Here is a 72,089-nt window from a genome sequence, read left to right as displayed (position 1 = left end):
CCTTAAACTCGAGACCTTGCTGGCTCCATGGCACGAAGGGGTTAAATGATCGTTGTATGAAGAAATCTAGGATAAACTGTCCACCGTTTGATTTGTTCTTGAAATGCATCCATTCAATCAAAACGTAACGGACGTCGAACTCTTTGAAGAAAGCAACAGCCCCTTGCAGTGCTATAGCCTCGTGGATTTCGATGTCCATTTTAATGAAAAAGGGCTTAGGTTCAAACAAGCTTAGCATGTCATCTAACCGTACTGTTATAACGGTGTTTTCGCGATCTTCTGGATGCTGTTCTGTTGCCTTTAATATCATTGTCGCGCCAACATTCACTCTTGCTTGCCTGAGATACACATATTTTGTTTCATTAGACACACCGTTCCATATCAAAGTGACATCTTTCTCCAGCCCACCAAGTCGCAAAGATGCTGCTAGCATCTTTAAATTTACTATGTTTGCATCCACTGCTGTTACACGCCTTCCAAGCTTAGCAATTGCAATTGCAAATGCTCCAATATTACATCCAATATCCAGAAACTGCATATCATTGACTGGTTTCATTAAATTCCAGACTTTCTCTACGTTTCCTTTCTCCCACCAGCCTGTTTTGAGAATTGACGCCGATACAAATATGTCTTCCTTTGGTTCGTATATGCATATAGGAGTATTTGACCCATCTGGGATCCGAAGGCTAGTCCTTTTACATTTATTTAGGTAAGCAATAGCATTGCTTGTGATATTGAAAATTCGAATGTTGTTTGACCTCTTAACATGTTCCTCTTCTTTGAATTTGTTATGTAATGCTGGAGCATTTTCTTCATCGGTTACTTTCGCTTGTTTACCAGTCCATTGTCCATTTACATTTCCCTCATCTTTAACATTCCTTAAATAGGCTTCCACATACTGAAAAGGTCTCATAAACAGGGTTTTAAGATCCTGCTTGGGTTCTATTTTGAACACTACAAACACACATAGTAAGAAGCTACACAACACGGCTACTTTGTAAAAAGAACGATTTCGTATTCCGAGCATATTGCTGAAAGTGTTTTGTGTGATTTAAATTTAACAAATCAATCGAGAACCAGTATGTTATAAATGACTTAGCGTTCGTAATCCTACCATTGTGCTTAACAAAATGACAGGATGAATAATTTAAACTATTAAATTGAGTATTACCTATTCAATCGCATTCAACAATACAGAAAGACAAAGGGCTTTGTAACTAGTTGGCCCTCATACGCTTATACAAACAATGCATTTATTTTTGATTGTGTATTTGAATCAATGAGTGTATTCATACTAGCGCTATCCAGTTCCATACAAACAATACTATCTATAAAAGAGACGAACGGTCTAGATGAAACAACCTTTGCGATGTTAAATTATATATAAACTCAAAACAACGCAGAATAAGTTTACTGATAGAAAGAGCCGCAGTGTAGAGTAAAAGTTTGATTTTTCTCCTGCATATTGTTTTATTGTTTAACACCACCGGATGTGTTTCATCAATGAAAAGAATCATATAATTGCAATACTCTACATCAGTGTAAAGCAATCGTTACTCCTCGGAGGTTTCCGACAAGTTTCGGAAGACGGATCGATGTATGTGCTATCAAAAGTTTCGCTTAATTTCGAAAATCCGTTTTCCATCGAATGTACGCAACGGGATATGAAGTAATTTGCTGAACACATTGTAAGAAATAATTTCTAAATTGGAGACAAATAATGAAAAATAACTGATTTTATATGTTCCAACTTGAACCCTTTAAGAACTTAGATTAAGATTTGGTGCGTCTCCGTTTGACAAAAAACAAATTCAAACATTGTATCTGCTGTTCAGAAAACAGTAAACCCCGCACTTTTTACAATAAATTAAATTATTATAGAACAAAACAGAACAACATTTTTACCTGTTAAATCTATCTGAAACAGCAACGCTAAAAACGCCATACGAACCGTATCATTAGCAAAGCGCGCCACCTAGGCATACATTTATATATTGATTTATTTCTTTACTTACGTTAGGAGACGCGGCCTAGCAAAGCGATATAAAGCACTCTCTGCCTATGCAACTATCTTCTGATCTTTGTTCAAAACAGGGATTAAATTTTAAACAACACACATATAAAAATACTGACTTTGTCGTCTTATTGATAAACCCCAGTGGCGGATCTAGAAGGAGGAGGTGTTGTAATGCATCAGCGAGTTTATACGTGACACTTCATTACCCCAGTGTAAGTGAAATAATTTTTTAAGGGTTTTGAAGGTGGTGCTGCAAAAGTTGAGAAATTCTGATTTTTGGATCCGCCAATAAACACGGTGTTTATTTAAGTATACATTTTAGTGCATTTCGTTACTTATATAAGCAGAGACAGACTCACAAATTCATATATGCAATTCTCTGCATATGCATATAGCTCCTGATATGTGTTGAAAACAGGTATTATATTTTATACAAAACACAAATATACCGAATTGTCGTTTGATTGATTAACCCCAGTGGCAATCAACGAGTTTATACGTGTCATTTCAAAACCTCAGTGAAATAAATTGTTGAGGGGTTTGAAGGTGGTGCCCCCTCCTCCGGTTATGAATTTCTGGATCCGCCACTAAGCCCGGTGTTTATTTAAGTGTTTCAATTAAAAGGTTTGATTATTCAGTGTGTACTTACCTCAATGGTTTCAGAGGTATAATATCTAATTTAGGAAACATGGTGATCCCATACAATGGTATTCGTTGGGTATTGTTAGTAGAAGAATGGCCAGTTATTTACCAATTTTAATGGTATCAAATGCACAATATATAATTTTGGAAGCCGGTGATTTCATTCTGTTGTATCATTTGGGTTTTATAAGTAAGATAATAGCGAGAAAAGAGTGTTCAAAGCTTTTCTTGGCTTTTAAAATGTCAAATAGCAAATTATGCGTCCATTGATAAAAATCACATAAACACAGGAAATTTATCTTACCTAAAGTATGTTTTCAATTAGTTTCAAATATCATATACAAATTAAAATCGTTTAAGGTGCTGTATCGTTGTTGATAATATTTTGTAAATTAAGGTAATATTATAGTCGTGTGAATGTGATCAAGACAGCGACTTAATATGGAATAAATAAAATTGACACAAAAAGATCAATGTTTATATTTAATAATAAATTCGCTGTTTTTCAGGAAAAGTTTAACAAGACTGGTTCATTGGCGGATGAAAAATATCAGCGCGACAGAATTCGGAATCCCGTTTTGAGTTTGGTGCTACGTATTTTGTATTTCGGATGAATCGAATGTTTTTCCTCTCGAAACACTTCCCGAGGTCCGAGGTCTACTACTGTAGTAGTAATCAAGAAAGTGGTGATTCCAAAACAAAATAAATATGGTAAATGGTTAATGCACACGCTGAAAACACATGCCGACGTGGCAACGTTGTATTGCGGTTGTTGCACAACATTGTCACAAAGTTATGAATGGTGAAGTGTTCTTAACGTTGTCACAACGATTATGGCAACCAATACACAACCTTTCTAGAAAGTTACCACAACATTGAGACCGTCATGCATTACAACGTTGTAGCAACCTTTCTTTTTGTATCCCTCAATATCAATTCGCCCATCGAGCTGAAGTTGCGGAAAAATATGACGGTTTGCACATTAACAGATGTGCGATAAAATAGGAAAACACGCGCTCACAATCTAGCACGTGCGCACACGCAAATACACACACATACACACACACACACACACGCGCGCGCACACACGCACGCACAAACGAACAAACGAAAACGCACAAACACGGAGAGAGAGAGAGGGGGGGTCTCGTTTTGGTGAATAGAATACAAATATAGTTTGTGTTTTATGAAATGTTTGATTATAGTCATGGCTATTCATGTCGTTTCTCTTTTTTAATTAGTCATTTAAGATACCAAGTACTCTCTATTTCTGAATGAGTGCCTCACCTTCAAGTTTTACGCGTATGGTTAAAGTAGTGTCGTTTATGAGATAACTTTATGTTATTTATTCCATCATTAAATGATATTTGTCCTTCCATGTTAAAGCGACTCGCTCATGTTATTGTAAATCATTAGAAGTGTTTAAATAAGATATCGAAAGCTGGAAGCCTTCAGCAAATGTAAGTGTTCGCTCAAATGCCTTTGATGATCACAATTCATTAGCGGTCTTTAGTTTACTTTGTTTATATTAAAAAACAACAACCTATATATACAATTCCAGACGCGCAGTTTATTGAGTGATGACGTGCAGCCGATAAGGAAAACACATTGTATAAGATATGTAAAACAAGAACATTTTAGCACTAAAATCAGCACTGGCTACAAAAGTCCTACACTTTGCCACCGACCGGCTAGGAAAAACCAGAGACAGTTAACTCTAGAAACCTGTGCTTATTCGTCAAGTGTCGGCTCAAGTATGAATGTTGAGCCTGATTCATTTGCCTGGATTCATTTTATGATTCACATTTGACATAATGTGCAATGGGAACAATATAAAAGATTTGTACAGCGTGAAGTCGACTGGTAGAATGACCACATAACAACTTTACACCTATATCATGAAATGCTCGTGCAAGATTGAACAATCTACACCTTTCTGTAAAAACCCTCTTGTATTCCGATAGACAAAACGTTAACGCTTTACTATCGAAACCCATCAAATAAATAGTATATGTACTGGATCATGGTTTTGGACCAATAAATACAGAGTTTACCGATTAATGGACACAGGTATTTGGTCATAATTTTACTGTCTAAAATCGAATTTGCAAAAAAGAACAGTTAGAGCGTAAAAACCTATTTTGGTTTTAGTGGGGTGCAGCGCCACGCCGGTAAAGTCAACCTGGAGTGTGCCTTGTGCTGTTTAGTGTTGGTTTTTGTCACTCGTTTAGAATCTGTTCGGCCTTTTTATCGTACTTGCTAACAGGGAATTCGGTTAAAGTTTGGAATTTTGGGCTTTTTCCTATACTATTCATTGTACTATTAATTACTTCTGATCCACAAGACATCGCCTGGACAGATAGTGTAGGCGTCCTTGAGTTCAAGACCTTGCTGGTATTGTATTATAAATTACTTTTGATTCACAAGACATCGCCTGGACAGGTAGTGTAGGCGTCATTGAGTTCAAGACCTTGTTGACATTGTATTATTACTAGTATTTACTTCCGATCCACAATACATCGCCGGGCCAGGTAGTGTAGGCGCTTTTGAGTTCAAAACCTTGCTGGTACTGTATTATAGATTACTTTTGACCCACAAGACATCACCTGGCCAGGTAGTGTAGGCGTCCTTAAGTTCGAGACCTTGCTGGCTCCATGGAACTAAGGGTTTGAATGATCGTTCTTTGAAGAAATCTAGGATAAACTGTCCACCGTTTGATCTGTTCTTGAAATGCATCCATTCAATCAAAACGTAACGGACGTCGAACTCTTTGAAAAAAGCAACAGCCCCTTGCAGTGCAATCGCCTCGTGGATTTCGATGTCCATTTTAATGAAAAGGGGTTTAGGTTCAAACATGCTAAGCATGTCATCCAACCGTACTGTTATAACGGTGTTTTCGCGATCTTCTGGATCCTGTTCTGTTGCCTTTAATATCATTGTCCCGCCCACGTTCACTCTTGCTTGCCTAAGATACACATATTTTGTTTCATTAGACACACCGTTCCATATCAAAGTAACATCTTTCTCCAGCCCACCAAGTCGCAAAGATGCTGCTAGCATCTTTAAATTTACTCTGTTTGCATCCACTGCTGTTACACGCCTTCCAAGCTTAGCAATTGCAATTGTAAATGCTCCAATATTACATCCAATATCCAGAAACTGCATATCATTGACTGGTTTCATTAAATTCCACACTTTTTCTACGTTCCGTTTTTCCCACCAACCTTGTTTGAGAATGGAGGCCGACACAAATATGTCTTCCTTTGGATCGTATACGCATATAGGAGTAGTTGACCCATCTGGTATCCGAAGACTAGCCTTTTTACATACATTTAGATAAGCGATTGCATTGCTTGTGATGTTGAAAATTCGAATGTTTTTTGACCTCTTTATATTTTCCTCTTCTTTGAATTTGTAATGTAATGCTGGAGTATATTCTTTTTCGGTTACTTTCACTTGTTTACCATTCCGTTGTCCATTTACATTTCCCGCATCTTTTAAATTCTTTGAATAGGCTTCCACAAACTGAAAATGACTCATAAACATGTTTTTAAGTTCTTGCTTGGTTTGTATTTTGATCACTACAAACACACAAAGTAAGAAAGTACACAACACGGCTACTTTGTTAAAGCAACGATTTCGTATTCCGAGCATATTGCTGAAAGTGTTTAGTGTGATTTAAGTTTAACAAATCAATCGAGAACAAGTATGTTATGAATAACTTAGAGTTCGTATTCCTACCTTTTTGCTTTACAGAATGACACGATCAATATTTTAAACTTTTAAATTGGGTATTTTCTATTCAGTCGCATTTAACAATGGTGAATGACAAGGGTGTGTGTAATAGATTTGCCCTCATAGGCTTAGGCAAATAACGAATCAATGTTTTATTGTTTGTTTGACTCAATGAGTGTATTCATACTAGCGCTATCCTGTGCTATACAAACAACATTATCAATAAGCGACGAACGGTCTAGATGAAACGATCTTTGCGATATGTTAAAATATATCTAAACTCAAAACAACGCAGAAGTTTACTGATAGAAAGAGACGGTGTGTATAGTAAAAGTTTGATATTTTTCCAGAATATTGTTTTATTGTTTAACACCACCGACGATTTCTATCAATAAAAAGTATCATATAATTGCAATACTCTACATCAGTGTAAAGCAATCGTTACTACTCGGAGGTTTCCGATAAGTTTCGGAAGACGGATCAATGCATGTGCTATCAAAAGTTTCGCCCTATTTCGAAAATCCGTTTTCGATCGAATGGACGCAAAGGGATATGGAGTAAAATGCTGAACACATGTTATATGTTCCAACTTGAACCCATTGATAAAAGACTTGGATTTAAGATTTAAGATATAAGATTTGGTGCTCCGTTTGACATACAAACCAAGCTAAAACGTTGTATCTGCTGTGCTTGAAAACAGTAAACCCCATGCTTTTTAGAAGTATTATAGAACAGAACAGAACAACATTTTCACATGTTAAATCTATCTTAAATAGCTAAGCTGAAAACGCAATACGCAACGTTTTATTAGCAGAGCGCGCCACCTAGGAATATAAAAAATAATTTTAATATTGATTCATTTCGTTACGTACGTAAGGAGGATGAGACTAACAAAGCGATGCATGGCACTATCTGCATATGCATCTACCTCCTAATTTGTGTTCAAAACAGGGATTTTATTTTATACAAAACATAGGTTAATATATCGAGTTTGTCGTCTGATTGATATACCCCATTAAACCCGATGTTTATTTAAGTGTTTCATTGAAAAGGTATGATTATTCAGTATTTACTTTTCTCAATGGTACCAGAGGTTCAATATCTAATTTTAGAGACGAGGTGATCCAATACAATGGTATTCCTTGGGTATTGTTAGTAGAAGAATGGCGATTATAACTCAGTATTCGCCTATTTTAATGGTATCAGATGCACAATATATAGTTTTGAAAGCCGGTGACTCCATTCTCTGGTATCATTTGGGTATTATTATTAAGATAAAGCTTTTATTGGCATTAAAATGTCAAATAGCAAATTATACAGCCATTGATTAGAAATCCAATAAAAAACTAGAAGTATCTTATCTATAATATGTTTTCAATTATTTATATCATATACAAGTTAAAATCGTTTTAAGTGTGGTATCGTTGTTGATAATATCTTGTATATAAAGCTAGTATTATAAGTGTGTGAATGTGATCAAGACAGTGACTTAATGTGAAAATAATACAATTGATACAAACAAATCAATGTTTATTTTCAATAATAAAATTGCTGTTTTTTTCGAAACGTTTAACATGGCCGGCTCATTGGCGGATGAAAAATATCAGCGCGACAGAAGTCGGACTCCTATATTCGGTTTTGTGTCAAATATTTTGTATTTCGGATGAATCAAATGTTCGTCCTCTCGAAATATTTCCCGAGGTCCGGTGTCTTTGACAAAATTGGTTTCGACTGTAGTTGTAATCAGGAAGTAATGATTCCAAAACAAAAACAATATGGAAAATGGTTAATACACACCCTGAAACACCGACGTGACAACGTTGTATTCATGTTACCGTTAACGTTATCATAACGTTGTTGCACAACATTGTCACAACTTTATGAATGGTAAAGTTTTCTTAACGTTGTCACAAAGTTTTTTGGCAACTAATACACAACCTTTCTAGAACGTTACCACAACGTTGAGGCAGTCATGCATAATAACGTTGTAACAACAACGCTTTCTGTATTCCTGAATATCGATTTGCCCATCGATCGGAAGTTCCGGGGAAAATATGACGGTGAGAGAGAGAGAGAGAGAGAGAGAGAGAGAGAGAGAGAGAAATGGAGAGAGAGAGCGGAGAGAGAGAGAGAGAGAGAGATATTTGTCCTTCTATGTTAAAGCGACTCGCTCATGTTATTGTAAATCATTAAAAGTGTTTACAATAAGATATCGAAAGCTGGAAGCCTTCAGCAAATGTTAGTTTCAGCTCAAATGTCATTTTTGAAGACCATGGTTCATTAGCGGTCTTTGCTTTACTTCGTTTATATTAAAAACAACAACTTATAAATACAATACCAGACAAGCAGTTTATTGAATGATGACGTGCTGGCGACAAAGAAAAACACATAGAAGATATGCAAAACAAGTATATTTTAGAACTAAAATCAGCACTGGCTACAAAAGTCCTACACTATGCCACCGACCGGCTAGGAAAAACCAGAGACAGTTAACTCTAGAAACCTGTGCTTATTCGTCAAGTGTCGGCTCACAAAGTATGAATGTTGAGCCTGATTCATTTGCCTGGATTCATTTTATGATTCACATTTGACATAATGTGCAATGGGAACAATATAAAAGATTTGTACAACGTGAAGTCGACTGGTAGAATGACCACATAACAACTTTACACCATGAAATGCTCGTGCAAGATTGACCAATCTACACCTTACTGTAAAAACCCTCTTGTATTCCGATAGACAAAACGTTATTTGCGACAGATAGTGTAGGCGTCCTTGAGTTCAAGACCTTGCTGGTATTGTATTATAAATTACTTTTGATTCACAAGACATCGCCTGGACAGGTAGTGTAGGCGTTCAAGAGTTCAAGACCTTGTTGACATTGTATTATTACTAGTATTTACTTCCGATCCACAATACATCGCTTGGCCAGGTAGTGTAGGCGCCATTGAGTTCAAAACCTTGCTGGTACTGTATTATAGATTACTTTTGACCCACAAGACATCACCTGGCCAGGTAGTGTAGGCGTCCTTGAGTTCGAGACCTTGCTGGCTCCATGGCACGAAGGGTTTGAATGATCGTTCTTTGAAGAAATCTAGGATAAACTGTCCACCGTTTGATCTGTTCTTGAAATGCATCCATTCAATCAAAACGTAACGGACGTCGAACTCTTTAAAGAAAGCAACAGCCCCTTGCAGTGCAATCGCCTCGTGGATTTCGATGTCCATTTTAATGAAAAGGGGTTTAGGTTCAAACATGCTAAGCATGTCATCCAACCGTACTGTTATAACGGTGTTTTCGCGATCTTCTGGATCCTGTTCTGTTGCCTTTAATATCATTGTCCCGCCCACGTTCACTCTTGCTTGCCTAAGATACACATATTTTGTTTCATTAGACACACCGTTCCATATCAAAGTAACATCTTTCTCCAGCCCACCAAGTCGCAAAGATGCTGCTAGCATCTTTAAATTTACTATGTTTGCATCCACTGCTGTTACACGCCTACCAAGTTTAGCAATTGCAATTGAAAATGCTCCAATATTACATCCAATATCCAGAAACTGCATATCATTGACTGGTTTCATTAAATTCCAGACTTTTTCTACGTTCCGTTTTTCCCACCAACCTTGTTTGAGAATGGAGGCCGACACAAATATGTCTTCCTTTGGTTCGTATATGCATATAGGAGTATTTGACCCATCTGGTATCCGAAGACTAGCCTTTTTACATACATTTAGATAAGCGATTGCATTGCTTGTGATGTTGAAAATTCGAATGTTTTTTGACCTCTTTACATTTTCATCTTCTTTGAATTTGTAATATAATGCTGGAGTATATTCTTTTTCATTTACTTTCACTTGTTTACCATTCCGTTGTCCATTTACATTTCCCGCATCTTTTAAATTCTTTGAATAGGCTTCCACAAACTGAAAATGACTCATAAACATGTTTTTAAGTTCTTGCTTGGTTTGTATTTGGATCACTACAAACACACAAAGTAAGAAAGTACACAACACGGCTACTTTGTTAAAGCAACGATTTCGTATTCCGAGCATATTGCTGAAAGTGTTTAGTGTGATTTAAGTTCAACAAATGAATCGAGCACAAGAATGTTATGAACAACTTAGAGTTCGTATTCCTACCTTTTTGCTTTACAGAATGACACGATCAATATTTTAAACTTTTAAATTGGGTATTTTCTATTCAGTCGCATTTAACAATGGTGAATGACAAGGCTGTGTGTAATAGATATGCCCTCATAGGCTTAGGCAAATAACGAATCAATGTTTTATTGTTTGTTTGACTCTATGAGTGTATTCATACTAGCGCTATCCTGTGCTATACAAACAACATTATCAATAAGCGACGAACGGTCTAGATGAAACGATCTTTGCGATATGTTAAAATATATCTAATCTCAAAAAACAAAGCAGAAGTTTACTGATAAAAAGAGACGGTGTGTATAGTAAAAGTTTGATATTTTTCCAGAATATTGTTTTATTGTTTAACACCACCGACGATTTCTATCAATAAAAAGTATCATATAATTGCAATACTCTACATCAGAGTAAAACAATCGTTACTACTCGGAGGTTTCCTACAAGTTTCGGAAGACGAATCGATGTATGTGCTATCAAAAGCTTCGCCCTATTTCGAAATTCCGTTTTCGATCGAATGGACGCGACGGGATATAAAGTAAATTGCTGAACACATTGTAAGAAATAATTTCTGAATTGGAGACAAATAATGAAAGATCACTAATTTAAAAAGTAATTTTATGTTCCAACACTTGAACACCCATTGATAAAAGACTTTCGACGTGTTTAACGTGGTGCCCCCCCCCCCCTCCCCACACACACAGTTGAGAATTCCTGGATCCGCAAAAAAACACGGTGTTAATTTAAGTATTCATTTTAGTTTATTTCGTTACTAATATAAGGAGAGACAGACTCCCAAAGCCATATGTATACCACTCTCTGCATATGCATATAGCCCCTGATATGTGTTGAAAACAGGGATTATATTTTATACAAAACACAGGTTAATATACCGAGTTTGTTGTCTGATTGATAAACCCCAATGGCGATCAACGAGTTTATACGTGTCAATTTAAAACCTCAGTGAAATAAAGGGTTAAGGGGCTTGATGGTTGTGCGCTTCCTCCTCCTCCACCTTCCCCGGTATTGTATTTTTGGATCCGCCACTAAGCCCGGTGTTTATTTAAGTGTTTTAATTAAAAGGTATGATCATTCAGTATTTACTTATCTCAACGGTATCAGAGGTACAATATCTAATTTCGGAAACGTGATGATCCCATTCAATGGTATTCGTTAGTATTGTTAGTAGAGGAATGGCGATATCTGACTCAATATTTACCTATTTTACTGCAGTAATGGTTTCAGATGCACAATATATAGTTTTAAAAGTCGGTGATTCCATTCTTTGGTATCATGTGAGTATTATTAGTACTTGACGTTGTTGCACAACATTGTCACAAAGTTATAAATGGTGAAGTTTTCTTAATAGACTATAACGTTGTCAAAACGTTTTTTGGCAACCAATACACAACCTACCTAGAACGTTAACACAACGTTGAGACAGTCATGCATTATAAAGTTGTAACAACGTTGTGTAAACGTTGTGTATCGGTTGTCGAAGTAACGTTATCACAACGTTAGGATATGGCATGATGTTGTTACAACAATGCCTCAACGTTGTCACAACGTTGGGTGTTATGAGAGTAAAATACAATAATGTTGATTATTGAACACATGTGCAGTAAAAAAGTCATCGAATTAATTCATTTTATACTATATATAAGCTATACATATATATTATCTACAATTTAAACATTCTAAAAGAGCAAAATAAACACACTCACATAATAGTTTTCATAAAATATTTCAAATAAAAGCAAAATTAAATTTATTTGGATATGAGGGAGGTTATAAACATATATGGTAATGACTGATAATATCGGATTCTTATCATTGAACAACATGAGCAATGTTTATTTTGAAAATGCTTGTATCAACTTGTTAAGTTATTTTATATAAATCCTAAAAACAGTGCAGAATTAGGCAGCTGCGCAGCATTATAGTCAAGTTAAGTCAACTCAACAGTTTATTTAGAAGTATTAGGCAACCGGCCCAAAACACATAACATACAACGTGAACAATAAGTCGTGATCGAGTTATGAAACGGTAATTAATCGAAACATGCATAGCATATTTATCAAAATATGATTACTTCTCCTTAAGTTTAACTAATATTTAACGTAAAGGGGTTTTTGGATAAAGAAAAACTCTGTTTCTTGCGAAGAAAAAAATATATTTCGAAACTAACTTCCTGAATTCGAATCCTCCACTTTATACTTATTGGTCGAGTTGACATAAACAAGACGTTAAGTACAATAAACTTAATTAATTCATCCTGTTGGCATAAATGTTACAGCAACTTGCGCGGAATGCATAAATCAGATTAGATAATACAATATATTTCGTCTATCAAAATGACCTGGAAAACGTTGGCACAACGTTAGGACAACGTGTTTTAGTTTAAAGACACTGCGAAATATGTCAAAGTTGTCAACACATCGTAAGTACAACGTTGAAATAACGTTGTAGCGTCAACTTAAAATCATTGTCATTGAAATACGTTTAACAATGTCGTAATCATGTCAGAACCTTCCCGAACGTTTTAATAACGCTATGTGTTTGCCGGACGAATCCATGGTCTAGTGGTAACACACTTGAATGTCAATCCAGGGGTCGCAGGTACGATTCCCGCCGCATCATTAAAAAAATAGTAATCGTCTTTTGTCCGGGAGGGACGTTAAATGGGGGGGGGGGGTACCGTGTGACGGTGCTATACACTGGTGCACGTTAAAAAAACGGGGAAGCACTTACCAGGGTTACATTCTTCCTGTACACTATGCTCCAGAAACATAAAATGACAAATATTCTTATTTGAGCATTCGCCAAATGTACATGGCCCGAGTGAGAATATAGATTAGCTTACACGCCACCTTCTTTGCTCAATACAGGTAAAACACCTGTGTATGTGTTGTTTTAGTTCGTTGTGTCATGTTTCAACCTCATAATTTCCGTCGTGTCAAGAAGTTTAACATACTCAGCTCTAATGTCTCGAAACGTCTGAAACTAAACAGACTTAAGTAGCTTATTTTGTGTATCAATATTTCTTACATTTACCTGATTTCGATAAAAAAAATAGTTGTTCGTGATGATCAGACAGATAGCTTCCATAAACAGTCCAAAAACTTCCAAAAAAGTAAATATGAGCTTAGCTTAATCGTGTTGTAACAGACTTAAGTAGTTTCGCGAAATCAGCACCAGTGGGACTTTGACCCCATAATTTCGGCTGTTCATAGCGCTATCATTTATTGGCTTTAAAATAACTTTGAACCATGGTAACGAATAATTCGTGATCCATGGAAATGTTTAAGAAAGTAAAATTACTCCTTAAACCCCGATTGGGATAACTCTGTTAAAGATAAACTTATTCAATGGTAAGATAATAAAATATTCCCTGATTTAAAACAAGATCGAGCTTGTGATGTTATATATTTAGAAAACAAATATTATTCAAGCGATTTGTTAAATAATAGTACTGTTAATTTTCAGATATAGTTACTATATTTTGCTGTATATAACTGCAATAACTTTGTTTAAAAAAGATAGGTCAGACAAAACAACGGCATTGTGAATGAGGTCAGACTTCCCCATTTTGAGTAAAAAAGAGGCTGTCCATGATTCATATTTTAGTTTCAACAATGCTTAAAAGCCACACCCTCTGGCTGGGTAAAATTTCAATAGATATATACAAGGAGTATATCGGTACCCCGCACGCAGAAACTCCGGCAAGTTAGGTATGTTAAACAGATCATCAATTTATTTTATTATTATCAGGGATTTCATCAGGGGTAATATTGCCTGAAACACATACGTAGGAATCCTGAGGGGAAGCAGGCGCGTACCTTGGCCTTCGCCAACTACAACTACACCATGGCGTTCTAGTGTGTATGTAAGCTTATTTATACACGCACTCGGGCATTGCCCATTCGACGAGTGCTCCGTCAAGATTGTTAGTCATTTTAGGTTTTTTGGAAAATAGTGCACAGACAGAATGTAACCCTGGTTTAGAGCTACCCTGGTTCTTTAACGTGCACCAATGTATAGCACTGCCACAAGGTACCCCCATTTAACGTCCCTCCCGGAAGACGTTTAGTATTTTTAGTGATGCGACGGGAAATCGAGCCTGCGACCCCTGGATTGATAGTCAAGCGTGTTACAATCAGTGGCGTACTAATCAGTTTTGGTTCCACATAAAAGACAAAACGGCAAAATGTAAAACGGCAAATCAGGGATACAGACTGAAGGCTAATAATAAAAAATATCCTTCGTCTAATTAACTTTTAAAAATTTTGATCGCACTAAAAATGGAAGTCACTATTTACGGTCAGAAAAACGAACAAATACGTCATGGTTGACCAAAGTCCATCGCTTATATAACGTCGGGCCAAAACGTTGGTTTTACATCGGGGCTACGATGTAAATCCGATGTCGGATTATGGTCGCCGACATCGTGATGTAAATCCAACGTTGATACAGCGTTAATTATTCTAACATCTGGTGTTTGCTGTGACCAGTCATCAAATTTTGACTTTTGGATGAACAAGCCCGAATTAGTATACTATTGCTTGGCATCAAATTTCTGAACATGCTCTGCTATATAAAACTCAGAATTTTAGCAAGCCCGGAAGACATTTTACCAGTGCAGGGCTTGCGGGCTTGTGCTCTGATTTTCGACCACTGCAACACACTCTAAAAAGATTGTGAAAAACACAGAATTTATGGTTTTTTGGCGCCACACACATTATTCTCTAATTGTATTTTTTAACGAAAACTATGATGCAAAATTTAAAGTGACATTCTTATTCAAAATTAATACATACACATGTATAACAAACGGTTGAAATTAATTTTTGAGTGATAAACCTTTAACTTCTTACTAAATAATGCATTTATGGAAAATATTAATTACCGATAACAATATTGTAACCGTGTATTTAATAGCTGAAAACGCAAAAAATATTAATTGATTAGTATATGGTAAAATATTTACTGTGATCTACTATCATCTCATAAGATAGTTCTAAATTATACCATGTGTTCAGTGCCTTTCTTTCAAATTAAACTCGGAATCCTTCATAAGAACCATTGTTTTCAACATCTATTCATCTTTTTTGGTATATTAAAACAATTATATTAAGTGTGGTAAATCTAAATTGGGAGTAATAGTTCATGTGCATCTGGTACGGATTGGAAAGTCCTAGGGCACGGCATGCGTGGATACATTGAGCTGGTTTAATGTAGCCTTTCATAACTATTTAGTTTTATGTGGCCGTTTGTAACCTTGACCTATATCTTTTTATAGTACCAAGCTCGTTATGTTCATTTTCCAAAATTAAGCGAAATATACCGGGAACCAGTTTCTAACCCACTCACCGATTTGTTTACATCCTGTTTGCTCCTACGCATGCGCATTATCATTCATACGGGCAACTGAGCCTACGCGCGAAATGAATTACTGGACGTAAACAGTATGTAAATATTTTATTATTCTGATACTTTTCCGACATGACGAACCATAATACATACACTGCTTGATTGTAAATTGACTGCCCTAAGAGACAATACCAAAATATTAGCCGTAATAATCGTAATTTGTTGTAAAATCGGTTAAGAGTCAGTCGGGACATGGCCATCCGAATTTTTGGCACCTTGCCCTACCGTGATTCATTTGAAATGAGCATAATTTATTTGTCATCTTAACATCAAACATGGACAGCGATATCCGTACCTTATTGTAGGAATCATTTAAATCATGTACTTATTTCAGTTTTGCACTTATTTACAATGAAATCAGTCAATGTTTACATCAGCTTGTTGATAAACATTTAGGGTCACTTGTTCCGATTTCAAAATGTCACGGTCAGTCAACCATATCGGCACTGGTGGATTTGATTATTTGGCCTAATTTACATCATGTGAAATTGTACGACTTTTTGAACAAAACTAGTCATTAGTATGAACGTTTTAGTTTTATATTACTGTATTAGAAATGTAGTTATTATTTTATTCAAAAAATAATAAAATATTTCGTCTCTTAGCTAAAGTCTGAGATGTTAATTATTTCATCAGAATGATTTTTGAATAATTAAGATGTCTGTGATGCCAATTTGTCATTTTAAAAGTTTAACAGACTTTTCGTTAGTTTAGTTAAAACTTTTTGTATTGTAAAACGATTGTGAAACAAGTCAATACAACATTATGTTGATCACTCTCATAATACTCATTGGCAAGTTGTCACGCCAGAGTGTTGTCTTGTTTTAGGGGGAATCTGGACAACCTTAAGATTTTGGCAAAGGAAACTCGCTTGTCCGACTTTGGCACCTAAAACTAAAAAACCTGGTATGGTATCAAACCAGGGACGCCCTCATGAGGGCGTGATCCGCCAGGACTGTCTTTACAGTGATTTTGGGGTTGAATTTCGGCCCCATTCCCTACCTTAATAAGAATATTTGTTCCCCAAGTCTGTGTCAAAATTTCACAGGTTGTCCTGTTAAAATTGAGAAAAATCAGTCTGAAATTAGGAAATTTCAAAGAAATGGTATTAGTCCATCTTCGAAACACATAAACAGATGAAATAAAATCATTTAATATTTCTCATATAAAAGATTTGACCACAAGAATTGCGAGTAGTATTGATTTAAAGGTCATAGGGTATAGAAAGTTACACTTCAATATCCCTAAAAGGGCTGATACAAATAAGGAGTGCTTATCAGCAAGTTGGCTATTGACTGGGAGGTCTTATCTAGCCATTTGCCTATGTGCTAAACTAATGGGATTATGCCCTGACGTGTAAGTTACAGAATTTCAGTATTTAAGACCAGCTTTATATTGTGCTTGCAGTTCAGTGCTTTCAAGGTATGCAGTTACGTCAGAAAGGTGGGCGCCACCGGTTACGACGAAGATCAGCAGAAAAGACAACAAAATCAACCACGAAGATGCACATTGCACAGAGTGATCTGGCAAGCACAGGGGATGTGGTAATGTTTGCAATTTCAAATTAAAAACTAATAGTATGTTTGAAAAACAAGCAAAAAATAAAACAATCTACCTTGGCCTAGAGAAAACAAAACATTTGGTTCAGTTGACCCAACCTTACCTACGAAATAGGCGCCGACCCTACAGTTTTTATAGATTTATATAAAAGGTAACATTAATTAATATTTCTTCAAGTGTATAATTTAATACATGTAGTTTAAAACATTTAAAGATTTATGTAAAAGTTACATTAACTCAATTCACCAATGATGACACAAATGTTATTACATAAAGCCTTATATAATAAACAAAGCCTACGTACCCTACCTTATTTTGAAAAGGAAGTAACCCTAAGCAAACCATCTATTTGGGGGCCCTAGTTATGTTGGGGATGTTACCCTAAACAAACAATTATTTTTTTAGGTCTTATATCTATAGAAATTGTTGATTATCAAAAGCATTTAATAATAAGGTGACCATACTGGTCTCTATCATTATCATGTATGAGGGCAATGGGGTAATTAATACAAAAAAAGAGAAGAGAGTAGCACCCTTCTATAACTAAAACCCTGCTGATAAGTCAAGGGATAGGAATTAGCATTAAAAGGCGTTCATCAATCAATGTGTCACATAATATAAGGGGTTAGAGTGGTCTAGTTGTATAGGTGTCCATCTCTCACTCAAGAGGTTGTGGGTTCAATCCCCACTAGCGGCATATTCTTATGGCCTCTGAAAAAGGACACAGTACTGGTTTCTGCCCAGGAAACAGACTCGAGACGAATTCTATAAGCTTCCGTCACAATCAAGCTTAATGAATGAGGATCTACTTTATATTAAGGGGTCATATAATTATATACAAACACTAACTTTCCCTTTGTTCACAGATGGTATACGAAGAGCCATGTAAGAAGACCAAAAAGGATGCCAGTTGCGGTGTTAGTGTGGGGTGTGGCGTGAACATGGACATTGGGGGTCAGGAAAACAATATAACCAAGGATCCCCATTACCCTGTCACCAATTCCGACTTCATTACACAGGCTGCCCAAATAACCAAAGGTAGGCCATTTTAGCAAAGATTTGGAAGTGTTCTAAGTTCATTTTATGTTTTATTTCTGGAACAATTATACCTATTACAGAGCTTGACGCTATTCAAATACTTGGTTGCCCTTTGGGCAACCACCTAGCCATTTTCACTTGCCCGAATGGATTTTTAACTTGCCCAATTTTTGGGGGCTCATTTTGTTGTTATACTTCACATCAAAACCCATTTCCAGATTCAACCTGCACATCAGGGCTTGCTGTATCTGAAATAAATCACTTGTCATTAACTTGTAACTAATAGCACATACATTCAAATTATTAAGGATGAAATAAAATTGAATTATAAGAACGAACAGTCAACCTCTTATTATCTTAGCCTTGTAATCTTACATTTATTTTGAAGTAAATTACAATTTATCGCAATGTTAAGTGAAATCGTAAAGTTCCAAAAACCGAGCATCCGATAATTGGAGCAGTCCGAAAAATAGCCAATATGACCATTCTCGCTGTGTCTGAGTCCAGGAAAATTGTTTCCCCAAGACTCGACCCAGCGTCGTTTTCGTTTCTTTTCATAGCTGGTCTTTTTCTCGGATGACTTAGCCTTTTTTCGTTTGAAACATTAAAAAAACTTGACAGCGTCGACTGTCAAAACATCATTTGACGATTTGTGTACATTGTGAGAGCATTAACTGGAATGCTAGCTATATGGATTTGGTGCAGCTCACGCGATTGGCCAACGGATCTAGACGGAATTACTCGAGCTTTATCGGAAAATAGTCGGCAGTCTTTGCCATCGTAGTTTCGAATGAAAATGTCAGAGGAGCTCCGTTTGACCCGATTTTTCGAGTCAACAACCAATGAGTGCATTAGTTTCGGTTTGATAAATACTCTCCAAGAAGGAGATTACGGACTACTATTTTTTACCAGAAAAATCGCCACTATGACGAGTTTTTTTTGTTACTGCCCGATCGGGCAGGTAGATTCTAAAAACTACTGCCCGCCTGCAAAAATTACTTGCCCCGGGCAATCGGGCAGTGGTTAATGTCGAGCCCTGTATTAATTGGAAAAAAGTTAAATTTAACCGGAAATGATCAGGGGAAAAAAGTTAATTATTGTATTAATTTCATTGCGTGTCTTTTTTGCTGTTTATTTATCACCTTAAGGCTTAAGTACTTTTAAATTAATTTCTGAAGGTGAAAAGTGATGGCAAGGAAGTTTAATCTTCCACTTTAATATTCAAATGCTGTTGAGAGTGATCTATTGGTAGAGGTATCCAACTCTCACCCGAGAGGTCGAAGTGTGTGTAAACTTTACCAAGGTCTGAATCAAGAACTAAAGAAAACCTTAATAAATCTTTCCCACATTGTTTTACCTAAGTTTAAGACAACAAGTTAGCTGACAGTGCCTGTGTCCCATGATACCGTGGGAATAGCTGTGTTGTCTCCTCTTGTCCGAGATTAACCAATCATATTTTTGCCTCCACAGGACATCATAAGAGACCATTCACCCAAGTTAAAGACAACAAGCTGCATGTAGATGACAGTGGGTGTGTCCCATTGTACCAGTGTAATAGCTGTCTTTTCTCCTCGCCTGTATTTCACACACACGACTGTGATAAATATGAAGGTTGGTTTTTGTTTTTTGTGAGTATTGTTTCAGAAACGAAAAATTTGAAGTGTTCAGTTGTTACTGTAAACAAAATGGCTGAAAGTAGCAACACTACTGAATAACTTCAAACATACACATGTATAACTTAGTGATTTTTTTAGGAAATAATTTTACAGCCTGTGCCTTGAAGATTGGAAAAAAACACAAAATCAGAACAAATAGCAAATATAATGGCGTATATATATTTATATACATGTTTCCGTATCAAATGTTTCATTATGCTGTGAAAAAGAATTGTCAAGATTTTCTTTATTTTTCAAGAAGTTCATTGCATTGTTTTCATCAACATTATCTGCATTTATCAAATTAGTATATTTATTTTGGGGGGATAATTGGTCATTTTTTTGCAAAGGGAAAAAGGCAGTAAATTTCAACATAAAAAAATCACAGATAACATAAAAATAGTTAAGGATTACGAGTTATTGTACAAGAATAAACTACCATTAAAGTATTGCCAAAAACAATTCTACCATGGATAATCAGTTATGGTGTCCGAACTCTTGTGAATTACGGTATTCAATATTATTTTGAATAATAAATTGAATTAAACAATAATCAAACTTACATATAAAAAAGCAAAGTTGGGCACTGTCAAAATATTTTTTGCATAACATAACTTTTCATTCTCGACAGTATAGTTGTATGGTTTTAAAGATAACCATCGCCATTTTCACAAAAAAAATTTTTTTTGTCACTGTCAACAAACATGGTGGCTGAAAATGCCGGACGATTTTGACATTTTTTTCTATGCGTCTTTTAACCAAAAACAGATTAAAAGTTTTTTCTCGGACTTTTCACAGATTTTTTTCCCTGCGTCTAATACCCCCTATCGTCTTATACCCAGTCATTTACAGTACTTTAGGAGAACAGAATATTGATAGTCAAAGTGGAACTGATTCCAAGTACTACTCAAGATATAAGAATTTATGTTAAGACACAAGAAAGAGAAAGCACTCTCCATTATGGTACAAGTGTGTAATGAAACTGTTTTAAAGCTGCACACTCACAAATTTACAGTTTCAACAACTTTTTTTATTTTTTGTCTTGGAATTAGCCAATTTCTGTGTAAATATCTGAAAATCATTGATATAAGACTGCTGACAATGGATGAGATGGCAGTTTTTAGCTCTACTGGCCCTAGGCCAGAAGAGCTTATGTGATGGTAATGTGTACGTAGTATGTGCATCCGTGCGTTCGTGCGTCTGTAAACAATTGCTTGTGAACATGATACAGTCTTCAGTTTTGATTATATCTCGATGAAACTTGTACAGTATATAAATATCCATTAGAGCTCGGTTTCTTTCGAAAACCAGCCAGATCCGTCCATAAATGCCTAGATTATGGGCTATGAAAGTTTTAAAGAAATGCTTTCTATTTTTAGCCAGGTCTGCATGAGCGAATTCTATTTTGAGCCAAGTTTACATGTACATGTAAATTCAAGTCTAGAGTTAAGGGAGACAATTTGCAAGTCTAGGATTTTGAGAGACAATTTGCTTTTTGCTTCTCTATGTTAGCGTTATCGATCGCCAAAGTCGCCATTGGCGATTACAAATTCGAGAAGGCGACTAAAATCAATTTTTCGCAAGTTTTGGCGATTCCTTAAAATCTTGTTCAAAACCGTGCTTTTTCATGATTTCAATCACTTTTATGACCCAATGTCACAGGTTTCAACGTAAACCAGCAGGCCTCTATTGATAATTATCATACCCGAGGCCATAATTAGCCATGCGTGCAATGACTGCAGCATGCTTTCCATTTATTAATCCGATAAACACATGGTCATCATGTGAATTGCAGAAACGAATAATAACACGCGCCACTGAAATCACGTGGCGAGCATTCCCTTGCTAAAATAGTAGGTAGGAGGAGCTTTCACTGTCGCTTGAATGCAATCGCCAATCGCTGTACGAATATCCTGGGTGTAAAAATAATCCACGTGCGTGATTGACGTCGGCACATAACAACTTTCATCAACCTGTTCTGATAGGAATTTCGCGACTTTCAATGAATATGCGGGTTGTCTTTGATATAATGTCATCAATAAAGTGTTATTTTAAATACATTGGTGTTGTTTTTCATTTTATAGTATGTATCTAATTAAGTGAGTTATCATAGCTTTTTTTCAAAGGTAAGTGCCAATTAAACCAATACTGTGCGCAGTATATAGTTAAAAAAAATACTTCGTCTTTGACATTCAAAGATAAAATACGAGATCAACATGTACAAAAATCTTAAGAAAAGAAAAGCAGAATGCCATTCTGGTCGTCAACAAACACTGTTTGCATTCTGTACTCCTCTAAAGAAACAGAAGGAAGCTAATGCGCTAAAGGTACATGTTTTTTTTCGTTCGACGATTAATTAAAGTGACACTCTTATTCAAAGGCAATACATACACATGTACATTGATTACTGACAACATGTTTGTAACTGTTTTTTAATAACAGAAAGCGCAAAAATATTAAATGCTTGGTGAATATTAAAAGATTTACTGTTGTCTACTATAGTCTCATCAGGTAGAAATACCGTGTTTCAGCTGATCGACGATATAAGAGACAGCGACATGTATGCCATGATGTGCGATGAGTCTACCGATGTGTCTAATGAAAAGACTCTTGTTGTATATGTGCGTTATGCAAAACATGGCAGGGCTGAACAAAATTCTTTGAAGTATTGGAAATAAATGGGGATGAATGTAATGCCGTCGGACTATGTGAGACGATAAGCAGTGTTTTAGAGTCAAGGGGTGTCAACATTGAAAACATGTGCTGCATCACTACTGACGGTGCGAGCGTGATGACAGGTGTACGTGGAAGCTTAACAACACTCCTGAAAAGAAGAAATCCCCATCTTCTGAGCATCCATTGCATAGCACATAGACTGGCCCTGGCTAGCGGACAAGCAGCAGACAAAGTGCAATATTTAGTGAAATATCAGGCCATGATTAATACCATCTTTAAATATTACAACTATTCACCAAAACATCAGTCTAGGCTAAGAAAAATTCAGGAAGTGTATGACATGGCCGAAAGAAAATTTAAGCAGACATTTTATACACGCTGGCTCTCATTCGAAGGAGCTGTTGATGCTGTCATCATCAACTACGACGCTCTCCTTACGTGCCTTGAGATGGAGGTAGCTGAGGACAGTGACCCAGTGGCTGTTGGCTTGCTGAATTTTGTCAGCAACTACAAGTTCTTGGCAACGTCGTACATGCTTCGAGATGTGCTGTCGAAGTTATGTACATTGAGTTTGGTCTTCCAGATGACAGATGTCAACCTGACCCAGCAGACCTTCACTCTGGAAGCCACTCTGCGGTCCCTTCAGGAGATGACAACAACCCCTGGCCCATACCTAAAGGATTTCCTGGCCAGCCTACCTGACGGGTACCAAAATGGGTTTGACTTTGGAGATGATGGCCACAAGAACTTCATCAAATGTTCAAATAAGGAAATAGACGCCAGTGAAAACATCCGCAGCACGTATATCAATCACGTTATCCAAAACCTAGAGGCCAGGTTCACCGACAATGGCATAATCTCAAACTTTGCAGTGCTCAACCCAGAGAATCTGCCACAAAATTCCACAGACTTAGCCACCTATGGAGACCAACAGATCCACCAGCTAAGAAAGCACTATGGCCCAAGCAACCAACAATCACCAATGACAGTGAGTGAGAAACATCTCAAGTGTGAGTGGTACTTATTCAAACACCACATGGACAAGAACTACCGGACTTGGACATTCTCCAACACGGCAGAGACTGTGGTCACAAGCAAAACACTGGTGGCATCTTACCCTAACCTCTGCAAGATCATGAAGATTGCCATCACTCTGCCACTCTCCACTGCTGACTGTGAAAGAGGTTTCAGCAAGTATAACTTCATTAAAACCAAACCCCGAAATAGACTCACCCCAGACAGTGTAAATACTCTAATGACAATAACAGTTGCCACACCAGATCTTGACCACATGAAGGACTTCAACTTCTGCAAGGCCTTCGACCTATGGGCATCCACCAAACAGATGAAGATCAACACATTCTTTAAGTAAGAATGTGAAGAATAAAACTGATGTGTTGATTGTGATAGTGATAGTGTTCTAGTATATATGTATTATGATATTTATGTACTTGCTTTTGATTCATGCTGATTTATTGTCTTTGCAGAATAAATTTATATTATTTTCTGTTGTTTTTTGCCATTTTATATCTTAAAACAAAGAATTTTCTATTTGAAATCCATGCTTAAAATTGCTGAAAATACAGGAAATTGCACTATTAACACAACATATACTGAATTTTTCTTCCTACCGGAAGGGGCCACCACTCCCGCACCCACCCCATTAATGACTTCAGCTATTTCAATTTGGCTACTCCCTTTTTTTTTCTGGCGCCTACCTATCTTCTGCAGTTGATTTTGTGAATTACTCTGCCTTGTTCTTGTTGAAAGCCCAAAGGCCATTTTTTAGCTTTAAGTTCTGTAGTTTGCACATTCATCTTAACAAAATTGGTTGTGAATGTTTAAGTTATGCACCTGGTGTCATTACTGGCCACACCCAGGGTTCACAGGTTTGGTAAACATAAATTTGGAAAGGTTTGAAAATCTTTTTGTGTGTTCGTGCATCCATCTCAGCACAATTGATTGTGAATGTTTGTTCAAATTGATCAATGTTGTCCTAGGATGCCCTTGACTTTGACCTTTTGGCAAACTTTTTTTAACTTAAAACTACAGAAATTTTTACTATGAGTACAGTTTTGAAAGCATTTTTTTTGTCAGATGACTTTTACTTGGCACATATTAAAATAGTTCATGCAACTAATCTGCTTACAATACTTTCTGGGCTCAGATGTTGAACATGCTACGTTTTCAGGTAACCCAAACACAAAACATAAAGTGTCTGTTGCCTTTTACCCGGGTATACATACATGCTCTGGATTGGTATGACCACAAAAGCCATGCCAGTAGAGCATAGGCCCTTTTGGGCCTCTTGTTCATATTTCTGTGCAAAAGTTTGTTTTATGGCTAAAAGCATTACTAACAACTTTAGAAAAATGCATAAAACATCAATTTTTGAACATAAATATGAAAGCTTGCGTTATGATTTTTTCAGCAGTCTTTTTTCACTCGTTTCTATGCATTTTCACAAAACATTTTCCAAGACAAAAAAATATAATAAAAAAAGTAAATCTGTGTGAGTAAAGCTTTAAGACCCACATACAACTTTTGTTCCAGACTGTTCTGAAGATGGTGTCAACAACAACAGCAGCCATGCAACAGATACTGACTCTGATGGGAACTCGTCAGGTATGAAAGCTTATTGCTAAACATTGCAAGTAGGTCATACGGCCTACCCTGATATTTGTAATTAGGTTGTCTGGCAGACGTTTAACATTTGTAAGTAGGTAGTCTAGTGGCTCCATACAATTGTATGAAGGTTATCCGGCTGACTCCTAAATCAGTAGTATGTAATCTGGCAGATACTTTTAATGTTTAAGTAGGTTGCGCAGACTCCTAATATGGGTAAGTAGTTTTCTGGTGAATTTAGCCGTGCTGGAAAATTCCATCTGGCACACCCCATGCCAGATGAGTCATGCGCTGTGACGCAATACTTATAACTTTTATTTGTTTATAATACACTTTATGTAACCATAATTATGAGATTTCAAAAGAGGAGTTTCATAAACATTTACTTTACAAAAATATACCTATAAAGAAAAAAAACCCTTAAAAGACGTGATTATGAAGGAACTTCTCGACGTTTGCTGTGAATAAAAATAACTGTGCATCATGACGTCAGTAAACCTCATTACATGCCAATGTTAGTGAAATGTACAAAAATGCATTTTTCTATGTATTTTTTTCTCCAAAAAAATAATTTTAATTTTAAGGTATGCTAGAAAAAATACCATTCGTGTGTCTGGTCCCGAGAGGTCTCTGGTCTCGGGCACGCTGCATAGCCGGTAACTTGTCAATGCAGGTGCCCTCGGGTCAGATTTTTCTATATAAATGGAAACACATGACAGATATTATTAGTCCGTCAGATTCCTGACATTTGTTAGTAGGTCGTCCTGCAGACTCCTTATTTTGTATATAGGTTTTCGAGCAGACTTCTATGCAAAAACAGATAGTGTCTGAACTGCAGACGGCCCTAGTGATCTTCATATTTTATATGATAAATATCAATCTGTTTCCAATAGCGAAGGAAAACCACTTGACTGACCTGTCCCTTCACAACACACAAGTGACCCTTCAGCCTATCACCATGGAGACACCACATGATGTTGAAAACAACAACAACTCCATGTACAAGCTTGACCCGTGTGTGATGGAAGTCGACCCCACTTTTCCTGTGCCGGAGGAGGAGGAGGAGATTTCTGAGGAAAGTTATGAAGAAGGGGACTGGGAAACTGAAGCCTTTGATCCGTAAGTTGGTGGTTTGTAACCTTCTGGTGGTTCGTAACCTTCAGGTCGAGGAATGACATGATTTTAAGGGGTTCTCACATGGGTGACCACGAGTCACTACAGATGTAAACAACCAAGTGTCGTTTTTGACAGAAAAGATATGAAAATATTTCTTAGAGGGACTGGCAAAATGAAACCTTTGATCTGTAAGTTGGTGGTTTGTATCCTAAGTAGTAAGTGATTTGTGGTCTAAAATAGGTATTTCTTTCGGGTAAATTTGTGACTTAGGATAAAACATACATTTAAAGCCAATAAAAGTGCATATAAGCAAATAAAAGCCATTAATCCTAGTAATTTAAACAACAACAACAACAAAAAGCCCAGAATAAGGCTCAATAACAAAAATAAATGTGTGGCATTTGCAAGATGTAGCGCTATTTGCAAGAAAACGATCTATAAAATCCCTACCTAGTAATTTTTGGGATGTTACCCTTGAGAAACAAACAATTTTCATTTTAGGCCTAATTGATTTTTACCTATTAAATCATTGAGAATCCTGTTTCAGATATGCATTTATCAAGACACTGCCTCCGTTGACTGACGAGTTACGAGCCAGATTGCCGGCACTGCCACTGAAAACTAGGAGCTCACCTGAATTCTCCCTGGTACTCGACCTGGTAAGACTTTAAGACTAATGATTGTGGTGAATATTATGATAAAAAAGAATGTGAATCCGCAGAAGTCAATCACTGCTTAAGCACTCAAGGTGTTTACATGAAATATAGAGATTACATGAAATATGGCAGTAAAGTAATTTGCAACCAAAAATATCACTCACAAATTGTTAATTTTGGGCTGAAGTTTGGCCCCATTCCAAATCTAAAACATGTACTTGTTTCCCAAAAATGACAAATAAAATTTCCTATTTCTGATTTTTATTTCTAGTAGTCCGGCAGCGGAAGTCAAGTACCTTGCATCGGAGTGTATAGAAAATGTTTTGGGGTTTTTAAGTAGCTTTAACCCTCGAGTTAAGGAATCCGTTTGATGGCCTCGAGCCACCCTTGGGGAAATCGAGATATTAAAGATGGCGTCCAAGATGGCCGCCAAATTTAACCCAAATCACCAATTAACTCGTAATTTTGTTTTAATGATTCAATTCCTGTGCAAAACTATACCATAAAGCATTTATATTGCCAACCGATCAATTCTAAAATGTTTCATACCATGTTTAGGCCATCATGGCATCTAAAATGGCCGCCAAACTAAAATAATTGACAATTGAGAGAGGTTTTGTTGCAAATACCATCAATTTTTATGCACATGCATCTCGTTTTAACATAACAATGTATTTATGCAATATAGGTATCACAAAATAGCATAATAAAGACACATATTAACCAAGATGGCGTCCAATATGGCCGCCAGAAAAGCATAAATTAACACAGACTAAATGAAACGGGCACAATCGTTTACAAATGTATAAAAACAATAGCATTTTTCTTTATTTAAAATTACACTGTAGTTTATGGTATGTATTAATAGCTTTAGAACAATAACTACATCAGTTCTAACTTAAATAGAGAAGTTAGTTTGTTAATTAAAGGATTTATATATTCGTTTTGTTTGCTTATTGTAGCAATTTTCTTATGCTTGACATTTACTAAATATTGAACATGAAATATGCGCATTGTTGCAACGACAGCAAGAGTGTTGCATTGAGTATTTGACTGACATAAACATTTTAATTTTAAGCACATCATATGTTCAAACGGGTTCAGGTTTGGTTGATCTGATTTAACTGCACAATTCCAAACACACGTTTGAAAATGTGCTCGCTTGATATTGACATTAAATGCCTCTGTTGTTGGGGGTAGAGAAGCAAGCTTTGGTGCACACATGTCGCTTTCCTAACCTTAGAGCTTAATACCTTCTGTAGAACGTCTGACATGTCGTCGTCAACAACTTCCATGTTGTAACATTGCGAAATGAAACGAGTTGATCCTCGGTTGACTGTCGAGTAGTCAGATGTTTCATCTCAAACACACACGAGTGATACTTTCAATACCTTCAATACTATGCCCTTACCTATGCTATAGCAGCAAGTAGTAGTATTCGATCCTGATAGTGCCTGTGCTGAAAGTTAATCTGGAACTATACGTTTGTATTTGTTGACCGTGGCTGTTATATACGTCAAAAATCTGTCTAGCACAGGTCATTCCATAATTGTTCCAGGTAATGGCTAAGAAGAAGTACAAAGCATGGGTATCTTCTGAAAGTACTCAAATGCCTCCATAATTTTCCTTTACTATGCTAACAATTTGATGGGCAACAATGTTGTCAGCTCCTTTATGTGTGTTGTGCACGTCATGACGCGTAATTATTACAGTTGGTGTAACTTCAATTGGTGATCTTCATCTCCAATAGCAATAAGCACTCACATGTCTAGGGAATGAAATGTTGCTACCGACATGATCTCTTTCTGAGGAGGAATTTGCATTGCAGTTGACAACTGATGTACGCGCTACGTATGTGATCCTCTGTTTTCCCGTGTTTCAGTTTCTGTGCTGTATTGCCTGTATCTGGCGAAGATAAGTAGCCGTCTATAATTATCGATGTTACTTGCTTTGTTGCAGAACGTGCTGACACCTTAACTTGCAAATACTTTTTCAGCACATATTTGGATTTGACAAGTCACATTCAAAACATCGCTGTTGGAACATGGGACAACTCATAGGTCAGCAACCTTTCACATCAAAGTCACGTGAGCTAGCTTGAAGGCCGATCACTATTGTGAAAATTAATTATATCTTAAAGACCTTCGTATCACCAGTTTGTATATCCTTTGTGTTTCAGCTTGTGTTCGATGCCCGTATTCACTTACGTCCTGAGTGGTGAGTTAAAGACCCAGGCTCAGAACAGCGAACATTTAATGTTGTTATAAAAATGCTATAACATAAGAATATATTGTCAATAGTCAGGGCTCTCGCGAGGGGGCGACTTGGGCGAAGTGGTCGCCTAAAATTCCCAGACTTCGCCCATTTGTATCATCAAAGCGACATTGACTTCGCCGAAAATTTTAGCACATTGTAAATCTGTCAATCAGCGAGTATTTAGCCAATGTCCCATTAGTCAAAACATCACAATAAGCCATTCATACAAATTGGTAATCTCCTAATCCGATAATTGGGCCGTGTCATCCAATTACCAAAACATCGCCAGTAGGCGGAGCTATTGAAAGTTAACCAATCAGAATGTACATTCAGAAGACCCTGATCAAATGATATAAGTTCGTTAAAATGAGATAGAACGGAGACATAATTATGAAATATCGTGTCAAGCATTAATTTAAGTTAAAAAGTGACTAATATATGTATTGAACAAACAATGCAAGACATTTAAACATTGTTGCTTTTGAAGCAGACGGTCATAGCCATCTCGGACCATCGGCAAGTAGGCGCTAAGAAAATCAATAGCATGACGTATCACCAAATATTTGATTGGTTTTAGTGAAATGTTCATGATGAAAAATGATTTGTAAACACAAAAAAATATGATTTTTTTGCTTTATGTGGAGTTTACTTACAGTAATTTTCTCCTGTCACAGTTACGATGTCAAAAAAAAATTGGCGAGATCGCCATTTTGTCAGAACAATTTTCCGAGTTAATTTTTCCAACTTCCCATTATGTATTGGTAAATTTTTCATCAAGGACACTGATTTAAATGTCATTTGGTTCTTAAATGTCAGCATATTTAAAATTATTTAACCAGAGACAAGTAAATAACAGCACAGCTGAATGTGACATTCGTACCCTATCCCCGAACATACCAAAACAAGATTCGTCCCCCTACTTTATTGACAGTTCATTTATGAGGTCATTATGATTATTTCAAATCCTTAGATGTATTTTTTTGGTTCATTTTAGATGCTATTTGGAAATAAACTATGTTACATTGACAAATACACTTTTTCTGAGCCAAAATTAAACATTATTTTATGAACATTTTATATAGTTACAGCAATCAATTTGAATGTGAATATAAACTGAGGTGTGTGGCATGGCATAGTTTTTGTATCAGGTGTTATAAAAAGTATCACTTCTCCCTAAAGTCTCCCCACTTCTCCCTAAATTGACTGAAGGGAGAAGTCACTTCTCCCAAAATTTTCAGCCTAGTGAGAGCCCTGATAGTTATATAAAAGAGATATTTTCAAACATATAAGAATTCAGTTTTTTGAGCCTGAGTCTCAAACTCAGTCTCAAGACGCTAGTGAACACGGCACCTGATCTTGCGACTTATCTTGACATTGAAACTCCATGGCCAACCATTTTCAAATTCCTTCATTTGTTTGATTTCAATTTCAACATCTTGATCAACATTTACAGTTTCTGGAGCTATCTGACCTGTAACTAAGTTGATGATTTCATCAGGGTAATGAGACGGCTCCAATGGATTTATACAGTCATTTTTCGCTCCCTGCAGTGATGTATGATCGTTGCAGTCACTCAATATTCTTGCCTTCATTTCCTCTTTGGGTTTATCATTAGATGGCTTAACTTGTTCACTATTTGCAAGTCTTGATATATCTGCCTCCAACATGCTACAAATGTGTATACAAGGCGACCATATTTTGGGTTTTGCACATTTTAATGTAATACCAATAATGCCTTGTTTTCCATACCAGTATCTCATAAATGTTGTCTCAATGAATATATCACTCGAAATGCCGTTCCAAACGCCAAGAATGTGACGCATCACATGCTTCCCTTTTCCGAAATATTTCCCTACATGAACCGGACATTGACTCCATAGATCGTAAAAGGAGCGGCAATACCAAATGTAATATACATTTCTTGCTGCAAAGAATTAGGGGATCGTAGATTTATTAGCTACCAAATGAAAACCCTAATCAGTTTCTTTTTCAGCTATGATGTGAAGCATCATGATCAGCAATGACTTTATAACACAGTTATCCATAGCTTTCATGTTCTGCTTCTAGATTACAGCTCTGAAAGAATTTCATTGAGGTCACCCATGCTGTCTATAATACCACTTACAAATGTTTCTGTCAGTAGTTCTTCAGAAGTAAATTGGAATAAAAAATGCCATTGTTTTTTATACATATATGTAAACGGTTGCTTGTTTCATTAAGTCTGTGTTAATTAATGTTTATTTTGGCAGCCATATTGGACGCCATCTTGGTTATTATGTAATAATGTAGTAATGTCATTTGAGATACCTTTATTGCGTAAATACATTGTAATGTAAAAACGAGATACATGTGTATAACAATTGATGGTATTTGAAATGAAACCTAACTCAATTGTCAATTTTCTTTTTGTTTTGGCGTCCATTTTGGATGCCATGATGGCTTAATTATGATATGAAATATTGTAGAATGGATCGGTTTGCAATAAAAATACATAATGGTATAATTTTTAACAGGAATTAATGCATTTATACACAATTACTAGTCAATTGTTGATTTTGGTAAATTTTGGCGGCCATCTTGGACGCCATCTTGAATATCTCGATTTCCCCAAGGGTGATGTGAGGCCATCAAACGGATTCCTTAACTAGGGAGTCTAAACTACTTAAAAAGCTAAAAACATTTTCTATACACTCCGATGCAAGGTTCAGCCAAAATATCCCATTTGGCTGTCGGACTATAGGCAAAATTGGAATTCCCAATTTAAGTCAAAATGATGCATTTTTTCTAGGGCTGCAGCAAGTATTCGAATATTGGAACATTCGATCAAACATTTGGTATTCAAATGTCAAAATCAGTATTCGAATATTCGATGTTTTTTGTTGAATAAAGGAAATAATAAACCTTAAGGTTACATCTGAGTTCTTGTGTATGAAGTTAGTTTGTCTCATTTTTACAACTGTAACACTTCTTATATCATTAATTTTGATAAGAATAAGATTATAATTTATGCCATGAACTCTTTGTTTGCTGTGCAAAATTAAATGGCATATTTATCATGTTTGAAGCAAGTTGATGCGTCTGTCTTAAAAAATAATTGGAAAACAAACACAATATGGTTGTACGGATTTGTAATTGATTGAAAGTTCTTGTGAAATTATTGTTTATAGTATAAAATAATATGTTGGGCATTAGGAATATTTTTATTGATTAATTGTACCTGTAATAATATTGATAATAAGCACTTAGTAATAAGTACTTATAATTCTATACAGATTTAAAATATATGACTTTCAATGATCATGGCTCAGATAAAACAAACAGTCTGATAAACACAATCAATGAATGGGAATCCAACCAATTATCGCTGTCCAATTTACAGTAGCTGTGCAACAAAAGAGGTCCATTTATTAATCGCTGTCCAGTCAATACTTATGGTCAAAACATTTTCAATCACTTATAGTTGTTGAAACAACACTCAGGGCTTTTTCTGACCATTTTGGGAAAAAGACCCTAGACATTTTGGGAAATTTTGCGTCGTGAAAATGCGGAAATTGGGAAATTTTACAGTGAAAAGAAATAGCTGTCTAGTCTCCTGCGAATTAGGAAATGATTTAATATTAGTTTATTTTCCTTTTAAAAGACCCACAATGGCTGAAATATCAATCCTTGGGGTGTAAATATCTATTGCAATAAATCATGACAGATAATATTTCATATCTCTGAATGTAATGAAAACAATGATTTCTGAGTTCAATTACTAAAAAAACTTCACATCACATAATTTATTAGGATGTTGAAAATGAACCAGTACAGGTAAAAAGAATTTCTGAAAAAAAAAAAAAAAAAAAATTTTTTTTTTTTTTTTTTTGGTTGGGATTTTTTTCTGAAGATTGGGAAAAATATCTTATATTTTGCTTTGGGAATGGGTCCGATAGTCGGACCCGTGGGTACTATAGAAAAAGCCCTGACACTCTTGGTCCAATCTATAAATATAGCCATCTAGAAACAATAGTTGTCCAACCAACAGTTACAGTTCAAACATCACTAGCTGTCCATTACACTTGCTGTCCATCCAGCAGTCCAGCCAACAACGGTTATCAAACCAACACTTACAGTCCAACTATCTATAGGTGTTTAACCAACACTCATGGTCCAACCAAAATAGCAGTCAAATAATCGAAAGCTGTCCAACCAACAGTAGTCAGTCGACCACCACTGGTTATCCATCACTATCCGCTTGCAGTCCTGGGTGTACTAGCAGCCAAACCAATTCTAATGGTGATCTTGATGGAAGTAATGTTCTCAAAACATAATATCAGCATATTTGAATCATATCTGTATATAAAAGGAAGAGAAATTAATAGCAGAAGATTTTCGTCTATTTGATTTAAAAACAACAACAACAATAATCAAATAAGATTAGGAACAGCATATATTTTTCAGAACAGTTTACCCCACCCACCACAACCTCCTGTCTAGGTAGTTTGTCAAGCGATAAATATCTTATGTTATGCATATCATATCTCTATGATGTTTAATAAACTCATTGAAATATCATATATAATGAGAAAATATAATTCATAACAAACCTTGGGTGGTTATTTATCCGATTTTAGCGCTGTTATTAGACTTCATTTCAACCCGAAAAGAAACCGGAAGTTCCTATGCCGCAAAGGATTATGGTACATGTATATTGAGAAGTTGCTATTGATCAAGGAATAAAACAGAAGTATTCTGCAATGTATATACAATTCAAGGGAGGTAACATGAATTAATTGTTTGATCGGTCTGAAGGGATTTTCACCCTTACATCATATGTGATTTAATTGTTAAATTTCGACACCCCCCATCAGAAGCAAATTTCACAATTTGGCAACCACCTACAGATGCAAATTAGTGAAAAAGACACCCTACCATATATGATGAAAACAATTGCCGTCCTCCCCTGGGTTATATGTTTAAATGGAATAGCCCTAAGTCAAAATCCATGTTTGTTTTGCTTTTATTATTTTCCCCCGAGATCGTTTTGTTTTTCCATAACTATATTTGTCCAAGGTCATTCTCAAAACGAGGCTGTCCCACCAGCACTGCTGAACATTGGTTCTGGTGTCCCACCATGATATTTGGTATCGTCTGGATCACTTTTAGCCAATAATATAGCAGTTAGCAGTATTGTACATGTATATTTACGAGAATCTTTTTCTGTACAGGATGAGACGCTGGTTCATTGTAGCCTGACTGAACTTGAAGATGCCTCGTTCACCTTCCCTGTGCTGTTTCAAGAAGTCACATACCAGGTATTTTAGTTCTTAATGTGGGTCGGCTTTTTCACCTTCTTTGGAAGAGGCTGAAATTCGGCTTTTACCCATGAAAAAGTATATTTTTTCACAATTTTCTACGTTTAACTCTTGCGTACAGTGATCAGAATTTGGCTCAGGGTGAGCAATATTTGATAAGCATATATATATGGGGAGCTGAATTTTCTACCTTCTGTATCCTTTGTGTAGGAGTGGAATGTTTCAAGAAATTCAATTAAAAAAAATCAAATAAAAGAAATAGATAAGTCATTATTTGTGCTGATGTAATAGTTTTATTTGCTTATACATATCAAAATCTGCTTTGTTCTTTGTATAGATAAAGCTTGACATTCATGTATAACATGTAAGGTGTAATAATGTCATTGTTTATTTCAATACTGTGTCTGATTGGATAAGCATGAGATCTTTTAAACAATGATATACGATGATACACATATCAGCTATTCTTTTTTATACAAAAAGTCCCAAACAAACTTCTTAAATCTGTTTATGTTTTTAGGTGTTTGTGCGGACACGGCCATTTTTCCGGGAGTTTCTCGAGCGTGTCTCCCAAATATTTGAGGTGATCCTCTTCACTGCCTCGAAGAAAGTGTACGCAGACAAACTACTGAACCTCTTGGATCCTCAGAAGAAACTAATCAAGTAAGTAAGCTCTGTCTCATTTTGATGGGCTGAATAGTCATGGTGATGGACAAACTGTTATTGAAACAACCTGGGATTTGCCTCAAATTTGCAGAATACTGCGGTTCTAATGGGGGATCCCGGGACGCCCCCCCCACCCCCCCCCCCACCCCAAAAAAAAAAGGATTCAACAATCTCTCCTGTTCAGATTAAGTGGTCAGAGATGTGATTGAACTAGGCCTTTTCCTACTGTTCCCACTTCTCTTAACAAAGTGTTGTTTTTTTGTACTTGGTTGCTTTTGGTTGTTAGAATTATAACTCAAGCTTGCTTCATATCTCAAGTCAGGCGAGCCCTCAAAAGATCTCCTACAAAGTCAGTTTTGCTTTTCGAATAGTAGTTTTTCTGGAACCCAATGCCAAATTAGTTCCAGCCCTTTAGCTGTAGGTAAATCACTTACTGAATACTGCAAGGATCTTATTTGTCAGCAGAATGGCAGATTTCTGTAGACCTGATGGCTCCAGGGCCCCTCCTCCCCTGTATTTATTATTATTAACAATCAACAAAAAAGGTAACTGTGGTTACTGAAGCCTTACGCAGCTCCAAAAAACCCTGCTGAACTGGTTTCAGTTCTCCAGCTGCAGAGTCAATTGCATTCCTGCTTCTTAATCTGAATGGTAGAGAATGTTGAACCTTTTTTCATTTCCTGCCATATTAATTATGCCATAAGGGATAAAGAGACAGATTGTTTGTTTTTAGAAGAAAAAAGTCCATATATTCCATATACACAGCACAGGCATTTCCAGTTATTTTTGCCATTCTGAAATCTTGGCCAGACTCTTATCATCACGTATAAGGCCTAAGCAATATATTTGGTTTGGGTTATCTGACTACCAACGAAATAGGCGCCGACCCTACCTTTTTTTAAAAGTCAGTTGGGAAAAAAAATAATTTTGTTTTAATATGTAGTTTAAAACCTTTACAACAGAAACTTATTAAGTAATTAAATATTATCATTGCAGGCATAGGCTGTTCCGGGAACACTGTGTGTGCATGAACGGTAACTACATCAAGGATCTGAGTATTTTAGGACGAGATCTCAGCCGGACCATTATCATTGATAACTCACCACAGGCATTTGGATATCAGGTAAGTTTCAACTTGCTTTAAGCTAAAGAGTTATTTAATGGTGGTGTACCCAGTCCTTTGTTGGAAGCACACTCTGCCCTCATGTAGACCAGCATCTGTACCCTCCAGCCTTCATAGAATTTAATGCTTAAAATAATAAAAATTATTTTTTATTTTTATTAAAACTTAAGATATTATTATAAATTCATACAACCTTGACATATATCAACCATTTCTCCCTGAGCACCCTATTTTTGTGTACAGCACCCTGTTCTTTTTTCTCCTGCACGGTGCATCCTGTCATTTTAAAAACCTGGCTGAAACCCTTTTCCTTTTATAAATATACATGTGAAACATAGTTATAACAACATAACATTTTCCAATCTGGTCCCATTTTCCTGAAAGTTTTTAAGCGTAGCAAGCTTTAGTTGATTATAAATACCGTTAAGCCAATTTTCTTCCAAAAACTTGATTCTACTTAAATGAATGAATAGTACATCAGGATTATCATCAAGATAATTAAATTCCCCAAATCCTAAGTAGGGCCTAAAAAAAAAAATTGTTTGGTTAGGGTTACATCCTTTTCAAAAATAGGTAGGGTAGGTAGGCTTTTTTTTTTTTTTATTTTTTTTTTTTATTAGGCTTTATATAAGAATATCATTTTCATCATTGGAGAATGGTGTTAAAGCTATCTTCTGTATAAGCGTTTAAGGTTTAAACTACATATTGAAAAGCAATTAAAAAAAAAACGGATTTTTTTTTTTTTTTTTTTTTTTTTTTTTTTAGTTTTTCATTTTTTTTTTCAAACTGACTATAAAAACGGTAGGGTCGGCGCCTATTCCGTAGGTAGGGTCGGGTAACCCGAACCAAATGTATTTTTTTTTTAGGCCTAGGTTAATATTACATGAGAAACATCAAAACAGCAAATGTGTGCTTAGCCTAATGCCATAGCAGTCTTTGCCTTAAAAAAATTCAGCACTTGTCCTTTCGGGCAAGTAATTGAAGAAAACCACTTGCCCCAAAACTGTTTTACCTGCCCAAAATCACCAATTCATGCCTAAATGTATGAAAGCCAATATTTCAGTATAATAATAACTTTCAATCAGGATTTGTGAAATGTTGCTGAAGAAATTATGAAAACAGAGGGATCTAAATTTCGAAAAAATGCACTTGCCCGTTCGGACAACCACCTGGGAATTTTGACTTGCCCGAAACAGTATTTACTTGTCCCGGGCTTCGGGCAACCCAGTTACGACGAAGACTGCCATAGTAAGGGACATAATGTGTCTTGAGAAATTCTGGCCTGGTGATGTTATCCCAAAGTGTGGCCTTGTGTAATAGGAGAAACCGGATGTTTCGCACATGTCAAGCGCCATGATCACAAACTGTACTTTGATGTGTTCAAGCCCGCAGTCCAACCTGTAGAGTCTTTTTACCAGTATGAGGAAGACATCCTAGCCCTTTTTGTGGGGGTGGGGGTGTTTTTTTCAGTTTTGGGGTAAAATTCTTTATAGTACTTCTTCAAACAATTTGGACAATTTAGTTTTACAAATGGAGTAAAACATTGATAACATAGTCAATATATCTATCAGAGACATCATGTAATGAATTGTGAGATTCTCATAATGTAGAAAAAAAAATCTTTTTGAAAATGGGATTTCAGAGGCTATTTTGGGGGGAAAAAGGGGTCTGGCCCTTTGGGAATTAAGGGCAAAGAAGGGTAATAAGGCCCTGACCTAAGAAATCTATAAGTTAGTGCTTTCACTGTAGACAGAGATGATCGAGTTCAGTATTAATCCTAAAATCATGATTGACAGAGCTCTTTCAATTTCTGACTTTCATGCAGATGTAAAGTTAGTTTTTTTTCGATGTAGATTTGCATTACAAATATTAAGAAGTACCATGAAATGGATATAATTGTCAATGGCAACATTTTAAACAGAAGTCTAAACCAAGTGCTAAGGGCCAGAATCTCTAGTTCTAAATTTCCAAGATTTTTCGGACTGGAATTTGCTATCTGCTATCATTTCATTGTAGATTAAGTTCATAATTAGATACTTATAAAAGTACAAATAAATACCTTCCTGGCATTATTTTCAAAATAAGATTCTTCCAAGTTAAAAAAAGATGCTTACTGGCATTATGCTGACCTAGTTTCAAAAGGTTATTATCCCCCGCCGAATCGAAGGTTTCGGGAGGGGGATATTGTTTTGGCGTTGTCCGTCATTCCGTCCGTCCGGTACCATATCTTGGTAGGCATTGATCAGTAAATGTTCAAACTTGGTCAGAATGTTCCCCTTCATCAATTCTCGACCAAATTAGGTCACTAGGTCAAATCTTTCAAAACTTGTCCGAAACTATTTAATAGTGGTGATTGGTCCGATTATGTTCAAACATGGTCAGAATGTTCTCATGGGTTAAATTTTTGACTGTGTTTTAAATGTGGGTCATTTGGGTCAAAAACAAGGTCAATAGGTCTAATCTTAGAAAAAATATTGGGAACACACTAGAGGCGATCTAATATTCATAAAACTTTATCAGACTGTTGTCGTTGATTGTTGTTGAATAGTTTGAAACAGGGTCATATGGGGTCAGAAACCAGGTCAGTAGGTGAAATCTTTGAAAAATTGTGTCCCCAATATACATTGGTATTGAATAGTCAGTTATGTTCAAAATGGTCAGAATATTTGCCTTAATGTAATCTTACAAGTTTTAAAATTGGTCACATGGGGTCAAAAACTAGGTCACTAGGTCATATCTTACTGAAAGCTTGGGAACACTCTAGAGGCAGTACATCTGCTCTAATTTCCATGAAATTTAATCAGAATGTTTGCCTCAATGAAATCTTGGAATTGTTTGAAACTAGTAGGTCATGTGGGGTCAAAATGAGGTCACTGGGTCAGATCTTAAAAAAACCTTATGGACACTCTAGAGACTATATTTTTTGCAATATATCTGGACCAATCTTCATGAAACTTGATCAGAATGTTTGCCTTGATGAAATCTTAGATTATTTTGGAACTGGCTAACATGGAGTCATAAACTAGGTTTCTTGGTCAATTCTAAATGCTACATTATATACAATATTTTTTTTATTTCAAATAGTTGCAATCAAACACAAACTCGTATATATATTTTACCAACAATTGATTTTCATTCCTTGACTTAGCCCAATCAGGCGGGGGATATCAATTCAACGAATTTGCTTGTTGAACAAGAGTAACCTGATCAATATAGATTAAGTAACATATCCTACCTTGTGTTTCAGCTTCACAACGGGATCCCAATTGAGAGCTGGTTCATGGATAAGAGTGACCGAGAGCTGATAAAGATGCTGCCATTTCTGGAAAGCCTTGTCTCAATGGTGAGTGGACAGTTTGAAGAAGGGATTAAGAATAGGAATTTACGGTTTAAATGAAGGATTTATAGATAGAAGAAGGGGTTTATAGTTTAAATGAAGGATTTATAGATAGAAGAAGGGGTTTATAGTTTAAATGAAGGATTTATAGATAGAAGAAGGGGTTTATAGTTTAAATGAAGGATTTATAGATAGAAGAAGGGGTTTATAGTTTAAATGAAGGATTTATAGATAGAAGAAGGGGTTTATAGTTTAAATGAAGGATTTACTGATAGAAGAAGGGGTTTATAGTTTAAATGAAGGATTTACAGATAGAAGAAGGGGTTTATAGTTTAAATTAAGGATTTACAGTTTAAAGTAGGGAATTAAATATGATATTTGTAAACAGAAATTACAGTTAAAGTACCAACTTGTTTATTTTCCAACAATTGTTGTTATAGCAACTCTATATTAATCACTCTCGTTGGCACAATGTTGTGAGAGAGCAAACCTACTTGTCCGGCTTGGTGACCACAAGCCAAACTCAAATGTGCCCAGGCCGGGAATTGGACCTGGGATGTCTAGATAAGAAGCGAGTGAGGTTACCACTGCCCTAATCAGACAACCAGGGGATTAACAGTTTAAGGAGGATAGATTCCCCTTAATGCTTCTAAAGTTATTTTCAATACTTCAGGGGATGCGGTAGTGTCAAGCTGGGCCAGATTCTAACACCACTATCTCTTTCTTTTCAGAATGAAGATGTACGACCGCATATTAGAGACAAATACAAGCTGCATCTATTACTGCCCCCTTAAACAGGTCCCAGTGACCTGTTTACCTAGTTTTCTGTGACCTCTGGACCTAGCTATCATGACCTTGTGACTTACATCTTGTGACCATCAAACTTCATAAACTATGGACTTGCCTGTTGATCACAACCCAAGGTGGAAGAAAAATTCTTCATGTTTCTCCAGATGAAATATTTTATAATATTCCGTTCAAGAAAAAGATTAAGATATTAGAAAAAAAGATCAATTATTTAGAAAAAGAAATTGCCATACAGTATACTTCCTTTGTGTAAGACAGAATTGTTCAACAAAATAATATGTACAATGGCAAAAGGAAGTAACTTCTAGTACAAAAGTGAAATAATGTACACATACATGTTGTTGTTAACTGATAACACATAATGTTGTTAACTGATAACACATATATTGTTGTTAACTGATAACACATATATTGTTGTTAACTGATAACGCATGCATTGTTGTTAACTTATAACACATATATATGTGTTAACTGATTGGTCTAAGCTGATAACACAGATATTGTTGTTAACTGATAACAAATATGTTGTCATCAACTAATAACACATATATTGTTTTTGTTTACTGATAAAACCTGTGCCTGCTATTTGATTATGATTGTTTCATTTTGAAATAAGAAAGCAATACCATATTATGTAACTTGACCCATGTTTGTAAATATTTTTCTCTGATGAATTTGGATTGTTCATTGATTTTTATTTGTTGTATGATATGTTAATATTAGTGGAGGATCACATATTACCTTTGTGTTGGGCAGCAAGATTTTACATTTTTTTATCGATTAAAATGTGTGAATTTGACAATTTTTCTGTCAACGGCCACCAAAATCATTATTGTTACCTTTGAAGAATTGTAAGTTCAAAGTTAAACCAAATTATCTTATCATTATGACATTATTTCAATTAATCATTTGACTGCATTGAAGGCATTCATGATTGTAACGATGCGTACCTGAAATTGATAAAAAGTAAAATGTTGTTAAATGTTTGGTGCATATGTTTTTGTTGAATTCATTTTATAAGAACACGCAAAAAGGACTTGCTGAAAAGTGTTATTTCTTTCTTTGCATGACTTTTATAAATGATGTTTTCATTCAACATGTATTTTTTTACAATAGATGTTTGATTTATTTCTGTTTTGAATGCATTATATGATGTTGTAGATAAAAAATGTAGTGTGAATGATCTCAACCTTGTGTAAAACGTATGTTATAAATATGAAAAAGAGTATATTTTTAATGTATTTGCATGTGGATGTGGAAAAACGTGTTATTTGTTAAAATCAAATGTTGTTACATTAATAAGGTTTAATAATATGTATTTGATGATTTTTATGCATTTTATTTGTAGATGATTAGAATTTTAATTTTTATATAGTTCATTATAAATTTGTGTCAAATATAGCCTTAGAGCAGGAACTCAATAAACATACTTATTATATACCCTTCATAAAGCCACACGCTTTACATAACACAAAATTACGATAGCCCATATTCCACTGCAGTGCAATATGGTCGTTTTCCACTCTGTTGAAGTCACATCATTATCCTTTCATTGCGCAATGTTAAAATGACGTCGTCAAGCAAAATAGTGCTGATATTTATCATAAAAAGTTGTGTCTCTAAGCGATTTAACAAGTAATGTATATAATAAAAGGGTTATTTGTTCTGTGTTTTGATCCGTAGTATTGTAAACGTCTTTCGTGGATTTTTATTTAACGCGTAATCGACTGTTTCGGATTGTTTGTAGATTTTGATATTGCTCGGCTTTCGCCTTGTGTAACCTGAATCTGCAGAAATCCACTTGAATCGAATACAACCTCCTAGATCAAAACGCAGTACTAATAACCCGATTTATAGTAGAAAATATTGAGTTCTTGCACTAAGGTTACCAAATAAAGAAATGTGCTGCTCAGGGCTTCTGTTGAGGAAAGGAAGGTGGAAGTATATTATTCCCTCCAATATTGAGTTTTAGGAAGTACCAGTTATAAAAAACTTCTGATAAAACTTCCAGATGTTAAAGGTTGGAAGTTTGATATATCAACTCCTTGTGTTAATGTAACATTAATTGCCACATTTTTAATAAGTTTAGAATTAAATTAGAAGTTTGAATACACTTTTGTGGAAGAATTAAATTAGAAGTTTGAATACACTTTTGTGGAATTCGCAAGTTTCAGACGCAAACTATTTCATATTTTGTCAGAATTGCAAATTATTTCACATTTTGTCAGAATTGCAAATATCTTCACATTTTGTCAGAAAGGCAAATTATTTCACATTTTGTCAGAATTGTTTGATAATAAAAAAAGTGATGGCAAGGAAGTTCAAACTTCCACTTTTAAATTCCTAATGGAAGCTCTGGTTACTTTTGGATGAAATGTATCACGCAGGCCTTTCACAAATGGACACGTTAAGACAGGAGTTAATTCCGTGTTGCGCTTAGCTCTCAATGTTTTGTTTATGTCTTGTATTATTATGTATATTTTTTGAATGTTAAATATGATGGCAAAACCCCCCAAACCATAACCATTTTCGAATAGGGCATATCTACTTAATTTGTTGTTCCTTGTACCCGATTTCTCGATCATCTTAAGCATAACAAGCATAAATCTCTTTTTTTAATAAGCCAAATTACCTACTAAAACTTCATTGTACAAAATATTTGTTTATCCTGATCTCCAAGGTGATTTCATTTAAGAATCTAAAAAATGAGAATTTTACGCAAATATTACCAAAACCACAGCAATTGAGCTTAGCTTCATCTTGTTATGACAGACTTAAGATCGTTTGAGAAACTGGGCCAAAAAGGAATTATAACATTTCCTTGATTAAAAACTGTTGTTCCTGATATATTTAAGGTGCAGATGAAAGTCATGTTAACAAGTTTATATTTTGAGTACTGGTATTCATTTGATTGGTTTTCGTGCAAAAAGTAGATATTAAGGTACGTAATTTATTTAATACACACTTTTTTAAGAGTTATTGAAATATACCCATTCCTTACTAGGCATAGCGTTTACACACATGTTTCCGCCTATCTGATCGCTTGGCTGATTCTGCTTTTATCATTTAATAAGCCCCTGACTAAAATGACTACCCAAGTTCAATTTAGTCATTACTTGGTTTATTAAGTGGATTATTTAGTGGTTCGTTAATGCGGCTGGTTAAAGAAATAGGCAGTGGCGCCAACTCTAAGATAGTTATTACATGCCAATTTAATTGCTTAGTAAATTATTTAATTGCTTAGTAAATTAATATTACTAAGTACATTTACATGTTATAGAAATTCTGAATGTACCAAGGTCAATGCAAATAATGTGTTTCAGAAATTATTAAGCATTTATATCATATTGCCAATGGGATACTTGAATTAGGAAAGTGACTTAAGTTCAGAAACAATTTAGGATTTTTTATGAATACCAGTTCAGAGTTTTTGACCAATCAAGAGAAACTCTAAATACATCATTAATTTAAGTTGAAGCTTTGTATCTGTGTAGGTCTTCTTCAGAGTTCTTGACCTGTATTTACTAACATCTTGAAACTCAGGCTCAGAAAACCAAATTTTACTTCTGATGAAAAAATGCTATGACTCGAACCTTTTGTTAAAAGTTGCTGTATTATTGATATATTAAGATGTTTTTCTGAACCGGAGTTTCAAACACAAACGTCGGTGAATATTATAGCCCAGCTTCCTTTTGTCTTTGTTAAAGTTCAAGGTCATGTGATTATCGTTAATTTATTCTTTAATGGCAGCGTTCAAACTAAACACCAAATTATTTTTCTTTTACATGTATCAAGTTAAGTATTTTATGTCTCATTTTTCACTTCCATGCTTGCATTGGTGCCATATTTTATATCTTCCTTTTAAAAACATTTTTTGTTTTTAAAAGACTTTATTTACTATGCATTGTTTTTTTTTCTGCTTTTATCGTTTCTGTGTTTAGAATTTTGTCTTAATATAGTAAATTTTATCTGAAAGGGCCATCATGTTTTTTTGTTTCAATGGTTGTGTGTTCAAATATGGACCATAGAATGATGAAATTAATCGCAATTTATGAAAAAGTTTGTTTGGTCCTACCCCACTGACTGACAAAAACACCGGTTTCCAGAATGTTTTTTAGCGTCTTTAGTGGTTATGTTTTTATTTTTGTCAGAATTAAGAAGTAAGGAAGTAAAAAAAAATGAAGCGCGTTTCCTACAACTGCTCTCGTTGTACAAGTTGTCAGTTTGTTCCAGAGTCACCCGCGACCCCCGTCAGGAGCCACTTTATATTTGGCTGCCACTTTATACTTGTTGGCTGCCAGTTTTTTTACCATAATTTCAAATAAATTTTGCCTTAAAAGAACTGTAAATATCCTTAATATCCTTGAAATTATTTTTTCTAAATATGGCAGACCATGGGTGCAGCCATTCTGTTTTCCGTTACATTTAAGAAGGAAAACATCTTCCATTTACTTCATATTGTTTATTAGTCCTTATTCTGCTTGTTTTAGCTCATATTCAATTTTTCATGAAGGATTTTATTTTTTAACAAAGTTATTTCTTGTGTACTGTTTTTGTTTCGAAAGGTGAAGGGAAAAATCTAAAAAAAATCCATCGAGTTTCATGTATAATTAGTGATGTTCCGATGATCGATTATAATCGAAAATCGATTGGTTGGGCCTGAAATCGGCGACAATCGATTGTATTTGGTTATAATCGATCAGCAAAAAAAAATTGAAAATAATATAAGTAAGTGTTCAGACGTTATCTTAAACAAAATGGTAGATGAAAGCCACAATGAGCAAGTAAAAATGAACTATTTTTGATATAACACTTAATTACTTCAATCATAGACATAACGTATATGCATATAATGATTATGAGTTTAATAATGTGCATGAATAAAACTTCACTTTAGGTTTTATCTAGTATGTTAAAAAACCGATTGTACTATCGATAATCGGTTACTTGAGTGGAACCGATTATCGATTGTAAAATTGGAACCGATTCCCAACACTATGTATAATGCAATATTGTTACCGTCAAGATTATTTTATAGGGACAAATGTAAAACGGTATTGAATTGAAATGTCAATATTTCCAAATATGCAAAGAAAGTGCTAATCATATCTGTTAAAAAACCCCATTTCAAATCATGTTTACCGTATATTTTTCTACATATTATTTTTGTTTGTTTGTGTACCTTAGGTCCGATTATTACCACAGAATGTTAATAAATCTACAATATAAAGGGATGAGAAATGATAATATGTTGTTGCAAAATTATCTTTTACACATCGTTTTGCTGTAAGTACACTTCAATTGAGATATGGAAAACGAATCAATTCTAAGTGACATTATTAAAAAACGAGTCGAATAGAACCTCATTTCTTATCCTCGATGTGTTATATGAGTTTATGCTACTTTTTGCCATGCTGTTATAAAGTCACTATTTAAACTTCAGCCAATCGTATAAAACTGGTGAACCCCTTTTTTGCCTCGACATATTCAGTATTCAACATAACCCACTTGTCCGAAGCCCAGGGACATGTATAATTGCTGAAGGGCAAGTTAAAAGTTCAGTCAGCTTGTCCAAAGTGGGCAAGTGATATTAAGTGTATGTCTTGTTTTTTAAGGACCATAATTACTATCAGTTCTTAATCATCATCATCATCATCATCATCATCATCATCATCATCATCATCTCCATTATGATGATCATCATCTACACATCATCATCATCATCATCATCATCATCATCAACACCACCACCACCACCATCATCATCATCATAATTCCATCATCATCAACAGCATATTCATAGCATCGTCATCATCTGCAAAACCAGCAATGTTTCAGCAGGGATTTATGTGAAAACTAATTAAGTGCAATTGAAATTCATTTTTTTCCATAAATAATATATCAGTTCATAATTTTCATATGTCAATTTGTAATTTTTATATTTCTGATGTCAATTCATTAATTTCACATATCAATTATAAATTCTCATAAATCAGTTCAACAATTTTATATGTCTTCTGTCAATTCATACATTTTCATATACATGTATCAATTTAAATTTCATGATATTGATATGAAATGTCATTTAAATTTTTCACGAGTCATTCTAAAAATACCTAACAACTTAATTTTTCAGATCTTTAGTTTTGCATTTTAGAATGATTTAACAAAGTAATTAGTAAGCATATTATTGTGTTTCCGTAGTATTATATCATGTGTCCGCATCAACATATAATCATGATTACGTACCATTATAGGTTTTCCTAATGTTGTTTTTCATACCATTTCACATTTCATAGAAAACGTTGGACATCTACCATACTGTTTATACATGGATATTTATGTGTGTTAAGTGCTTACCTATTGACTCAAGCACTTCTATTTTGATGTCCAGTTTGGATACATTTACAATTATAAGACATTAAAATGGCAATACACTAGCTATCACAGATTTCGACTGAAATCGAAGGAATTTTAAAAAGAGTTTTAGAGTTTATTTCATATACATTGGCAATATACTCATGCGTACACAAGCTATAAATGTATGTGGGATTTCATAGTCAATGGTCAAAAGTTATACTCTTCTTCCAGCACATTTACATTTACTTTCTGTATATGCAATTGATACTGGCTTATAAAAGATTTTTTTTCTTTTTAAACGTTCAATGGCAGCTAACATTTATTATTTACTTGTAAGTCATTTATTGAATGCAACATTGAAATTAATTCATGTGCTGTATGTCTACCGGTTTATGCCATATCAAATTGATTGATTGAAAATGCGATTTAAAATGCTCTTTTTTGTTGAAAACCATCATAGTAACGCTATTTAAATTTGAACAAAGTTAAAATCAATTTCACAAAATCATGTTTAAATGAGTGTCTGCCAGTTGCCTTTTGGTGTTTGTTAAAATAGATTAGTAAAATTAAACACTTTTAACGAACTTTTAAAAAAGCCAATATATATATTCTGTGAACGAGTTCTTGCAACAGACGCAGCCATTTGTTACTTGACAAGTTTATATTTTGGTTAGTTTGTACACTGAAATGATATGATTGGTTGATAGTTTTTTATTGGATTCATTTTGACCAATCAATGAATGGTTTTGCTTACTTTGACCAAACAAAAGAAATTATTCAAAACTATCAGCCAAACATTTAACATAGTGGCTAACTTAACCAAACCTAATACAGTATTGGAATAATATTGGTATATCAATAAATAGTTTGGCTATATTTAACCAAACCAAAGTATTAAACAGTTTAATACGATTGGCTGCATATTTACCATTAAATGAGTGAATTAACAGGGCAAAAAGTAGCATTTTGTATGTATGCATGGTCATCACTATAAGTTATGCTATGTTAAAAGTACGGAGTAAAGTTTAATACACTTAAATGTTCAGGATCAGGATTAAGAGCTTTTCATATTATTGTACATCCGTAAAGCTTTGGAAACAATTTCAGAAGGGGTCAAAGCCCCTTGACCCTGCTTTTGGCATGAATCCCTCATACACAATCCGACCCCCGGCTATTTTTCAGGATAGAAATATCTCAGCTGTTGGAACCCTTTATGTGGATGTTTCATCATATGCATATACAAATTGAAAGTATGCCTTTTCATAGTAAAGCAACCAAAAGCATATGTTATATTTCGATATATATAATATATAACGAGTACAATAGTATGAAGTTTTCAAAATTAAATGGCCTTAATTTTCTTGTTATTTTCGTAACTAATAAAAATTGTATTCAGTGATTGTGTTGTAAACGACAAGGCTAAAAACCTGTGCATACGTCTGCAATTTATATTGTAAATATTTGTTATGTGTACATACTGTATAGTTTTATTGAAACATCATTATGCATTTGTATGCGGATTATTGTTTCATTCACCGACACAACTTTGTTTGAGAGGTTAGTTTTAGTTTGTGATTTTTTAAACATTGCTGTAAGTTTGCAAATGTTCTGTTTTTTGCTTCTGTTGGCAATTAGTTGACGAACAGAGGTAGGTCTTAAAGTTAATTTTACATAGATTTACATAGATTCTTAAAAAGATTGTGCAACCAAAAATGAGAGGGTACGGACACTTCCAGAAAAGTTAAACTAAAGCCCTACAAATTGTGAGCCATTTACGGTAGTTTTTAACATGTGGAACGGTATTTAGTGCAGTAGTTTGATCCATGCCTTCTAAAGGAAATTTAAAAAGTAAACATTTTGGCACAGTTTGCCAAAATGTATATTTAAACGTATTTTTAATACTCTTAAATTGTTGAATACGTTCATTATTTATTGAAATTGAATTGAAACTTACGAAAACCAGACCACTTTTAAACATACCAATCTTCTTGTATGTATTTTTTTTTTCAAAAGTGACTTGTAAATATACTTGTAGATTTCATTGTAATTAACATTATGTGTAGTAAGTAGCTTTTAATTTGGCAAAAATGGCAATACACTTGGATAAATGCTTTTGTATTCATGTACTTTTTATGGATAATGTAAAAAAACAACTAAAATCAATAATTTTCCGATATAGTCCTTAACTTTGATATCGGTAATGCATGCTCATTTTTTCGTTCAATCCAACCATGTTCAAATAATTCATGTATATTTTTCAAATAGTTTTGATTCAAATATTTCTGTTTTATACTTAAGTGTGACTGGCAGCATATTGTAGATTTGCTAAATATCTTACAGGGGTGATAAAAACTCATGATTAAATTTAGCCTAGTTTCTCATAACATCTTAAGACCCTAATAATTTAATTAAGCTTATCTCACTGTTACTGTATTGGTTAAGTTTGTGTAATGATTACATTATTAAGACGTTTTTGATTTAAAACGGATGTTATGTTAATGATAGTTACTATAAACACATTTTGATATAGTAAACTCAAGATTAAGGAAGGAATTCGACTTAATGAAATAAGCTACTTAAGTTTGCAACGTTTAAGAACTTTCGAGAAATTGGGGCAAGCATTCAAGATTTCAGACCTTCGAACAGTTGTAATGTGTATTTAGATTATGGTTAAAACGTTAAAACGTACGTTTGAAATTGATATAAATGACTTTATAACGTTTTTCTTTTCAGCATAATAAGTACGTCTATGTATCCTTTAATTTAACGTAGATCATGAAAAGTTTACACTGAGGTGAAATATACACAATAAATGACGGACTGACAGTTTGCATTGTAGAAAGGTGAACCATTGATTTGCTTCCAGAAACAGTTTAAAACCCACTGATTGTTTTCCATTTCTCAATTATGTTTTGTTTGTTGTTAAAAGTTGTATAGTATATCTACATAATCATGTTTTATCAATAAATTAGGTATTGCATTGACGTATTTCCTTTTTATCCCCCTTTACATTGGACTAGTGCTCCCCTTTTGCGTTAGAGAAAAAGGAGTTCCCCTTTCACGTTGGAGATGGTAGGTGGTGTTGGCCCATCATGTTGGAGATGGTCGGGTTCTCGTTCACGTTTTTGAAGGTGGAGTTGCCCCTTGACGTTAGAAGATGTTGATTTGCCCCTTCATGTTGAGGACGCAGAGATTCCCCTTCAGGGTGGAGGAGGAGCTCCCCCTACACTTTGGAGATTGTGGAGTTGCCTGTTTACGTTGATGAACGTGGAGTTGCCTCTTTATGTTAGAGAAGGCTGAGTAGCACCTTTGCGTTGGGAGAAGGTCGAGGCCCTTTTTGTTAGTTAAGGTAGTGTTAGTTGATGAAGGTTGAGTTGCCCCTATATGTTGCAGATGGTGGAGTTGTCTCTTCATGTTCGCGAAAGTGGAGTTTCCCTTTACGTTGGAGAAGATGTGGAGTATTCCCTTCAGGTTGGAGAAGACGGAGTCGGCCCTTCATGCTTGTATAATGTGAAGTAGCCCTATTATATTGGAGAGGGTGGTGATGCCTCTTTGCGTTTGAAAAGCAGTGGAGTTCCCCCATCATGTTGGTGAAGATGGAGTTGCCCCTTTATATTGGGAATAGTCGGAGTTGCCCTTTCATATAGGGGAAAGCGGAGTTGCCCCTTCGTTGGTTTAAATACTATTTATTTCGATAAAATATTTACAATTAGTTTAGTTCTACAAATTTTAGCATACTCCAAATTAACAAAGACCAAATACGTAATGCATTGAAACAGAAAACCATGTAAATTATACACAAAACAATAGTGTACACAGAATTGAGAAGAAAGCCTTGAGGATTATACTATGTCTCTCTTCTGCCCCTTTGTTGTGGAGAAGCGGTGGAGTTGCCCCTTTATGTTTGAAAAGTTGGAGTAACCCCTTTACGTTGGGAAAAGGTTGAGTTGCCCCTTCATATTAGAGAATATGGAGAAGCCCCTTTACGTTGGGGGAAGTGTTGGGGTTGTCCCTTCATATTGAAGAAGGTGGAGTAACCCCTTTAAGATGATGAAGCTCCTTTACGTTGGGAAAGGTTGAGTTGACCTTTTAACGTTGGAGGAGGTGGAGTTCCTACTATATGTTGGAGGAATTGGAATTGCCCTCTTACTTTGGAGAAGGTGGAGTTGCCCTTAACGTTTTGTTAGGAAGAGTTGCCCCTGAACGTTGGAGAAGGTTGAGTTGCCCCTTAACGTTTTGTTAGGAAGAGTTGCCCCTTTACGTTGGAGAAGGTTGAGTTGCCCCTGTACGTTTTGGTAGGTTGAGTTGCCCCTTTACGTTGGAGAAGGTGGAGTTGCCCCTTTACGTTGGAGAAGGTGGAGTTGCCCCTTTACGTTTTGGTAGGTAGAGTTGCCCCTCTTACTTTGGAGAAGGTGGAGTTGCCCCTTTACGTTGAAGAAGGTGGAGTTGCCCCTTTACGTTTTGGTAGGTTGAGTTGCCCCTCTTACTTTGGAGAAGGTGGAGTTGCCCCTTTACGTTTTGGTAGGTAGAGTTGCCCCTTTTACGTTGGGGAAGGTGGAGTTGCCCCTTTACGTTGGAGAAGGTGGAGTTGCCCCTTTACGTTTTGGTAGGTAGAGTTGCCCCTTTATGTTGGAGAAGGTAGAGTTGCCCCTTTACGTTTTGGTAGGTAGAGTTGCCCCTTTACGTTTTGGTAGGTAGAGTTGCCCCTTTACGTTGGAGAAGGTAGAGTTGCCCCTTTACGTTTTGGTAGGTAGAGTTGCCCCTTTACGTTTTGGTAGGTAGAGTTGCCCCTTTACGTTGGAGAAGGTAGAGTTGCCCCTTTACGTTGGAGAAGGTAGAGTTGCCCCTTTTACGTTGGGGAAGGTGGAGTTGCCCCTTTACGTTGGAGAAGGTGGAGTTGCCCCTTTACGTTTTGGTAGGTAGAGTTGCCCCTTTACGTTGGAGAAGGTGGAGTTGCCCCTTTACGTTTTGGTAGGTAGAGTTGCCCCTTTTACGTTGGGGAAGGTGGAGTTACCCCTTTTCGTTGGAGAAGGTGGAGTTGCCCCTTTACGTTTTGGTAGGTTGAGTTGCCCCTTTACGTTGGAGAAGGTGGAGTTGCCCCTTTACGTTGGAGAAGGTTGAGTTGCCCTTTTACGTTTTGGTAGGTTGAGTTGCCCCTTTACGTTGGAGAAGGTGGAGTTGCCCCTTAATGTTTTGGTAGGTAGAGTTGCCCCTTTACGTTGGAGAAGGTGGAGTTGCCCCTTAACGTTGGAGAAGGTTGAGTTGCCCCTTTACGTTTTGATAGGTAGAGTTGCCCCTTAACGTTGGAGAAGGTTGAGTTGCCCCTTAACGTTTTGGTTGGTAGAGTTGCCCCTTACGTTGGGGAAGGTGGAGTGTCCACGATAACGTTGAAGAAGGTGTTGTCCCCCATGTTTTTTGACAAAGAGATGTTTCCCATTTACGTTCGAGAAGGTGGTGTCCCTCCTATACGTTGAAAATGAAGGAATTTCTCATGTGGACAAGGAGAAAGACGAGCTTTTTGCATGGCATTTGAGTCATATATATATATATATTCAATTCAGCAGCCAACTGTATTACATATGGAAAAGTTGTCCACATGATATTATTTGGTTTGTTTGCACGAATATATTTGATTTGGTTGGTTGATAGTTTTACTGGATAAATTTCGACCAATTAATTTACGGCTAGCTTTTCCCAAACCATTAAATTAATCAGTTTTATTCAATTTTCTGCAGAGGTTATATTAAAATCATGATTGAGAATTTTTAACTTTAGACTATTGCATAATAGTAGATGTTCATTAACTGTTGTTTCACATTGAAAACAGTGAAAATATATTGAAACGAATATAAACTGCTATGGAAACAAAAGGTCTAAGCCCCTTTACCCTGCTTGAGGTATGAATCACTCAAACCTAAGCAGAGCCCCTGCTATCTTTCTGGATTGACCAGTATCAGCTGTTGGAACCCCTGTCAAATAAAACTTGGTACACATGTTGCCAGAAATAATTCGCGCTTGTTCGGCAGGAACTTACATAATTATTAGTGTACCGCTATTTCTATTTAAATAAAATATCAATTAAAACAGGTTTTCTGCACTGACCAACCTTTCTAATTGTTCACCATGCATTTCCGGAAATAAAAATAACTTAAATACATAATAGTCGGTCCTATATGCACCAACGTTATCCCAGTAAATTGTAGATGCAATTTATGGTAATTCAATGAACGTAATAATTTTATTAACTTTTCACAACGTTTATGTCATCATTTTATATGATCTGAGATTATTTCATCAAAATATCTCAACCATTCATTTTATGTGTACTTTTATGAAACATTAGATAGAAATGTATGGAGCATACTTACGTCAACATTTTGCAGGGATCATACTATGGTTTACTACTACTGTAGACCTTTTACTAGTTGAAGTTAACCCCCAAAATTCTCAAGATAAATGACATGCTTTTGGCACTGGCACCGGATTTTCAAACTCAAACATTGTTTTAAAAAATAAAAATCTAAAATTCCTGACTAAAAAATATAATATCGAATATGTGAAAAAATATTGATTTTTTTATTTAAATATGCACTTTGTACTGTATATTATACTACTAGTATGATGAACGTTAAGCAGTGTTGATAATTTCACCTATTGTAAATGAACATACACGCGCAAAAATCAACTTGGTTAAATTGATACTGTTGATATTGACACCAGGGCGTGACCAGGCCCCAATTTCTCGAAACTTCTTAAGTCTCTTATAACAGGATTAAGCTAAGCTCGCTATTTTTATTCTACAAATATTTGGGTAATATTAACTTCTTTGAGAACTTTTATTCTTTAGAAAGGAATTAAATTTATGATTATCACAATAAACCATTTTCCTTTCATAAAAGTTAATTTAATTTAAGTATGTATATTAGCTAATTGAAATAAGCTACTTAAGCCTGAAACGCTTAAGAAGTTTTGAGAAATCGGGGCCAGGGGCGATATTCAATAATAACCAACTTCAGTAAAACCTGAGCGTTCCGAATGGATGGTATATTTATTGTACCAAAGCTTTTTAAAATAGGAGACTTGAATGTATAAATAACCCCTAAAGACCTCCTCACATTCACTTCTGCTAAATTAGTATTTTAAAGTTTGCTTTTTCTCTCTCGTGGTATTGTGTAACTCGATTGTAAGTAATAGAATACAAATTATTCTTTTTTTTGTTTCTTCATGCATGCAATATTGATTTGATTAGGTGTATTTATTTTTGTGTTTATAACGACGGGCTGTATATGCTTAAGTTAAATAACATTCTGTTCTGTTCTGTTCTATAATAAATTGGCCAATAGACTGAATGGAATAAATGATACATGTCTAAGAACAGGTGCCGTATTCAATAAGCGACTTAGATTAAACTTAATTTAAGATTAGAAACTAAGTGTTTTGATTAGCCTGTATATTTAGCTGACCAATGGGCTGAATGGAATCACTGAGGCATGTCTAAGGATAAGGATAAGTTAAATATTGGATACTGGCCCAGCTGGATAAGACAAAGACAATAACTATATTGAATACGACCGGCGACCTTAAATGCTCGAAAGTTCTTTTAGAAGCAAAAAATGACAACGCATCTTATCTTATTAGGCAAACATTCTAAATAAATTTAATCTTGATTAAAAATAATGCAACAATAGTTGCTATTGCTTATACATTATAAGATAGTTTTCCTTTAAAATACCCCGCAACACAAAAACGTAAATATTACACTAACAAAATGATTATGGTGAGCTAAGCCTTATCTTGATATAGGGTACTAAAGTCATTTCAGAAATCTTCTGATTTCGTCAATTTTTAAAGCTGCATTCTCACAGATATTCCGTTTTTACATCTTTTTTTTATATTTTTTCTTGGAAAACACAACATTTTGCGTAAATATCTGCATACCAATGATAAAAGATTGCGGACAAAAGATCAGATCGCAGGTTTTTATATTTCCGTTCAAAAATTAATGTTTTAAGGCTGAAAGCGTTACTAACGGTTTAAGAAAAATGCATAAAACCTCAAATTTTGAACTTGAATATAAAAATCTGCGATCTATTTTTGTCAGCAGTCTTATTTAAATGGTTTCCATGCATTTTTGCAAAAATTTACTCGTTCTTAGACAAAAAATATAAAAAATATTCCAAACGTTCAATCTGTGAGAGTGCAGCTATAAGATATATCGTCTGTCATTTCTTTCAAATGCACAGGACGTAAAATGTTATTGCTTGATTGATAATAGGTGCAAAACAGTTATACATACACAACTTTCGTAATTGAAAATATAAATAGTTAGATATCCATTGATATTAATCAGCGTATTTCTAATATATTTAGACACTTTTGTCCCCCTGACCGTAAACTTTATTTGGTCTAAATAACTACAGTATTATGCATATTTCCGGGAACGTGCGAACAAGCATTCGCTACGGGTTAAGATGTGTATTTGTGGTTAAAACAAGCACTTTTATTCCCAAATAAGATTTACCACAATAAAAACAATTGTTTTAATTTACAAAAAAAGGATAAAAAAATGTCGAAAGCAATGGTTCCTATGAAAGATACCGAGTTTAATTTGAAAGAAAGATTCAGAAAACACGGTATTTCCATCTTACGACACGATAGAAGATCACAGTAAATCTTTTAGCATTCACCAATCATTTTCAAAAAAATTGCGTTTTCAGCTATTAAATACACGGTTACAATCGTGTTATCTGTAATTAATATTTTCCATGAATGCATTATGTAATAAGTAGTTAAAGGTTTATCACTGAAAATATTAACAATACCTAATCCGAAATTGGGCATCGAGGGCGTATCTTATTACTTTGTTCTCCTATGTTGTAATTATAAGTGCATTCGACTATTTTATTTGTTTCCATGGCTCTGCGGTGTGGTATCTAAGCTTGGTTAAAATTTATTTACATAAAAGTGTTGGCCCGGGGGTGGGGGGTTTCTTCCCCCCCCCCCCCAAAAAAAAAAAATGTAAATATTTTCTAATCCTTAATTGTGTATACTTTATTACTTTTTGCTCCTTTATTTTCTACTTGACCAAGTTAACTTCTTTCTCGGCTCCGCGGGTGATATCTAAGCTTAGTTCATAGGGTTAATCTGTGTTTCAATAAAAAATCGCATTCCGTAGTATAGAAATTACTTTCTTTGAGGTACATGGATTAAAAATTAAATCAGTTTTATTGATTATGGCTTAAAAAAGATACAAAGAATTGAATTATAAAAAAAGATAAAATATGTTAAGTTTTATTATTGATGATGAAAGGAATTCAATACATTAAACTTCTGACTAAATTATATTCATCATTTGTGATAGTATAATCACCATATAATTTAATTTTTGCATTTATATAAAAAAAATCAGCTTTAAATAGTAATTACAAAATCAGTATTATAATCACTGAACACGGGGATTCTTCGTCTTTAAACTCTTAACAGATTTGAGTTTTATTTTGCTATATAGCTGAATGTTTTAATAGTATAGTGGTAAGTATTTCTTATTCTCTGGTGTGTGCCAAATTGGCTAATATATTCTCACGTTGTATGTAGTCAATAGATATGGTAGTTTAAAAATGAAATAATAACAGATAAACGATATTACATTAAAAAAAAATAAACAGCACACTGTGGGTGGTTCAACTTTTTATATTATGTTTTCCTTTCTCCGTATATCCATTATTGGGTCGAATATTAGCCCCGTAATGTATATTAACAACGTGTTTGAATTGATCGAGCGACAACATTATATCGCAAATGTTCCATTTATTCATTGGAATCAGAAAATAAACTCAATTTTGGAACGATTTTGAGATTATTATTAACACCTCAACTTACATTCCTTGAATGAACAGCCTTTCGGCAATTGCGATTTTCATCCGATGAAGGCAACAACTTCGGATATGCTCGGATCCTGTTTCAATATACATGTACATTGACAATTGTTTTAAGGGTTGGGTCGTTCTATTTACAGAATGGGTGAGAAAGAAAGTCATTATCAGGGATATGAACGCAGTTAGGCTAGTTAAGGAATGCGAGGAGTCCGATCTCCACATACTTAAACTAAGAGCCCATTTGCGTTCATACCCCGATAACGACATAAACCACGTAATTCATTCCTTTAGTGCCCCTATATGACAAATATGGGGTCACCGCGTGACCATTCCTGTATCAACGGCGTTGGGTTATTCATGTTGATGGCGTGATAAATAAACATACGCAGTAGGGTTAGTTAAGGTATGCGAGGAGTCCGATTAACACACACGTAAACTAAGAGCCCATCTGCGTTCATACCCCGATAACGACATAAACCACGTAATTCATTCCTTTAGTGCCCAGATATGACAAATATGGGGTCACCGCGTGACCATTCTTGGATCAACGGCGTTGGGTTATTCATGTTGATGGCGTGATAAATAAACATACGCAGTAAGATCAGTTAAGGTATGCGAGGAGTCCGATCAACACACACGTAAACTAAGAGCCCATCTGCGTTCATACCCCGATAACGACATAAACCACGTAATTCATTCCTTTAGTGCCCAGATATGACAAATGTGGGGTCACCGCGTGACTATTCCTGGCTCAACGGCGTTGGGTTATTCATGTTGATTGCGTGATAAATAAACATACGCAGTAGGGTTAGTTAAGGTATGCGAGGAGTCCGATCAACACACACGTGAACTAAGAGCCCATTTGCGTTCATACCCCGATAACGACATAAACCACGTAATTCATTCCTTTAGTGCCCAGATATGACAGATGTGGGGTCACCGCGTGACTATTCCTGGCTCAACGGCGTTGGGTTATTCATGTTGATGGCGTGATAAATAAACATACGCAGTAGGGTTAGTTAAGGTATGCGAGGAGTCCGATCAACACACACGTGAACTAAGAGCCCATCTGCGTTCATACCCCGATAATGACATAAACCACGTAATTAATTCCTTTAGTGCCCCTATATGACAAATGTGGGGTCACCGCGTGACCATTCCTGTATCAACGGCGTTGCGTTATTCATGTTGATGGTGTGATAAATCAACATATTTATGATCTTACAGCGAGTTGCAATTTGATACATTTATGAACCGGTTTATATGAAGTTTAAATTTACGGAAGCGAATTTCATACATATGTGTTTTCGTTAATGACTAAATAATAAAATAATATTTTTGATATATATTTAGTGTTATGACTCACTTTTCGTTGGAAAGGTGTGAGCTATTATGCTACGTTTCATGTATTTTGCGTTGAAGATCATCGAATAAGTATTTATCGGGTAAATGAGGATACTAATTGATTGACTCAGTGTATGATTTGCAAAACATTTTACCAAGTGAACACCAAACTTGTATTCAAGAACAGGCGCAGCCACGGGTGAAATATTTACGTTTGGTGTTTACGAGGTGAAATATGTTGCGTTTTTTTTACAACAAAACTCACATTTTTTTCTTTTAATTAAGTGCCTCTAGCGGATGTCAGGTGACATTTAATTGTAGGCACTCAGAAATGTGCGCCTTATTGTAAGCTAACAAAGAATGCACTAATGTCGTGTATGTTTTAACATATTTATAGCGACCTGAAAAATTGATGAGCAAAGAATGCACTAATACCGAGATAAATTTGACAGAAAACCGCAGAAGCATGTATATCGATCTAATAGGACTATAGTAGATCACAGTAAATATTTTACCATTCACCAATCATTGAATATTTTTATGTTTTATCTATTAAAAACACGGTTACAGCCTTGTTATCAGTTTTTGATATTTTCCATATATATGAATGCTTTATTCAGTAAGTAGTTAAAGGTTTATCGCACAAAATTTATCTCTGCTATGCATGTGTTTGAATTGATTTTGAATACGAGTGTCACTCGCACTCGCACTAACAATGTCCTTAATCATGGAAGTGGGATGTTCATAGGAGCGTGAAATTTCCGTAACTTTTAACTTGAATTTTGACGGCAGCCTCTTTATGAAATTCATCCGTTCAAAACACTAACAACGAGAGCACGATAGACTCCTTTCATAAGGTAATGTCAGGGATGATTGTTTGCTGACCCCCCCCCCCCCATATCTAACCATTGGAACACTTGTTATACAACGAGAGACAAGGTGCATGATAGATTCCGTAAACAACGTTGATTGTTTGCTAACCATTGGAACACTTGTTAAATACGATTCGCTTAAACCTTGCCGACATGTAGTCGTCTTCATCATGTAAAATTAATGTTGTAATACATGCCAAACTGAAATGATGACTATGCATGAGACAGGACGCAAACATGATGTAGCAACACACATTCCAGGTATGGACATCAGGAGCGGGTCCAGGCCTCAATATCACAAAAAATACTCAAGTCAAGTCTCAATCTCAGTCTCAACTTTTTAAATCACAAGCATCATATAATTCAAAATTGTAAATGTTAACCCTTTTTAAAATCGCATTCTCTCATTTATTATGTTGATTAAAAAATTGGTCAATATTTTATAGAAAAAAATGAGAGCAAAAATTGTACTTGAGTCCAATCTATACTTTTTGGGTTTTGCTCAAATACACTTTGTGCTGTAGCATTTTTTTTTAAATAATGAATAATAATGTTAATCAACATAATGCATGCTAGAATGTGCTTTTAACGGCATAAACTGTTTGCATAGGGATCTGGGGTTACTCCATCAAGAAAATTTTAACTATTTGTATTTCGGTGCATTATTAGCGTATTTTATTACTTTTTTTTCTGCCATATTGATATAAAATCGCTTGGACAATTTAAGAGGCCCCCGCGTCGGATGCGCCCCTACTAAATATGCTAGTTGACTTTCAAAGTCAAAGGAAATGTGACAATTTGACAATTACGATGCAGGGTAATTTATATCATATGAAATTGCAATTCAAAAATATGCACGAAGGCACTGTTTCCTCTGAATAAGTGGCCAGAGATGACGAATGGCTCAACGTTTCTAAACACAGTGGATTCATGGGTCTGCATTCTAGTAATGTCCGGAATCAATGCCCCTCAATTCTCACAACAAGATCAAAATTGGCACTTTTACATTGGTAAGGGGAACAGTTACACACTGCAGTATCTACAAGGTGTTTATAATACTCAACAAACAACTTATATCCTATTTTTTATCTTAATTTCGATAAAATCAATCGCTCTTATTTTATCTGTTTTTATCTGTAATACACTCTGCGTGCTATTCAAACGATTTTACCTAATTAAAATATCACTGAATTAACGATTTCCCCCCGAGGAAAATGTATAGAAATATATTATCAATAGAACCGTTTCAATTATAAACCACACTGTCGTATTTAACCTCATACATTCCGATAATAAAAACATCGATAAGAAATGGCATGAGTAACGAACCATTTTTGTTGTACAAAGAGGATTAGCTTGACCGATTGCAAAGGTATAAAACCTCTAAAGAAAACACACTCATTCAACCCGAGTACTCATTATCCGTCCATAAACCCTTTTTGTACCATCTGAAAAAACGGCCATTAGAATTTAAAACGCTTGCATGAACATACGTGAAAATGATATCTCCATTTTAGAGGGAGGCCAATATTTTTTATTATAATGTTTCAGGTGTAACATAATGTTAATTAATGTGATCAATTCAACCCTTATTCTGTGTTTATTATCAAAATGTTTTGTTTAATCTGATCCTGTTAAGCCATAGTTTAATGGTTATTTTTCATTTACTGACAGCAGTTACTGTGCCAACATATTTAACAAAGCGTTTATTATAAATTGCCTATGAACTATTTATTTAACACAATGGTTTGTCTCAAAGTTACACCACAGTTTCTTCCAGGGGACGAATCGCAGACAATACTTACCATTTAATAAACCATTCATAAAACACATGGTATCTTTCAACCAGTATACGGAATTATTTAACTGGTTTAAATCAACGGTTATTCCATTTATATAAATAACCGCACAGCAATTTTAAAAATGTATGCTTTTTATTTCGGGGGCCGGCCACAATGCAATAGTGGGTGGGGAAGGTGAAAAACTAAAATGTTTAAAAAAATCAGGTTTTATTTAGTTTTGAGGAACGATATTTTTTTTGGGATTGAAACATATATTCTTGGCGACATATTTTATGATATTATAATTAGCTAAACAAATTTTACAAAAGAATATTTTATATGATTTTGGGTAAAATAGCATTCACATTATTTTAGAAAAGTCTGTCGAGATTATTACTTCGGGTTTATAAAAAAATGCCTCCGACGACCTATTCAACAATGTCTTTAGAGTTCTCGGGGACATCTTGTCAAATAAAAAAGTTCCGAAAAATAAGGAAAAATAGATGATGAAATTTATTTCCGGTTTACAAAAATGCATATATCTTTTTTAGAATAGCTGCAATCAACACAAAGCCCCAAGACACGATTGATTGGGCAGTTTTGATAAATTTGACTAAATTTTGTCTATTAAAACATTTTCGGGAAAACGTCAATACTTTGTTTATTGGAAATCCAATAAGACATTCCTTCGCGAAAATTGCTCAACTCCTTATTACAGCTTTTCGTGTTGCAACGGATGTATGAATCATGCTTGTTAATATTTAACCTCAACACTAAATAGAAATTGAATTTTTTAAACATTTTAAATTTTGGTCCTTCAATCGACTTTTGTATCGCTGCCGACCCTTAAAGGGAATACCTGTTATTTGGCAACAGAGTACGCAAATGCATTATTAATATAACACTATGTTGATACAGTCCATCTGCTATATTTAGTTTTGATCAAACTAGATTTTTTTTAAACTGGCCACAAATATATAAATAAAATTAAATATTCATCATTTTGTAATACCAAACATTTAATGTAATCTGATGAATGTGTTGAATGTTTTTATCACATGTTAAACATTTGGTTCCGGTTTTATAAGCATCACGTATATGATTTTGCAAACAATGGCATTAAAGAGAGATTATTTCAAAGACATGGCCCTCATGAGTCAGGGAAAGTACAAAGGATGGTCATATCAAAGATAACATACATGAATGATTATCAGTTTGGTTAAAGTCGGTATTGTAATGATTTCTTTAATTTAAATACGATTGTATTAATTTAAATGATATTAAGGCAGTTCTGTATAGATATAAGTCCATCAGGTTTTTACAATTCAGTTGCCGTTCCTTTTATAAATTGACTATCCAGATGTTCACTCAAATACAGTAAATTTATATCTAAAATTGTTCTTCCTTTTTTTAGTAAAAACATTTATGACCTACATGTAAAGTTAGTCATAAGTCTTAAACACACCTAGCTTTTTTATATAGTATATATATAATTTAGGTCATATTGAAGAAAGTGTCATAAGATTTTCGTCCGGAAATGTAATTTTCTTAGTTTGAGTTTATGAATTAGATGATTAATTTCCTCAGTTAAATGTAATGACGCTAGGTGGCGTTGTAAATCAGCACGAGAAAATATGGTATTGGTCAGTGAATTTGTCATTCAGCTTCGGGCAGTGAAACTGGCAAGACGTGGCTATTTTAAAAACAGTTATTGGGTGTAAATTGATCACGTGCGAGTGTTTATCTGTTAAAGAAATGTAATACAAAAATAGATATATTGTTTATAATTTTCCAACGTAAACTGTTAATGTACATCATGTTGATCTACGTGCTGTGTTGTATTTCGGAAATTTATTAAAATATTAAAAACAAATAATTTGTGTGAATTGTTTCAAAAAAGTATGTATGTTTATTAAAATTGTTTTAATATTCGAAAAAGGATGACAAAATGTTGAAAACAATGGTTATAATGAAATAATTTGAAATTTGAAATTAAAGAATTGAGCATAAAACACAGTATTTCCACATTATAAGACTATAGTAGACCACAGTAAATCTTTTAGCATTCACCAATCATCTAATAGATGTTTATTAAAATTGTTTTAATATTCGAAAAAGGATGACAAAATGTTGAAAACAATGGTTATAATGAAATAATTTGAAATTTGAAATTAAAGAATTGAGCATAAAACACAGTATTTCCACATTATAAGACTATAGTAGACCACAGTAAATCTTTTAGCATTCACCAATCATCTAATATTTTCGCGCCTTTTGCTACAAAATACACGGTTACAATCTTGTTATCAGTAACTAATATTTTCCATAAATGCATTTTTAATAAGTAGTTAAACGTTTATCAGTCAAAAGTAATGTTTGTTATGCATGTGTATGTATTGATTTTGAATGAAGGTGTCACTCTAAGGCTGATAACAAGTCTATAGGTCAATGTCAAACTAAAATAAGTGTAAGAAGTTGTATGCCAGAAATATTGTATTCTTTGTGCCGAGTATGACGTAACAATTCCAACGAAAGCAAATTTCGTTTAGATTATGATGTTTTTAAGGAATGAATTGCGGGGTTGATGTCATAATCGGGGTATGAACGCAATTGGGCTGGTCAAAGTGTGTGGACTCCGAAGGACTCCACGCGTACTTTGACCAGCCTAATTGCGTTCATATCCCCGAAAATGACGCCAAACCCGCAATTCATTACTTATATTTACACTAATAGTTCATTATTTCATTCAAGGATTGTTAAAAAAACACTAAATTTCATTTAAAAAAACTTTCAATAACCCTTTCCTACCCATTCTGTAAATAGAACGACCCGACTGTAACCGGAAGCATTTTTCACAATATCGCGGGAAAAGATCAACCACTTGAAATCACTTTTAAACGTAAAATTCAAACAGTTATGGCAACTATACATTTAAAAATAACACTTTCTAAAATGTTGATTTATATTTTACGGGACCTTCTGACACAATACAAACAGTAACAAGATTAATATTTTTAATGTATATTGTTATGCAATGAATTGCGATCCGAACATATCCGAAGATGTTGCGTTCATCGATTGATGAACGCAATTGCCGAAAGGCAGTTCATTTAAGGAATGGAAGTTGAGGTGTAAATATATGTTATTTATCTTTAGTTAATGGACATCATCTAAATACCATTAATAAAAAAAACTTCACATTATTCCGGGTATTACATTTCCGCAATGCTCATGGGGCGGAAAAAAACATGACTTTAGGAATGAATTGGGTGGTTGATGTCATTATCGGGGTATGAAAGAAGTTGGGCTGGTTAAAGTTCGATGGATTCCACGAGACTTGAACCAGCCCAATTGCGTTCTTATCCCCGATAATGACATCAATTACGCACTTCGATACTTATATTTACACCAATAGTTCATTATTTATTTCCAAATTTGTTAAAAAATTCTGAATTGCTTTAAAGAAAACCTTTCATTCTTGCGCACACATTCTGTAAATAGAACAAACCGACAGTAATCGGAAACAGTTTGTTTTATGACGTCATAACAACGCGGGAAAAAGTAAACAGCTTCATAATTGATTTTAACGTAAAAATTGAAACACTAGTGACAACAATATTAATAAAAAAATCATAATTAAACCCTTTTAAACATGTTGAGTTCAGGTTTTCGTTGCCTGCTGACTCAATAAAAACACTAAACAGTTTTTAATGTTCATGTATATTTATACGCGACCAGAGCATGTCCGAAGATGTTGCGTTCATCTGATGATAATCACAATTGCCTTAAGGCCTTTTAACTAAGGAAAGGAAGTTAAGGTGTAAATATGTTGTGGTATCAGGCTAACGACGACGGTAAAACGGGTAGGATCTTTTATTTATTTTGTTCTAACCGAGAAAAGCATGTAATGTTAAGACGCTGACATTGATCGTCTTATTAAATACAAATGTATTTAACTTGTTCAAACAAATGTCAGTTAGCTAGCGTTTGTCAACGTCACTTATGACTTATATATGTCTTGGAAAATAGAAATAAATTGTATTTCATGCATCGACTCGTGGCAAATCCTATATATATATCCTATAAATATATCTCTCGAATTTCTCTCATTAGTTCATTAAACAATCCACAATGTCATTTACGTATCATTCTTTTTTCTTTGCACTTATAAGACACGTGTATTGCCATGCACTGTTTCATCCATATGAGTCTAATAAAACCTTTCAATACATCCCAATAGCAGTATTATTGTACATAAACTAATCTAATGAATTCGAGATTTGAAGCCACCGGCATGAAAACCACGTGGAATATGCCTCCACATTTCATAGAAATTCAGGTTGGTTAGGCCAGTATTATTTTATTATCATGTTACATGTGTTGTACAATATTGATTTATATGATCAATTTAACCCCTTTTCTGTGTTTATCATTAAGATGTTTTCTTGTGAATCTATTAAACACAGTTAGTTGGAGGTAATTGATCAATGTGTTCAAACAGTTTACAATTATGCAAATATGTAATCCATGCATATATATGACCTATAACCCATTCATTTTTCACAATTAGCCAATTACACCACACACACAACACGTGATAAATATTTAACGAGTGCGACGACGCCAAAAGGTAACACGGTCAACATACTAAGTAACAGTCATAGTACCCCTATAAGTAGAAGATTATTTAATTTATATATATTACTTAACATCTATTAAAATCGGGAAATATCTGTTCACTTTTTTAAAGATGCACTCTTACCCCCAAATAAGATTTACTATTATTATAATTGTTTTGATATACCAAAAAGGATGAATAAATGTCAAAAACAATGGTTCCTATAAAAGACACCGAGTTGGATTTGAAAGACAGGTGCAGAAAACATTGTTTTTATACCTTATGAGACTAAAGTCTAGAATACAGTAAATCTTAAAGCACCCACCAATCAATTAATATTTTTGCGTTTTCAGCTATTAAACACACGTTGCAATTTTGTTATCAGTAAATAATATTATCCATAAATGTATTACATAGTAAGTATTTAAAGGTGTATCGATAAATAATTATGTTTCTTATATATGTGTATGTTTTGTTTTTGAAAAAGAGTGTCACTTTAATTTGGAATAACTGCTGTTTGAAAGTGACTGTTCTATTTTTCTATCTTACAGTGTCGCATGTAATAGGATTAATTGGATGTAAACCACAGTTGTATTAGTAATTGGCTACATAAATCCATGTATATAATCATTTTAAATTTTAATAAGTATGATTTTCAATACAACATTGTTGTAGTGTGTAAACCCTGTAAAGTGAGTAATCACATGATCTATAAATAGATCGGACGGAAGAGAAAATAAAACACAAGACTAACCTGTCTGTTGTTTGGCAGAAAACAGTTCTTCATATGACATCATAATAATGCTGGGAAAAGCACTTTAAAAACGTGATATTGACCTGTCTGTTTAAAGACAGGAAAAAGTTTAGCAGATGACGTCATAATATGTCATGCGGTATCATGCAATATAACAGTCATATAATTATTAGCTGTAAATAATGCTGTTCCTAGTGATCGCAATATCAATATTGGCCTCTGCTAACGCCTCTGTTAATAAGGATATTTTGGTCAATATGACAGCATATGTCACAGTTGATAAGTAAATATTTGTATAATATTAGGCTAATTCATCATATAGATCGTCTACATATTGTTATATTCGCCAAGGTGGCGTTGTAACATTTGTTGCCGCCAAATCGAGTTCCACGTACATAACGCGCTCGGACTTACATACAGACAATTGTTCATTGAGGTAATTCAAGTGTCACAGACTAATTTTTTTTTAAAGATGCACACTTACTGCCAAATAAGATTAACCGGAATTAATACACTTATTTTAATATACCAAAAAGGATGAATAAATGCCAAACGCAATATTTCTTATAGAGGCTACCGATTTATTTTGGAAAAAGGTGCAGAAAATAAGGTATTTCTACCTTACGAGACGTTAGCTATATCTTGTCACAATCACCAATGATTATATTTTTGCGTTTTCAGTTATTAAATTTACGGTTACAATCTTGTTATCAATATATAATATCTTCCATGAATGCATTATTTTATAATTTGTTCAATGTTTATCACTCAAAATATATGTTTGTTATAAATGTGTTTTCTTGAACCATTATATATTTAACAATGATTGTGAAGGAAGCTATGATAGCTTATACTAAGTCACTCTCGTTGGCACGATGTTGCGAAGAGTGTGGTTTAAAATAGGTAACATATTGAAAATAGTATTTACGAAAGCCTTCTCTCATTATAGTCACGCCGATAGGTTAATATTGAAAAAAGCAATTACGAAAGCCATATATATTTATTTTTATGCAGACGATGACAAAATGTAAGATGGATTGTCCAGAGCACCGTATAAATGATAACATCAACTAGTTTTCCCCGCAGTACGGCAAGTCCGCACGCGCACATTTTCGCTAATTGAACCACCACTGTAAATGGATAATTCTTTCAAGAGTATAAATTAAGGATACTAATGGTAAACATTTTGAACAGCACAGTTGTAAGTAGCATTCGGTTCGTAGGAAGTACAGCATGGTATATGAATGTATAGTCGGTAAAAATGTTATACATTTTAAACAGCAAAGTTGTAGGTAGCATAATGTGCGTGGGAAGTACAGCATCGTATATTAATGTATAGTCGGTAAACATGTTATACATTTTAAACAGCAAAGTTGTAGGTAGCATAATGTGCGTGGGAAGTACAGCATCGTATATTAATGTATAGTCGGTAAACATGTTATACATTTTAAACAGCAAAGTTGTAGGTAGCATAATGTGCGTGTGAAAGACAGCATGGTATACTAGTATATTCCCGCTGAAATCTTTTCTGGTATTTGAAAACCACATCTTGTCCAGTGAGTGTAAGCTATCTTACTGAAAACAAAAACTCCTTGTCCGTTAAGACAAAGGATAACAGATATTTAGTGAAACACTTCACAATAATTAATTTCTTTTTTGTAAAGTTATGAAAGATTACTTGCACATTGAGCATTTACTAGAGGATGCAGATCAGCCTTCTATATTCTAAGTATGAAAAGTAATAGAAGTTTTAAAAAACCTGATTCATCGCCCAATGTTCTTGAAGCTGTTCTTTGATAAGGAGGGTCCACCAGCTCAGTGGCTTAGCTCTAAATAGGTATAATAAGAAGCCGACTGTACTGTTGGAGTTCCTGTAAATATATGTTCAGAAGATTACCCCTTTTTTCAAGATATTGTCATAATATGCCGCACCATTTATTGTCATTAAAATGTCTAACTCTCATTTGGATCACAGTCTTACTTCCCTACATACAGTCGAACCCCGTTGGCTCGAATTCCTCTTGTTCGAACTGGATGTAAGGACCGATTTCTTTCGTTCGAACTTTCCCGGGCTCGAGGTATTTTTGCCGGTCCGTCGGAGTTCGAGCCAACGAGGTTCGACTGTAATTAAGAACATGTTTGCACTGGTTTGATAAGATGTGCTACTCTAAAGATATCAATATACATACACGTTTTAAGGGACAAGACACCATATGATACAATTGAATCTTACTCACTGATGTAGGGGTTTACTCCAACCCTCGCGCCGGCTGTTATGCGGAACCTCGGGAAACTTCGTTTCCGCAAAACAACCTACTGTGGGTTTGCGATGAACCTATCTTCCACGAGCGGCCATAGATGTTATGATACATATGATGTTGTATCTTGTATCATGTTTGGTTTATCTTTGGTGGAAACAGAGCGATGAAACTCTCTTGTTGTGTTAAACATGTCAGTGACACTTGATTGACCTTAATGTAAAATTTTCTCGCGTTTAAGTCCGAGCTCATCGTGCTCGAGGAACTCGGTTTGGTGGCCACAAATGAAGCAACGCCATCATGGAGAATGCAACAATCTGCAAAATATCTATATAATTAATTAGCCAAATACACTACACATATGTTTTTATTAACTGTGGGATATGCTGTCATATTAGAACAACATCCTTACTGACCGAGGAGATAGCAGAGATCAATAATGATATTGCGGTCAGTATGAACTGCACATTTTACTGATGTTTTATTAAATACTACCGCTTGAAATATTATTACGTCATATGCTTAACTGTTTCCGGTCTTAAAACAAAACAGGTCAATATCGCGTTTTGACGTGATTTTTCCAGTGTTATAATGACGTTATATGATAAACTGTTACCTGCCTGTAAAAAGACAGGTCCATATTGAATTTTGAAGTTAAGACATATGGCGACAGTGTTACATTGTGCGTCGTCCCACTCGGATTAAAATTTAACACGTGTTTGGTTACCTGGCTAATTGGGAAAACGAATGGTTTATAGGACATATATATATTAAACGCTTGATGTATATATATTTTTAATTTGTATAATTTTAAACTGTCTAAACAAATTGACTAATAACTGCCATTTAACTGTGTTTAAAATAGCAGATTAACAAGAAAATATCTTTTTGATAAACACAAGAAGAGGTTAAATTTAATCATATAAATTACCATTGTATACCACCTGTAACATAATATTATAATAATACTGGCCTAACTTGAGTTTCTATGAAATGTAAAGCTAATTCCACGTGTTTTTCATGCCAGTGGTTTCAGTTCTTAAATTCATTGCATAAATTAATGTACAATAATTGCTGTTGGGATATATTAATATGAACATTCATTTGACTATTATTGATAATACAGTGCATGATAATACGCATGTGTTTAAAGTGCATAGAAAAGGGAATACTATTTGAATGACATTGTTGAATGTTTCATGACCTAATGAAAACATTGACCTGAGAAAACAATTCTTTAAAATATATCAACTGAAATTCTTTAAAATATTGTGCTGAATTCGAGGTAAACAATTTTGACTTTACTGTTAAACTTTGGTCTTTCTCAAACCGCTGTTGTGCTCAATTTCATAGCTTAACATTTCAGTTTAACTTGTGTCTCTCATGAGTCGCTACTGTGCACAATTTCATAGATTAACAGTTTAACAGGAATAACTCTAAAACGAACATTGTGCTTCATTCCAAATTTAAACACTGCCCAGCAATATGTTCGGATCAAAGACTCATCGCTGTTCGAGCAAAGTATCCGTGCTGTGTATTTTCCTACTTTGTGTATTTGTTATGACATGCATGCACACCCAAGAAGAACTCAATAACATGTTCAGAAAAACTTTTGAATATGTGGTAGCATTTGAAACAAATGTGAAAGATGAACGAAATGTAAGTGATCAATTGCATGGTAAACAAGCGAAAATATCAGAAAACATTCGAATTTTCAATATCACAAGCAATGTAAGTGATTACCTTAATAATTGCACAAAAGCTAGTCTACATATTCCAGATGGGTCTAAAACTCCTATATGCGTCCATAAGGGAGACTTATTTGTGTCCGCGTCAATTGTCAAAACCGGCTGGTGGGAAAAGAACTACATAGAGCTAGCCTGGAAATTAATAGAACCAGTCAAAGACATGCAGTTTCTGGATATTGGGTGTAACATTGGTGCGTTTACAATTTCGATTGCTAAGTTGGGAAGGCGCGTTACAGCAGTGGATGCAAACAAGGTAAACCTAAAAATGCTTGGCACATCACTGCGACTTGGTGGTCTGGACAAAAATGTAACTTTGATTTGGAACGGTTTGTCAAATGAAACAATATATGTGAATATCATCCATGTCAAAGATAACGTCGGAGCAGCATATATATTAAAGTCAACAGTTCAGAATCCAGAAGATCGCGAAAACACGATTATAACAGTACGGTTGGATGACATGCTTAGTATGTTTGAACCAAAGCCATTTTTCATTAAAATGGACATCCAAATGCACGAGGGCAAAGCTCTGCAAGGGGCTGTTGCTTTCTTCAAGGAGTTCGACGTTCGTTATGTTTTGTTGGAATGGGAGCTGTTCAAGGCGGAAAAAACAAGCGATGGACAGTTTATCCTGGATTTCTTCAATCAACGATCATTTAACCCTTATGGGCCAATAAACATGCAAGGCCTTCAGCTGAAAGATGCCTTCACCACCTGGCCATTTGATGTGTTGTGGATTAAAATGAATAACACTGGTACAGGCCCAATAGTCAAGATTTAATTGTGATTTTGTTTTATCGAAAAGTAAACTCGTTTAACCAATAATAAACGCCTGTTTTCACATTCCAGAATGTGTCATGCAACGAGTGCGAAGTGCGAGTTATTTATAATTTCAATCACGAGTATGGATTGTGTGTGTAGTAACTGTTTTGTACTCTATTATCAAAAATACTTTAACATTGTACGTCCTGGGCATTTTAAAACAAATGGCAGTCGTTATATTTTAAATGTTGATGCTATCACACGCTTTCTTTTCCCAATTTCTCGAATGTCTTTTTTTTCTCTATAACAGGATAAAGCTACACTCAATATTTTCAGTTTGGAATAATGCGTGTAATGTTTACAATCTTGTGAGATTTTTTTACTTTAAATGAGACTAGTTTGATGAGGATCAAGATAAATTAATGTTGCATGATGTAAAATCAAAGATTATGTTTTTTCAGAAAAATGATGATATGCCTTATTACGATTAGGAACTTTAGAGAAATTGAGGTCGTTGGTCGAATTTAATACAGCTCGTATCCGTATTATTTTTCTTATGTATCACTGATTCCATTCCATTTGTTTGGCAAAATTGTTTTATTGTCAAATGAAAACGCTCAAATTCTACTAAATTTAAGTTAAATCTCTGAAAGTTATTGAATATTTCCCCTGGGGCCATGTTGAATAACCGACTAAGATTAAATTTAAATTTAAGATTATAATCTAAGTGTTTTGATTGGCCTGTATAATAACCTAACTAATATGCTGAATGGAGTCTCAGAGGCATGTCTACGAATAAGAATAAGATCAATATTGAATACTGGCCTTGGTGTCATAATCAAATTGTCAGTTTAATCAGTTTGAACAGCGTTTCCATGTGCATGTTCATTTATTCTCTTGTTCTCTAATGTCGGTTAAAATTTG

The 72,089-nt window shown here is 34.9% G+C and overlaps 2 protein-coding genes across 2 annotated transcripts in view; one reads left to right on the top strand and one right to left on the bottom strand.

The window, feature by feature from the left end:
* LOC128222500 (uncharacterized) overlaps positions 1–1,109 on the bottom strand; it is a 2,513-nt gene extending 1,404 nt beyond the window's left edge. Inside the window, exon 1 of the mRNA XM_052931536.1 lies at positions 1–1,109. This exon is cut by the window's left edge and continues 1,404 nt beyond it. Within this exon, the coding sequence (XP_052787496.1) occupies positions 1–1,027 (1,027 nt within the window). The 5' untranslated portion in view covers positions 1,028–1,109.
* Positions 1,110–15,972: 14,863 nt separating this feature from the next.
* Positions 15,973–50,137, top strand: LOC128221889 (CTD small phosphatase-like protein 2). The gene is made up of 12 exons (XM_052930545.1): positions 15,973–16,016; positions 17,389–17,525; positions 18,408–18,579; positions 20,050–20,190; positions 25,464–25,535; positions 26,429–26,654; positions 27,199–27,310; positions 34,774–34,860; positions 35,381–35,523; positions 36,523–36,649; positions 39,897–39,992; positions 40,718–50,137. Exons 2-12 carry the CDS (start codon positions 17,406–17,408, stop codon positions 40,778–40,780), a joined length of 1,359 nt encoding a protein of 452 aa, XP_052786505.1. The 5' UTR covers positions 15,973–16,016; positions 17,389–17,405; the 3' UTR covers positions 40,781–50,137.
* The last annotated feature ends 21,952 nt before the right edge of the window (positions 50,138–72,089 follow it).

The sequence above is a fragment of the Mya arenaria genome, chromosome 16 (genome assembly GCF_026914265.1).
Source record: "Mya arenaria isolate MELC-2E11 chromosome 16, ASM2691426v1".
Classification (NCBI taxonomy): Eukaryota; Metazoa; Mollusca; class Bivalvia; order Myida; family Myidae; genus Mya; species Mya arenaria.
Note: the sequence above shows the minus strand (reverse complement) of the source record. Positions and strands in the feature narration are given on the sequence as shown.

Coding starts and splice junctions, on each gene's coding strand:
- LOC128221889 (XM_052930545.1), top strand. CDS start 17,406: ATGCAGTTACGTCAGAAAGGTGGGCGCCACCGGTTACGACGAAGATCA. Junction 25,536..26,428: donor CTCTGATGGGAACTCGTCAG/GTATGAAAGCTT, acceptor TGTTTCCAATAG/CGAAGGAAAACCACTTGACT. Junction 26,655..27,198: donor GAAACTGAAGCCTTTGATCC/GTAAGTTGGTGG, acceptor ATCCTGTTTCAG/ATATGCATTTATCAAGACAC.